This window comes from Delphinus delphis, chromosome 14 (genome assembly GCF_949987515.2).
Source record: "Delphinus delphis chromosome 14, mDelDel1.2, whole genome shotgun sequence".
Lineage (NCBI taxonomy): Eukaryota > Metazoa > Chordata > Mammalia > Artiodactyla > Delphinidae > Delphinus > Delphinus delphis.
In genome coordinates, this window is record NC_082696.1 from 53,264,595 (window position 1) to 53,336,683 (window position 72,089).

The following is a 72,089-nucleotide window of genomic DNA, read 5'->3' on the forward strand; positions in this document are numbered from 1 at the left end:
CAAATCAAAACCACAATGAGGTATCACCTCACACTGATCAGAATGGCCATCATCAAAAAGTCTACAAATAATAAATGCTGGAGAGGGTGTGGAGAGAAGGGAACCCTCCTACACTGTTGGTGGGAATGTAAATTGGTACAGCCACTACTAAGAACAGTAGGGAGGTTCCTTAAAAAACTAAAAAGAGTTGCCATATGATCCAGTAATCCCACTCCTGGGTATATATCTGGAGAAAACTAATTTGAAAAGATACATGCATCCCAATGTTCATAGCAGCACTATTCACAATAGTCAAGACATGGAAGCAACCTAAATGTCCATCAACAGAAGAATGGATAAAGAAAATGTGGTATATACATTTACACAATGGAATATTACTCAGCCATATAAGGAATGACATAATGCCATTTGCAGCAACATAGACGGACCTAGAGATTATCATACTAAGTGAAGTAAGTCAGAAAGAAAAACACCACATGGTATCACTTATATGTGTAATCTAAAATATGATACCAATGAACTTATTTATGAAACAGAAACAGACTCACAGACATAGAAAACAACTTATGGTTACCAGAGGGGAAGGGGGGTAAGGGAGAGATAAATTAGGAGTTTGAGATTAGCAGATACAAACTATTATATATAAATAAATAAACAACAAGATCCTACTGTATAGCACAGGTAGCTATATTCAATATCCTGTAATAAACCATAATGGAAAAGAATTTTAAAAGTAGGCTCAAAAAGATTAGAGAGGTTGAATCACAGTGAATGGTGACCCTCAACTCAAGCCAGTTCCTCCAAATCAGTGTCCTTGTGTTTTTCATGCTATATTGACCATGGTGCTACCAAGTGACTCTAAGAGAAGTAAAATGCCCCCAGTCTGAACTGAAAGAAAACTCAAAGTCAAAATGCTAGTTGTACATTTGCTGGGTTTGTCAGTGGGGGAACATCTTCCAAACACGAACATTTCTTCTTCCAAATCATCAGCAACTACCTTGAGCTCAAATGTGCTTTACAAGTGAAATGTGCAATTAAATGTAAGTCTATTAAAATGGCTATAAGTTTATATAATAAGAAAGCATGGCCAAGCTTCTTTGATGCAGTTTAAATAAATTCTTTAAATTCTGGATCTGTCCAATTTCATTTGAGATATTTTCATATCTCCAGAAATCTTATCTCAGCCCACCTCCCCCACTTACATTCTAGGTGAACTAATTCAGTGCTCCTTGTAGTGCTATTTCTCTCTTTTCTTTTTTTTTTTTTAACGTCTTTATTGGAGTATAATTGCTTTACAACAAAGTGAATCAGCTATATGTATACATATATCCCCATATCGCCTCCCTCTTACGTCTCCCTCCCACCCTCCCTATCCCACCCCTCTAGGTGGTCACAAAGCACTGAGCTGATCTCCCTGTGCTATGCAGCTGCTTCCCACTAGCTATCTATTCTACGTTTTGTAGCATATATATGTCCATGCCACTCTCTCACTTTGTCCCAGCTTACCCTTACCCCTCCCCATATCCTCAAGTCCATTCTATACGTCTGTGTCTTTATTCCTGTCCTGGCCTGAGGTTCTTCAGAACATTCTTTTTTTTTTATTTTAGACTCCATATATATGTGTTAGCATACGGTATTTGTTTTTCTCTTCCTAACTTACTTCACTCTGTATGACAGACTCTAGGTCCATCAACCTCACTACAAATAACTCAATTTCATTTCTTTTTATGGCTGAGTGATATTCCATTGTATATAGGTACCACATCTTCTTTATCCATTCATCTGTCGATGGACACTTAGGTTGCTTCCATGTCCTGGCTATTGTAAATAGAGCTGCAATGAACATTGTGGTACAAGACTCTTTTTGAATTATGGTTTTCTCAGGGTATATATCCAGTAGTGGGATTGCTGGGTCATATGGTAGTCCCATTTTTAGTTTTTTAAGGAACCTCCATACTGTTCTCCATAGTGGAGAACACTATGGAGAACACAGTGTATCAATTTACATTCCCACCAACAGTGCAAGAGGGTTCCCTTTTCTCCACACCCTCTCCAGCATTTATTGTTTGTAGATTTTTTGATGATGGCCATTCTGACTGGTGTGAAGTGATACATCATTGTAGTTTTGATTTGCATTTCTCTAATGATAAGTGATGTTGAGCATCCTTTCATGTGTTTGTTGGCAATCTGTATATCTTCTTTGGAGTAATATCTATTTAGCTTTTCTGCCCATTTTGGATTGGGTTGTTTTTTTGATATTGAACTGCATGAGCTGCTTGTAAGTTTTGGAGATTAATCCTTTGTCAGTTGCTTCATTTGCAAATATTTTCTCCCATTCTGAAGGTTGTCATTTCATTTTGTTTATGTTTTCCTTTGCTGTGCAAAAGTTTTAAGTTTCATTAGGTCCCATTTGTTTATTTTTGTTGTTATTTCCATTTCTCTAGGAGGTGGGTCAAAAAGGATCATGCTGTGATTTATGTCATAGAGTGTTCTGTCTATGTTTTCCTATAAGAGTTTTATAGTGTCTGGCCTTACATTTAGGTCTTTAAACCATTTTGAGTTTATTTTTGTGTATGTTGTTAGGGAGTGTTCTAATTTCATTCTTTTACATGTAGCTGTTCAGTTTTCCCAGCACCAACTATTGAAGAGACTGTCTTTTCTCCATTGTATATTCTTGCCTCCTTTATCAAAAATAAGGTGACCATATGTGCGTGGGTTTATCTCTGGGCTTTCTATCCTGTTCCATTGATCTATATTTCTGTTTTTGTGCCAGTACCATACTGTCTTGATTACTGTAGCTTTGTAGTATAGTCTGAAGTCCAGGAGCCTGATTCCTCTAGCTCCATTTTTCTTTCTCAAAATTGCTTTGGCTATTCGGGGTCTTTTGTGTTTCCATACAAATTGTGAAATTTTTTCTTCTAGTTCTGTGAAAAATGCCATTGGTGGTTTGATAGGGATGGCATTGAATCTATAGATTGCTTTGGGTAGTATAGTCATTTTCAAAATGTTGATTCTTCCAATCCAAGAACATGGTATATCTCTCCATCTATTTGTATCAACTTTAATTTCTTTCATCAGTGTCTTATAGTTTTCTGCATACAGGTCTTTTGTCTCCTTAGGTAGGTTTATTCCTAGGTATTTTATTCTTTTTGTTGCAGTGGTAAATGGGAGTGTTTCCTTAATTTCACTTTCAGATTTTTCATCATTAGTGTATAGGAGTGCAAGAGATTTCTGTGCATTAATTTTGTATCCTGCTACTTTACCAAATTCGTTTCTGCTAGCATCTTTAGGACTCTCTATGTATAGTATCATGTCATCTGCAAAAAGTGACAGCTTTACTTCTTCTTTTCCGAATTGGATTCCTTTTATTTCTTTTTCTTCTCTGACTGCTGTGGCTAAAACTTCCTAAACTATGTTGAATAATAGTGGTGAGACTGGACAACCTTGTGTTGCTCCTGATCTTAGAGAAAATGGTTTCAGTTTTTCACCATGGAGAATGATGTTGGCTGTGGGTTTGTCATATATGGCCTTTATTATGTTGAGGTAAGTTCCCTCTGTGCCTACTTTCTGGAGGGTTTTTATCATAAATTGGTGTTGAATTTTGTCAAAAGCTTTTTCTGCATCTATTGAGATGATCATATGGTTTCTCCTTCAATTTGTTTATATGGTGTATCACATTGATTGATTTGCATATATTGAAAAATCCTTACATTGCTGGGATAAACCCCACTTGATCATGGTGTATGATCCTTTTAATGTGCTGTTGGATTCTGTTTGCTAGTATTTTCTTAAGGATTTTTGCATCTATGTTCATCAGAGATATTGGCCTGCAGTTTTTTTTCTTTGTGACATCTTTGTCTGGTTTTGGTATCAGGGTGATGGTGGCCTTGCAGAATGAGTTTGGGAGTGTTCCTCCCTCTGCTATATTTTGGAAGAGTTTGAGAAGGATAGGTGTTAGCTCTTCTCTAAATGTTTGATAGAATTTGCCTGTGAAGCCATCTGGTCCTGGGCTTCTGTTTGTTGAAAGATTTTTAATCACAGTCTCAATTTCAGTGCTTGTGATTGGTCTGTTTATATTTTCTATTTATTCCTGGTTCCGTTTTGGAAGGTTGTGCTTTTCTAAGAATTTGGCCATTTCTTCTAGGTTGTCCATTTTATTGGCATAGAGTTGCTTGTAGTAATCTCTCATGATCCCTTGTATTTCTCCAGTGTCAGTTGTTACTTCTCTTTCATTTCTAATTCTATTGATTTGAGTCTTCTCCCTTTTTTTCTTGATGAGTCTGGCTAATGATTTATCAATTTTGTTTATCTTCTCAAAGAACCAGCTTTTAGTTTTATTGATCTTTGCTGTTGTTTCCTTCATTTCTTTTTCATTTATTTCTGATCTGGTCTTTATGATTTCTTTCCTTCTGCTAACTTTGGGAGTTTTTTGTTCTTTTTCTCTAATTGCTTTAGGTGTAAGTTTAGGTTGTTTATTTGAGATTCTTCTTGTTTCTTGAGGTAGGATTGTATTGCTATAAACTTCCCTCTTAGAACTGCTTTTGCTGCCTCCCAAAGGTTTTGGGTCGTCGTATTTTCATTGTCATTTGTTTCTAGGTATTTTTTGATTTCCTCTTTGATTTCTTCAGTGATCTCTTGGTTATTTAGTAGTGTATTGTTTAGCCTCCATGTGTTTGTATTTTTTACAGTTTTTTTCCTGTAATTGATATCTAGTCTCATAGTGTTGTGGCTGGAAAAGATACTTGGTACGATTTGTCTTTCTGGTAGGTGGGACAGCATCCGATGGTGTGTTTTGGGGTGTCTGTGACCTTATTATGATTTTAGGCAGTTTCTCCGCTAATGAGTGGGGTTTTGTTCCTGTCTTGCTAGTTGTTTGGCATAGTGTGTCCAGCACTGTAGCTTGCTGGTTGTTAAGTGGAGCTGGGTCTTAGCGTTGAGATGGAGATCTCTGGGAGAGCTTTCGCCTTTTGATATTACGTGGAGCCAGGAGGTCTCTGGTGGACGAATGTCTTGAACTCGGCTCTCCCACCTCAGAGGCACAGGCCTGACACCCGGCGAGAACACCAAGACCCTGTCAGCCACATGCCTCAAAAGAAAAGGGAGGAAGGAACAGAGGAAGGAAGGAAGGAAGGAAAGTTATTAAAATAAAAAATTATTAAAAATAAAAAAATTAAAAATAAAAAAGAAAGAAGAGAGCAACCAAACCAAAAAACAAATCCACCAATGATAGCAAGCACTAAAAACTATACAAAAAACAAACAAACAAACAAACAAATAAAGGAGAGACAGAACCCTAGGACAAATGGTAAAAGCAAAGCTATACAGACTAAATCACATAAAGAATCATACACATACACACTCACAAAAAGAGAAAAAGGAAATATATATATATCTGTATACAAAAAAAAAAGGAAGAGAGCAACCAAATCAGTAAATAAATCTACCAATGATAATAAACTCTAAATAGTAAGCTAAGATAAACATAAAACCAGAAGCAAATTAGATGCAGAAAGCAGACCCCAAGTCTACAGTTGCTCCCAAAGTCCACTGCCTTGATTTTGGGATGATTCATTGTCTATTCATGTATTCCACAGATGCAGAGTACATCAGGTTGATTATGGAGATTTACTCCGCTGCTCCTGAGGCTGCTGGGAGAGATTTTCCTTTCTCCTCTTTGTTCGCACAGCTCCTGGGGTTCGGCTTTGGACTTGGCCCCGCCTCTGCGTGTAGGTCACCTGAGGGCGTCTGTTCTTCGCTCAGACAGGACGGGGTTAAAGGAGCAGTTGATTAGAGGGCTCTGGCTCACTCAGGCTGGGGGGAGGGAAGGGTACGGAATGCAGGGCAAGCCTGCGGCAGCAGAGACCAGTGTGAGATTGCAACAGCCTAAGGCGTGTTTTCTCCCGGGTAAGTTGTCCCTGGATCACAGGACCCTGGCAGTGGCGGGCTGCACAGGCTCCCGGGAGGGCAGGTGTGGATAGTGACCTGTGCTTGCACACAGGTTTCTTGCTGGCTGCAGCAGCAGCCTTAGCGTCTCATGCCCGTCTCTGGGCTCCGCGCTGATAGCCGCGGCTCGCACCCATCTCTGGAGCTCATTAAGGCGGTGTTCTGAATCCCCTCTCCTCGCGCACCCCGAAACAATGGTCTCTTGACTCTTAGGCAGGTCCAGACTTTTTCTGGGCTCCCTCTGGCTAGCTGTGGCGCACTAGCCCCCTTCAGGCTGTGTTCACGCAGTCACCCCCAGTCCTCTCCCTGGGATCCGCCCTCCGAAGCCTGAGCCTCAGCTCCCAGCCCCCACCTGTCCTGGCGGGTGAGCACACAAGCCTCTTGGCCTGGTGAGTGCTGGTCGGCACTGATCCTCTGTGGAGGAATCTCTCCGCTTTGCCCTCTACACTGCTGTTGCTGTGCTATTCTCAGTGGCTCTGAAGCTTCCCCCCTGCCTCCCCCCCGTCTCCGCTAGTGAAGGGGCTTCCTAGTGTGTGGAAACTTTTCCTCCTTCACATCTCCCTCCTACTGGTACAGGTCCCATCCCTATTCTTTTGTCTCTGTTTTTTCTTTTCTCTTTTGCCCTACCCAGGTACGTGGGGAGTTTCTTGTCTTTTGGGAGGTCTGAGGTCCTCTGCCAGCATTCAGTAGGTGTTCTGTAGGAGCTGTTCCACGTGTAGATGTATTTCTGGTGTATTTGTGGGGAGGAAGGTGATCTCCATGTCTTACTCCTCCGCCATCTTGAAGGTCTCTCCCTCTCTCTTTTCTAAGATGGTATAAAATGTTATGTACAATGAAACTTTGTAAACTGAAGCTTTTTCACATAGTAACTGGTAAGGTTTCCAAGATAGAGAAGGTATTTTTTGATGTGAGGTAACTGGCGGTTTCTGAAGAACAGGGAATATATCTGAAGTGGGATATAACTTGGTTCATCTGAGATAAAAGTTTAGCCAATGCACAAGCACAATGTCTATTTTTCTGAGAAAAAGAATTCTGTTTTTAAACTCCCCTACTAGTCTACATCTTGCTTACCATTTGGGAACCAGTGCCTGGCATATGACAGCTGCTTTGTAAATATTTGTTCAGTAGAAGGAAAGTAATTGCACCTGTTCTTGAATCCATATCTGAGTTTCAGCACTGAATCCCCCTCCCAATTTGACTTCAGTGATGCAATGCCATCGGCAGTTTTATCATGAAATAAAATGTAAGAAATGTAATAATGTCATTTTTTCTTTACGTCATTTTTTTTTCTGCATGATACAGAGCTGTTATTACTTTAAATAACTTTCAAAGCCGTTTTTCTTCCCGATATTGTTGAAGCGAGTTAAACAGCACTTGTTCAGAATGCACAGTGATTAGTTTTCAGGTTCCAAGATCATTCTTTGGGTTGAAAACCTGCAAGCTGACTTAGCTTAGAGAATTTTGTGCTGGTAACATGCAACAGATTACTGTGTTCCCTCTAAGTAATTCCATTTAAAATGATAAATTAGGGACTTCCCTGGTGGTCCAGTGGGTAGGACTCCGCATTCCCAATGCAGGGGGCCCGGGTTAGATCCCTCGTTGGGGAACTGGATCCCGCATGCATGTCACAACTAAGAGTTCACATGCTCGCATGCCACACCTAAGAAATCTGCGTGCCGCAACTAAAAAGATCCCACAAAATACGAGGTTCCGCATGCCGCAACTAAGACCCGGCGCAGCCAAAATAAATTAAAACAAACAAACAAAAACCCTTAAAAAATAAAATAAAGTGATAAATTAACTAATATAACTGGTCCTTGTATTTCACCTTTCTCAAAACTTTATAGTTTGGGAGCTCCAGTGACCTCACCTAATGCCAGTCTCCATACTTTTATTATAATTATATTTTTCTGTGAAAAAATCACTCCTGGTCTAGTGATTTGTATATAGCTAGTGCTCGTTATTTTTTTTGAAAAAGAAATGAATAAAATGTATAGCAGGTGCAAATTGAGGAGACACTGATCAGACACATGCGAAACACACCTTTCCCTTAACCTGTCAGTTGATCTCATCCTGCTCTCACCCCCTCTTCCCAGGGATGGCAGAATAATACACTTGATCCTACCACTTAAAAGTAATTTCTTCCCGTTTTAAACAGTCATTTAAAATGAACCCATTAGTCTTTCTGTGTTTCTCTCCTTGCTCTGGGAGGTGCAGGACAAATTTACAAGGCCTCACGGCAGAGCAGGAGAGGTGTTTCAGCCTCTCTCTGTTCTGTGAGTCCTCCTTGGATTGACTGAATGTTGTTTGGCCACTTGGTCTCTGGGCATCTGGGATGGTGACCCCCCCCCCAACCCCGTGTCCTGCAGTTGCCTGTGGCATTGAGGTCTCTGTACTCCTCCCCCACTGCTGCTTCCTGACCCCAGGCATTTGCCACCATTCAGACCACTCAGTAGTTCTAAATGAATGAATGAGCATCTCAGGGTTAACATCACCTCTTCTCTCTCCTTCCAAACCTATCTTTTCCACCTTGTTCCTGTTCCATCATAAATCACCTAGATGGTAAGTGGGGGGAGAGGAAGGTGGTGGTGGGGAGTATGAGGGTGGGGAGGGGAGAGGAAGGTCACTATTATAGTGGAGAGGTCACCATAATTCTAATAAAGTGACTTTTAGTCTAGTAGAATATTATCATTTTGTTATTATTTATTCCTTCTATTAGAAAGATAATATGACCATATAATAAACAAGTTGGAACAGAAAAAAGAAGACAGTAATTTCACTATGCTAACCCAATTTCTATTAATATGTTGGTGGTATATATTTCTTCTTTTATATCCACCATTCATAATAATTTAAGTTGTAAAATACCATTTTTAAAATATTTAATATTCCTTCTATCAGAGGACAATACTTAAAAGCAAATGCAAGTATTCCATCAACTAATATTTACTGAGTCCCAAATATATGTGCATCACTTGTTAGGTACCATGGAGACACGAAAGTTAAATCAGACACACTTCCTACCCACCATAAACTTACAACCTAGAAGGAGAAGTAAGGCTTTTACATAACTATTTGAAAGGTAGCAAGTAATAAAGCTGTAATAGAGATAGAGACAAACTGCTTTGGGGAATCCACTTCTGTAATATCCCTTTAAAACACGTGGGAATCACATGCCAACATGTTAACCCATTAATTATGTAAGTAATAAATGCCAAGGCATTTTAATGATTTCATCATATGGCATCTTATAATGGCCATTAATAGTAATATTTTCTACTAGATTTTTTCCTACTCAACATCAATTTTCTAGGTATTAGAAATTTTATTTATTCATTAAATAGTCATATGACATCATCTGCAAGATTTCCTGACTCACACTGGAATGCTCTGTTGCTTTTAGATGCCATTTTCTGAGTTTATATTCATTACACTTTTCTTTGGCTAATTTAACGTGGTGTAGTTGATGTAAAAAATATTAAGAAATCCCTAAGTTGTAGTACACAGTAAAACTGCATACGAATAGTTTTGTATATGGCATATAAACCAAAATGGTGTTCTGTGGGAAAATGCGCTAACCAAGGTAGTTCTATTCCTCCCAAACGCTAAAGCGACTCAATGACTGTAAAATCTATATCTTTTCCAATCATGACCTTTTTTTCTCCTATGAAAGTGTGTGAGGGTCTCTGCAGTTTTCAAACCAAACATCATTGTCATCATTTTATGTGGTCCTAAATTTTACCAAATATGTTTGATCTTGGACTAAAGAAATATGTCATCTTGTTTATCACTTTTTTATGCCAAATGATAAAGCTGCTGGTATGGAGCCCATAAATATTTTATTAGGTATTATATATGCATTAAGCTAGCAAGGTGTCTTATTTTCATGAATTTATTACAATAATTTAAGTAGTCGTAATAATGAAAATTTGCATGTAAATAATTCTTTTCTCCTGGGAACTCTGAGTGCTTTTGCACATCAATTAATGCCAGATGGCAGCACCATTATTCCCAACTTTATTTTATTTTTCCATCTTTATAATGCATTGCTTCGGGTTTTTGTTTCTAGCCAATGTCAATTACTGGGCTGGCTACTGTTGGCCTCCAAAACCAGCCTTTTTTGAGGATTAATTACATAACAGAATGATACTTCCCAGTAGAAACTCTATGATGGAAAGTTTTGCTTTCATCAGATACAGATTAAAAGTCATTCCCCTGGCTTCACTTTCAATAAAAATCTTGTCTATACATTCAGACCACATGTTATTAAGAATTTCCAAAAGTTATTTTTCTATCATTAACAACTTCTCCTTTCTAATCACTAAATTAATTATTCATATAAAGGAGTTACTTATACACTAAAAGAACCCAGTACCTTTAAAAGCGTCATCCTCAGGCTTGTAGCATTTCTCTTCTCTAGAAGTAGAGGTGCTTAACGTGGGATTCATAAGACAGGCTTCAAGGGTCTGTGAATTTCTAGAAATTCCCAAAAGGGAAAGAACAAAACACAAGAGAAGTCTTTACAGTGGTTGGTGCCAAACTTTTGAACCTGCTCTTCCTGGGGGATCTGCCTGGGCCTGGGATCCATTTTTGTTTTAAGAATCCAACCGGGGCCCAGCCTGAGGCTTCTTTGGGAAATGATTGTGAATTGGAGCTACTTCTCTGATCCTCTTTTCACACTTTTTTAAAAAAATCATGATTCTGTTATACTTAGTTACTTATAATAAATTCCTTCTTTTGGAAATTACTTTCTGAAAGATTAGGAAATCCTATTAAATGCTTCATATATGGCCTTTGTTACTTTAATATTTAAAACAAATAATTCACAAATGCAACTCTTCTGTTTTAGAAGCAAAGTTACGTAAGGAAGAATAAACAGAGGGAGTATCAGGGTTCTAGTTTCTGACTACAGTCACTGTGTGCACATTTCTGTCAATTCCCAGACAGTGAATTACTGTAACTTAGTTCTGTCAAGTGCCCAGTTTCTAGAATCTATACTATTGCATATTTTATGAATTTGTTTTTGAAGCCAATATCTCATTTCTGGCTACTCCAGGGAAATCCCAAACCACTGGATATTTTAGCATGAGCCAAAGTCTTGCAATCTACAAATTTTGTTTGAAATCTCTGTCTTATGTATGCTATGTTCTAGCTATTTAAAACAGGCAAATACATAGAAGATGAAACTACATCTTTACTTCATGTGTTCATAGAATACTTCAACTATTTCATCAGATTAGGGAATTTTGATGATGGGAATTCTAATAATTTTTACTGATTGTGTACCATGTGCAGAGCACTATAAGGAGGGTAAAAAGATGTACAATTAAGCTACCGAAAGCCGGATGCCAGACATTTTTTTTTTTTTTTTTTGCGGTACATGGGCCTCTCACTGTTGTGGCCTTTCCCGTTGTGGAGCACAGGCTCCGGACGCGCAGGCTCAGCGGCCACGGCTCACGGGCCCAGCCGCTCCGCGGCATGTGGGATCTTCCCGGACCGGGGCACGAACCCGTGTCCCCTGCATCGGCAGGCGGACTCTCAACTACTGCGCCACCAGGGAAGCCCGATGCCAGACATTTTTTAAAACATAGTTTCTAAAGGTCAAAATAATCCGTTCAACTAAGAATTATTTTCACAGTTTTACAGACAAGCACTTGAGGCTCAGAAAAGTTTAATCAATGATTTGAATTCACCCAGTTTATTAAAGGTAAAACCACGATTCAAATCCAGCTGATGATTCCAAATCCCCGACTCTTTCGACTACCTTTATAATTCACTGTCTTCTTAAAGTGCTGGGTCACTTTTTTTGTTAGGTTTTGTTAGTTAGGTTTTGTTTCTTTTAAGGGATGAACCTTTTGGGTAAAAGCTCATTGTTCAATGAATCAAATATAATCCAACTTTTTAGGGAGCTCCTCCCTGAATTTAGTATTAGAAATATTTAGACATTGTTTTAACCATTTTTTAGACTGTGGGCCTTTGGGATGCAACAACAATAATATGAAAGATTATACCCCTTTGCTTTATTTCCTGTTTTTAATTTAGCCAAGATATAAAACACCTGTTCAATGCATAACCAGTTCTTTTGAACAAATTAACCAAGTCAGTCTAAAAAACAAAAAATACAGCTATTAGAAAGGCTAAGATAAAAAAAAAAAAAAACCTGATTATACCAAATGCTAGCAAGAATGCAGAGGAGCAGGGATTCTCACTCATTGCTGGTGGGAACGGAAAATGGTCCAGCCACTTCGGAAGACAGTTCGGCAGTATCTTACAAAGATAACACAGCTTTACCATACAATCTAGCAATTGCACTCCCGGGTATTTATTTACCCAAATGAGTTGAAAACATGTCCACACAAAAACCTGCCCACAAAGGTTTATAGCAGCTTTATTAATAATTGTCAGAACTAGAAGAAACCAAGATGTTCGGAAAATGGTGAATGGATAAACACACTGTGGTACAATACATTCATACTATGGAACACTATTCAGTGATTAAAAAATGAGCTATCAAGACACAAAAAGACACAGAGAAACCTTAAATGCAAATCGCTTAGTGAAAGAAGCCAGTCTGAAAGGTCAGTATTCTATATGATGCTAACTATATGACATTCTGGAAAAGGCAAAACTATGGAGACAGTAAGAAAAAAAATTCAGTGGTTACCAGAGGTTAGGGAAGTGAGGGAGGAGAGGGATGAATCAGAGCACAGGGGATTTGGGGGCAGTGAAACTATTAGCTATGATGCTGTAATGGTGGGTACATGCCGTTACTTAAAACAAAAACAAAACTGTTTCCTCTACTCCTCATACACCAAATGTGTGTGGGGTTTTCCCACACCAACCAATTCTCCAACTCCCCAGACACCAAATGGGTGTCCCACAACTCAATTCTGATACTAACTACCCAGAGTTAGTGTAGACCTCGCAGGTTAAGGTCTCAGTGACAGAAGACCGCCCCCCCCCCCACTTCTAATGCCAATCATAAGTAATGGGCCCCCAAGTTCACCCTTCAGTCCACCTTGCCTATAAATCAGCGTTCCCACAACTCTGTCCTCCGCTTTGATAACCTGCTATAACAACTCACAGAACTCAGGGAAACACGTTTACTAGTGTATTATAAAGGTTATAATAAAGGATACATATGAACAGCCAGATGAAGAGGTACATAGGGCAAGGTCCAGAAGCTTCCTAGGTGCAGAAGCTTCTGTCCCTGTGGAGTCGGGGTGTGCCACCCTCCGAGCACGTGGATATATTCGCCAACCTGGAGGCTTTCCAAACCCCTTAGCTTACGGATTTTTTGAGAGGCCTCATCTCATCGGCATGGTTGATGATTAGCTCAGTCTCCAGCCTCTTTCCCCTCCCCAGAGAATGGAGGGTTGGGGATGAAAGCTCCAAGCTTCTAGTCATGGCTTGGTCTTTCTGGTGACCAGACCCCATCCTGAAGCTATCCAGGAGCCCACACAGGGTTATCTCCTTAGAACAAAACACACTCCTATCACCCAGGAATTTCCAAGGGATTTAGGAAGCTCGGTGTAAGACTCTGTTATCGCCCCCATCACTCAGGAAATTATGAAGATTTTAAGAGCCCTGTGTCAGGAATTGGGGATCAAAGACTAAATATTAGAACAAAAGATGCTCCTCGCACCCCAGTCACTCAAGAAATTGCTACAAGGGTTTTAGGAACTCTGGGTCAGGAACAGGAGAAGAGACCAAGAATTATATTTATTATGTCACAGGTGGACACATGACAAATACATTTGGCAAAACCCATAGGACTGTACAATACAAAGATGAACCCTAATGTAGACCCTTGTTAATAATAACGTAACAACATGGGTTCTTCAATTGTATCACACTAATGCAAGACGTTGATAATTGGGGAAACTGTAAGCAGGGGAGAAAGAGGCTCTACAGGAGCTTTCTCTAATATCTGCTCAGTCATCTGTGAACGTAAAACTGCTCTAACAAAACCAAAACCAAGCCTATTAATTCTTTTAAAAAAGGAAAAGAAATTTAAAAACAGTCAATGAGGCTCGTTGTCAAACTGGTCAATGAAAAAGTTAATGTAACATTTAACGAGATAAGCTTAGGTACAGAAAGAATCTAATCAAATCATTGTATAAGAGTTGATCACAACCGCCTGCCATGAGACCATACCAGAAGCAGCTATGGCCTCTGTGCAGTTCGGAGTAACATTTGAAAGAAAGTCTACACTGATGTAAACCACGGGCAGACAAAGATAAGGAAGGTAATGCGACATACTTTTTTTTTTTTTTTTTGTCGGTACGCGGGCCTCTCACTGTTGTGGCCTCTCCCGTTGCGGAGCACAGGCTCCGGACACAGCTCAGCGGCCATGGCTCACGTGCCCAGCCGCTCCGTGGCATGTGGGATCTTCCCGGACCAGGGCACAAACCCGTGTCCCCTGCATTGGCAGGCGGACTCTCAACTACTGCGCCACCAGCGAAGCCCCAGTAATGCGACATACTTTTAAAAACAGTGACTCCCTCAGGTCATGTTTTATTTTCACAAACTTGTTCTATATGAACTTTGAAATCTTATCAAGGTTTTGTCGAAATGATAAAAGCAGACTACGACGCCCATAGCGAAATAAAGGTAGAAATAATTGTTTATGTCAATCTAAGCTGTACTAGCTAGAGTTTTTGCAGAGTAGACAGGCTGCCCTGTGTTGTTATTTATGCCTCGTACCCTTTTCATTCTACACTTCTATGCAAGTTACCTCCTTGAATCATATTCATTTTCAAATAGCGCTGAGTCTTTCAATCTGATCTTTCCATGCCCAGCAGGAGGAGACCAGGGAGCCTAGGGCACTCCCAAACCCAAGTTTCTGTGTCTAGAATTCTTATTTTGAATTTTATAGAGCTGATATTCATATATCAATGATAAGAAATTCAAACATAAAATTATGCTTTTAATCCTTAGACGGGTTATAGTGAGGGGGCACGGATTCAGTTCAGTCTCCTCTTTCTGTGGAAAACAAACTCCGAGCAAACAGACTACCCAAGGCCAGCACTCAAGTCTTATGATATCGAATCTAGTATTCTTTTCATAAAAGTATGCAGTCTTGATATGATCTAAACGCCTTACAGGCATATCTGATCCTGTTAGGTAAGGAGTATGTCCAGTAACAGCTGACTCCGTAACTGGAGTCTGGTATCCCAGTCTGCAAAAGCCAGAACCTGGGCTCTATTATTTTAGTAAACATGTGTTTAAATTTTTATAAAAGTAACATATAGTCATCATAGAAAATTTCACAGAAAAAGATGCAGGAGGAGGCGTAGAAGTTGGAAGATGAAGAGGGAGAGAGGAGAAATGGGAGAGAAGAAAGGAGGGAGAAAGAGAGGGAGGGGAAGAAGGAGGAAAAAAAGAAAAATCGGGCTTCCCTGGTGGCGCCGTGGTTGAGAGTCCGCCTGCCGATGCAGGGGACACGGGTTTGAGCCCCAGTCCGGGAAGATCCCACATGCCGCGGAGCGGCTGGGCCCATGAGCCATGAGCCATGAGCCTCTCCCGCGTCCGGAGCCTGTGCTCCCCGGCGGGAGAGGCCACAACAGTGAGAGGCCCGCATACCGCGCAAAAAAAAAAAAGAAAGAAAAATCACTTACAACTTCAGCACTCTGAAGTAAGGAATGTAAGCATTATACTGCTTAACATCACCGATGGTTTGTAATGTTCTCCACATTCTTGTAACCTGCCTTATTCTACTTAACACCTTTTAACAGGAGGCAGTGTAGGCAGTGACAGAAGGTGGCAGAAACTGTACAGGTAGTGGACGGGAGCGTAAGCTGTAGAGCTAGACTGTCTGGTTCACACCCTGGCTCAGATTCTCGCTAGCTGTGTGACCCTGAGCAGGCTACTCGACTTCGCTGTGACCTCAGTTTCCCATCTACAAAATGGAGATAATAATAGTAACTACTTCTATCATGAGGATTCAATGGCTAATATATTTAACCACTTATAACAGTGCCTGGCACAAAGTACACTCTATATCAAAGGGCAGTAAATTTTTTCAGTAAAGAACCAGATAGTAAATATTTTAGGCCCTGCAGGGTCATATAGTTTCTATCACAACTCCGCAATGCTGCCTTCATGGAGACTGAATTTGAATTTCACATAATTTTCACGTCATGAAACATAATCTTCTTTTGATGATTTCAACCATTTAAAAAATGTAAAAACCACTTTAGCTCATGAGCTGTGCAAAACTCAGTAGTAGGCTGGGCCTCTGGGCCAGAGTTTGCTGACCTCTGTTCTGTATAATTAGCAGACATTATTATGTCTCTAATATTTTTCTGTAAATTATTTTTAATGGCTGCTTAGACCAAGATTATTTGGATGTCCTATAATTTACTTAGTCCCCTATGGTTACAAATTATTTCCAGTGTTCATTACTACAAGCCGTTCTCCAATAAATATCCCTGCAAAATCTTCGTGCACATTTACTATTAAACCTACACCTTAAAATGTATGTAGTGGCAGCTACCAAAATGGCTGGCAGGGCATCTAAAAAGAAACAGACTCTGAAGAAGTGGCCTTGAAAATAAATCTTGGATAGATATAGCAAATTTCAAACATGTTAGAGAAGGAGCTCTACAAGTAGAATATATATTCATACACACATAGAACTTACTTGGTACCACTCTAAGCCTTCTAGGTATATTAAATCATTTAGTCCGCAAAACAATCCAACGAGAAACAGGTGCAATCATCATCACCATCATCAACCCCAAGGTACAAAAGAGGAAACTGAGGCACAGAAAAGCTAAGTAACTTCCCCAAGGTCACACAGCTGGCTGGTGGCAGAGGCAGGATTCAAACCTGGTCTGTGCAGCACTATGGCCCATATTCCTGAAGAAGATGCTGCACTGCTTCTGCAACAGGAGAGGCCTGGCGAGTGTGCACACCCAGGTCCTCACTTTATAAAGTACCTGTGGTCTTTGGCTCATGTTTGACACGCATGAACGACCTCACACTCTAATAACTGGCACAAATTTTATCCGTCAACGGGACACTTCGGTGGAAACGGTGAATGCCCACCTAACCTTCCTCTTTTGTCCTCCAACTCCTTCCCCATACCAACTCTTCATTAAATTGCCCTGCATTTCTCACCCAAAAGAGTTGTGCTCTATAAACAGTAAAGACTGACTGGGGCGTACTTTCATATCTCGTTTTTCAAGTCAGGGTCCCAAGTCTGCCAAATTCACGTGGCAACCTCCGGGTGGAGCTTCGCCTAGAGTGGAGGGCCAGGGACGGCCACGGGAACGCAAATTTCGGATAAGTACCTTCTTCCATGCAAACAAAACCGCGGCTCGTGTGGAAGATCTCTCCCGCGTGGCCCCCGCAGCAGCAGGGCGGGCTTGCTCTGGCCCCTCGCCGGGTGCCCGAGGGCGCAGTCTCGCGTCGGTGTGGACCAAACCGCCAGCCTCCGCCGCCAGGCTCAGACGCCGAGTCGCGCTCTCTCCCGGTCCTTCCGGTTTGTGCTGAGATGCGGGCGACTGTCCCAGAAAGGAGTTATGCGAGTGGGTCGTTCGACTTTGTGGGGAAATGATTCTAGTTTTCATTTCTCCTTCTGATTTCTCTCCCTCCTGGGACCCGACTGCTCGAGTTATCCCCATGAGGCTGAGCAGCCAACGCCGCTGGCCCCAAGTTGTTGCCCGTCTCCCACTCGTGCCCAAACTAGAACAGAACAGAGAAGTAGAGAGGAAACCAGGAAAGAAAGAAGCGGGTGCTTCAAACGGGACCACGCTGTGGAGACGCGGCGGCGGACTTGGAGCAGCGGGGCGGGGAGTCCTGGCCGAGGCCCGGGACTCCGCCCGCCGGGGGGCGCCGGGACGCTGGGCGCGTGCGCTGTGCGGCCCCAGCCCCGGCCGCAGCTGCCGTGATGCCTATTTTAGTCAAAGCCGCTGCGGACGCGGGGACCCGGCACCGGCCGAGCAGCCTCCCGACCCGCCGATCGGCCGAGGCTTTCGCGTCGGGCTCCCGTCGAGCCTTCGCGTCCGTGTCCCCTGCGCCCCGCCGCTGCCACCCCAAACTTTGGCCAGCACCGCCCGGGCTCCGCGCCAGGGACGAGCCAGGTAAGGAGCGGGAGGCGCAGCGGCCGCGGGCTCCCACAACGCGCCCGGCTATTTGCAGCCTCGAGCTCCCGCGGCTAAATCGGGAAGCGAAAGTTAGATCCCTGCTCAACTGGGAGCAACTTTGCCCTCCCGGGCGGCGGCTGCCTGTTCTCGGTTCCCCGGCCGCCGGGAACCCCGCCCTCTCCTCGCTGGCCGCGCCCTCGCGGGGTTCCCTGTCCTTGGAAGCCGCCCTTCACCCTGGGTCTGGGCGTCGCGGTCACACAGACCCTCGGATGTCAACTGCCGCCACTCGGGTCTGGCAGCGCCAGCGTCCTCGGGCGCTTGGGCCCCATCGGGTGCCGGTTCCCGCGCTCTGCTGCCCGCAAGCTCTAGGTGAGCTCGGCTTCTCCCCTCCCCGAGAGGCTCACAGGGCTCCGGGCCCGCGAACCCACTACGGCTCCTCCTCGCCCCCTGTAGGGCCTCCGGGTCCCACGCGGAGGCAACGCGCAGCCGGGCTCACCGGGTCGCGCGCTCTGGCCTGGCGCTGCGAATGCGAGGTGGGTCAGGGCGCTCACTGCACACCCGTCGTGGCCCGAGAGCCTCGGATCAAGACCAATTGACACAGACCTTCCCTCTTTAAGGAGCGAGGTGAGCTGGGCGCCTGGGGAGAGCAGATGGCTGGGGAAACCGAGATCTACCCGCGTCCTCGTTTCCGAGGCTTTGGGAAACGTGTCGTTGGCCAGATAAGTCTCAGAAACTGCTGGCTTTGGAGCAAGAATAAGTACGAAAAGACTCTTAGCAACATAGTGCCCTTGTCATTCCGAAGATAAACGAAGGTTCAGTTAGAATCACGGAATGAATTGCGCTAGTCTATGAGCACGACTTTTGCTCACTGCTGTTATCTTCTTCATTTGCGTAGTTTGGTGAAGGATTAATGTTAGTTTCACCATTTAGCTATTTAGCCCTGCACACACCTACCTGAAAAGCAATAGATAAACAGGCCTTAACTAGAACAGGTAATTTAAGAAATCAGACTCCGAGGAAAAAGAAAATTTCTCTTGATTTAGTCAAAATTAACCTGAACGTTTACCAATTTACCAGTCTAACCTTCCTCGTTGTTAGACTCATTCATTCTCTGTATAAGGATAGTTCAGTGCAAGCCACATAAATCTATTAAGTAGTGGTCAAAGGAAGCTGAAACCTTTGGCAAGCAAGAGGTTTCCATATTTATTGGCAAGATCCGATCCATATTTATTGACAGGTTACTGGCATTTCAAAATAGACATATAAATAAGTATACCTAGATAAATAATAGACATATAAACATACAAATAAAATAAATTATGTATAATATATAATGTTAATTACTCTACAATATATATTGAATATAGAAAATTAAATAAGTATATGGACTATACATATATTTTTAACAAGGTGTGGTGCATCAAAATATGTTGTAGGATTATCTCACCTTTTAAAAATTCTTTTCACCGTGTCCTTGGTTCTTGGGTTAGTAGATCATAGTTTTCCTATCATTTCTCTTGACCAGAAATTGGTACTTTTAGTGCCAGTTGGAGAAATTTTAAAAGCCTGAAATTGAATTACAGTGAATTAGTTGGCAGTACAGGTGTACTCAGGTGGATGTGAGGGGGAATATGTATTACTTAACTGACTATATAAATATCTATTAGAGCCACAGGCTATTAAAACTTGAAGGGGTTTCAAAGACCATCTAGTCCAGTTGTCTCAATTCCCAGGAAGAAGCCAACCCAAGGAGCAGAAGTGACTTTCCCTGGCTTATGTGGCTCCCTGGCGCTTGTAGTATAGAACCTGACTCTCCCAGCCTCAGGCAGGCTTGGCACTCCCCTATCTTTCCTACTGAGGTTTGGGGAGACAGAAAAGTAATTTCTAAAAATCTCTGTCATTTTTGTATACCTTCCATATGGCTTTCACCTCTGGCATTCTCTACAGAGAAAAGGCCTTGGATATACTTAGGTGAATATGACTTTGTCCCTGTCTCGTAGAGAACACAGGTTAGTTAGGGGAACAAATGGGACAATGGGAATGAAAACACATTCTGAAGTGCAGTAGAAATGGCAGTTATTTTTAGCTTATGTAATACTAATGCATAAGCTGATACTGACATCATGAGTGATAGAGGACATTTAATATCATTTTCCCTCTGAAAAACTTATGAGATTAATTCTGATTTGGTTCTTGAAAGCAAACTTTGGATAAATTGAGTTATTAAAATAATGATTCCTCCCCCCATCCTAATAGGTTTGTATTTTTATTGAGCCAAACATTTGGAAGGTAGAGGACTAAGAGGTACAACCTATTATGTATGAAATAAGCTACAAGTATATATTGTACAACACAGGGAATACAGCCAATAGTTTATAATAACTATAAATGGAGTGTAACCTTTAAAAATTGTGAATCACCATATCATACACCTGTAACTTGTATAATATTGTACATCACCTGTACTTCAATAAAATAAAATTTGGAAAGTAGTTGAATTTCAATGATTTCTTTCCTTTTTGCAGCAAATCAATATCTAAGTCAACTATTTCTCATATGTATGAACTGTTCTAGAATTATGGGAAGGGATCTTTAATTGACTTGATCATTTCATTCACAGTTTGTAAATTTAGGCATGTTTAGGTTTCTATCATCTTAAGAGATGTGGAATTCTTTCACATTTATTTATGAACATCCTTTCAAAATGCCCAACCTGATACCAATTGATTCTACCACCTAAAACCTTCATTTTAGTGTGATGGATGAAAAGAAAAAAAATGGAAAAATATGGCTTATTGTGTGACCTTATTTGGAAAGAAAATCATATTTCTAAATTAAATTTAAACATATTTTGGGTCCCCATTGGGAATTCTTTTCCCGAAACAGAACAATTCACATATTCTGTAAATCTACATAGTTTTTGCCGGGGACCAATTTGTATAATTAACAATAGAAAGAGTTTTTTAAGTACCAGAGAGGACAGGTCATATAGTAAGGAAATAGTGCCCTTTTGTGTTAAGGTTTATGTAAGCATGTGTAAAATGTATATTCTTTGAAATGTATTTGCTACAGATTCTAATATTAAATAGTCAAATGTATACTCATGACCCATCTTCCATATAAGGAACCTGGAAGTGTACTATTTTTCAATTTGTGAGATGCAAGCAACTAGAATTTTTATGGGAAAGTAAATCTTTAGACAGTTAAAGGAGTAAATGTTAACACTCTCTCTGTACATATAAATGATTATAGTAATATATTTATTATGTCATATATGATAATTTAGAATGTATATATGTATGCTCTAGTGATTTAACAAGAGTATGAAATTAAAGCCTTCCAAATATCCTAAGCCTTCAAATAGTAAATAGTAAGGTGTTAATTTTTTGAAGGTATTAAAAAAATCGTTTTTTCTAGTTATTTTTCCTGTGTTTGGATTCAGTGTCACTAGTGCGAGTATGATAGAAAGCTATACTAAATTACTGTAATAGCTATGGTTTATGAACATTGGTGATTGTCTTTTAGACTAGTTAATTCCCTCATTTCTCTCTCCCCCTCCAAGTATGTTTAGATACAAACATATAGATATATGGAGTGATATATATATATATATATACACATATATATATATATATATAAGAGAATAGTTGTGCACTATGCTAAGTATTTTATATATTTCATTTCCTCATAAAGTCAATGAAGTATTATCATCATTTAACAGATAAGGAAATAGATACATTTAATATGTGACAGAGCTGGGATTTGAACCTAGGTCTGTCTAATTCATAACCACCAGAGAAGTCTATTTACCAACATTTAGTTCTCAGAAATAATTTTGGTACAACACCCATAGGGGTGATAAGATACAGCTGTCATTTTTTGATTGTCCTTTTGTTTGTTTTTATAGGAATTTTCAAGATGAATTATACCAAGTCCAGCCCATTGGCAGAATCAACTGCAATAGGTTTTACACCTGAGTTAGAAACTATCCTACCTGTGCCTTCCAATGAGACCACTTGTGAAAACTGGAAAGAGATACATCATCTAGTTTTTCATGTAGCAAATATTTTTTTTGCAGTTGGGTTGGTTATTCCAACTACTCTTCACCTTCATATGATACTTCTTAGGGGGATGTTAACTATAGGTAAGATACCTAACTGAGATTTTATGTAACTTTTCTATAACTTGCATCAGATGGACTTTGTATTGGGGGTTTCAGAGGATTTACATACTTGTTAACTGCGTAACTGGGTCAATAAACTTTCTATACCTCAGTTTCCCCACGTGTCAAATAAGGGTAAAAATACCACCTCCTGGGGTTGTAAGAATTCGGTGAGTGTGATATCTGACTTACAGTAGTGCCTGGCACATCGTAAGTACTCTATAGTTTTAACTATCATTATTTGAATAGGCATTTACTTGCTGCAGCAAGTAAAGCAACACAGGGAACAAAAACAGTTACCCAGACAAAATAGTTCAAGTAAAATTTGGGGGGTGGTGTGCTCTGTTAACCCTGATGAAGCACGTTAAATTAATCCACATCAAAATACTAAAACAATAGAATTTACTATTTTAGCCAGTGATCCTTGACAGATTACTCTCTGTGTGATTATGTCCCTGGTGATTCATTTATTCAGGTGCATTTTTGAGCACCTGTAATATGTCAGACAGAAATTGACAAATGCAGTCCCCATCCTTGAGAAAGACACTCTTTTGGGGGCTGGAGAGAAACAGATGGGCGGTCACATAGGACAGATCAGATGCTGTGATGCCGGTGTGCACCCAGTGCCAGGGAGAAATGGACAGCATGATGGGCTCAGCAGAAAGGCAGACCAGGGTCCACTGAAGAGACAACTTTGGAGCTGGTTTTGGGAGGATGAGAAGGATTTCTCTGAGTGTGAGTGTGTATGGTATCCAGGTAAAAGGCACAGAGGAGAGGGAGATTCAGCATGTTGAGGGAGAACGAAGAGTAGCTCATTGTGCCTGAAATATATGACAAATGACAAGGAAGGGTCAAAGAAGGTGGTAGAAGGGTAGCTAGAAGGTAGCTTGTAGGACTTCTGTGGCTGTTACCTCTGAGTCAGGTAGGGATTACAGCAGGAGGAGCAGAGTACTGAGTGAAAAAATAAAACCACACCTTGTAAAAAGCAAAAGGTAATTATGACTTTTTAGACAGAGTTTTGGAGGTGGAACAGACCAAGGGAGATCACCCAGTCCAACACTTGATAAACAAAGAAACTGAGGCCTTGGAGAAGTTAAATGACTCATCCAAAATTAAGACTAGGAAAAAGTGGTCAAACCAGGACTATAATTCAGGTCCTCCAGCTTCCCAGTCAGTCCTTCCATTATGTTACCCTGTCTCCTTTAAGTAATAAGATTTTACATGTCTTCAATATTTGCTACGCAATATTACCTAAAGAACCTTAAAATTTTTATATTTTGGGCTATTATTCAGGTGCCCCAAATCATTCTGATGAAATTTTAAAATTGCAAATGAATAACTTTTTTAAATGGGAGATTTAGTTTTTATGTGCATATGTGCTGTTGATATATTTGTGTTGATAATTGATATTGATAATTTTATTTTCAATTTAAACTATATATTGATTTTCCCATCATAAAACTGATCAAAAGAAACTGCAAATTTGCACAAACCTCTTAGAAAACAGTTCTTTAGTGTCGTCAAAACCTGTAAAGTTATTCCCTTGCCTCACTGTCAGGTGATCCACCGTAACTAAGCAAGCAGTCACAAGAACAGATACATTTTTATGTATAAAGCTGTTTTTGCTACTTGTCAAAAATTACAACCAAAACATTTCACCTGTCTACCAGGAGGGAGATAGTTAAATAAATTATGGTTTAATTAATTACAGTCATTAAAAACTATGTATACGAAGAGTTTTAATGAAATGGGAAAATCACTGCAATAAGTAAAAGAATAGGTTTTAAATTGTGAATTCCTTAGGTTTGCCATCAGGTAAAAATACAAAAAGACTGTGAGGAAGTATTAAATAGCAATAGTGGTTGTCTTTAAGTAGCAGAATTATGAAGTTGTTTTTCCTCCTTTAAAAAATGGTTTTTATACTTTACAAGTTCTCTGCAACAAAGTGTGTTTTGGTTTTGTTTGTTTTGGTAATCAAACAAAAACCAAAATGTAACTTAATGTGATATTTGTCAGGTATTTCTAAGATGTGTTTGGTTTATTTTATACATGGAGGATGACAAATGTATTAAGCTACATGCTGAAGCTACTCTAGACACCTAACATGCCCACTTCATTATTCAACAGGATGTACCCTTTACATCGTCTGGGCCACTCTCTACCGATGTGCCTTGGATATCATGATCTGGAACTCGGTGTTCCTGGGGATCAACATTTTGCATCTTTCATATCTTTTGTACAAGAAAAGACCGGTAATTACTAACAATTAATTAATAAAGAAGAGACTTTAAAGCCGTTGCTTTTCAAGTACTTTGTTCGGACCTGAGAATGAGCATCTAACATCTTTAGGCCCTTTAATATCATTTTTCTGAAGATGAGACTTTCTACGAAAGTCTTTCTAAGACTTTCACTTTCTTTCTGAAAGTGAAATATTTGAGCACCATGAAATTTGTTCTACCAACGAGTTTTTAAAACGTCTTTAATCATTAGGGCAATTTAGACATGAGAGAACATGACAGTATTCTCTCTTTTTAGTCATCTAACTTCATTATTTATTTTGCCTATTGATATTCAAATGTCACTCTGGAAAATCTTTGCCTTGTTATAAAATTAAGTGCTCAGAGACAACTTCCATGAACTTGCTAATGATTTACAAATAGCTTATGCTATTTTTTCATGCTATTTTTAAAAATGTAATAGCTGTTTTTTTTTCTTATGTCCAAAATACTCATTTAAGGAAATCACCATTCTTGGTGAGTTGTTATGAAAACACTAGTCTTTAACTTTTTCTTTTCCACTCCTTGTTGTATTTCCTTGGTCATACCAAGAACAAACAGATGTAAACAGAATAGGAAAATAGCATGGCTCCTAGAAATCACTCCACAGCTGTTTGTTGACTGTCCAAAGCACATACAAATATTCAGTAAAGTAAAAGATAACATGCTTGCTCTAGTCTTATGTTCAAGGCCAGACATGCACATAGAAAACTATTAGAAAACAAGATAATTCATAGGAAATTATAATTTTGATGATACAGGTGATATATGTAATAGGCATTCCACTAGACTGTCATCTCCTCAAACATTGTAACCCAGTCTGTTTTGCGTACTGTATTAGTCAGTTTTCACTACATTATGCTGTGTAACAAACAATCTGATAGTCTCAGTGCCTTATAACAGCAACAGGTTTTTTTCCTTACCAACCTAATATATGGACTTTGGCAGCTGTGATTCTATTCCATGTGTCTTCTTCATTTCAGGGTCTCTGCTGAAGCAGCAGGTTCTATTTGGACATGCATTCTCATGGCAGAGGGAAAAATATAAGGGAACAAAAGAAACACCCAATGTTTCTTAAAACTTCTGCTCCCATTTCACTGGCCAGAGCAAATGACATGACCAAGCCTGATGATGTGGGGGTAGGATAGGATAAGAGGATATATGATCCTCTGACGGGGGGTGGAAGCAGCAAATATCTGGAAACAATAATATCATCTACCACAATTACTGTTGTATTCCCGGTTCCTGCCAAGCGTGGTTAGCACTTAATTGATGCTCAAGAAAACATTTGATAAGTGGATGCTTTCAAAGAGAAGAATTAAGAGGGCTTCATGAAGGAATTGGGACTTGAGCTAAGACTTGCAGGATGAGCAGATTATGAATATGAGTCAGTTTTTCAGTTCGCATGTTTGCTGCTGTGCCACATTGGCTAGTGTGCATGCCGGAAGTGAGACAGATTTGTGAATTATTTTAAACACTCATTATGAGAGCTGTGGAGTGGAGAAGGTAGATGATAATAATGATAAGGATTTCAGCTTCTGAACATCAGAACTTACTAGAACCCCAAGTTCTGAACATAAGATTCAGAAGTTGCTGATGCGATGGTAGCACCAGGTAAGTAAATCACTTAGCATCTGTGCTTTTGTTTCTTCTCTGACAATAAGCCTACCTTTTTGAAAAATATAAATGCTAGTACTTCGTTCAAATGAAACAGCAGGACAAGTGAGAGCATTGCAAAGGCTGCAGTGACATCTGAGCAGCCCTGGTCATCTGCGTCGGTAAGCTTCATGGTGTGGCTACCGTGGATTTCATTGAGATGGACGATCATTTGAACCCCAGAGTTCATTCACATGCTGTACAGATTCCCCAGACTAATGCTGGGTGCAAAGGTGGGGCTTGACCCGGGCCTTGAATAGTCTGACAGCGGAGGTGATTGAGCCATTTTGCTTTCCCTCCCTGTAGCATCCAGCCTTACTGGCCAGTGGGTTCTCTATTCTACCGAGATTATGGTAGCTCAGGATGAGACTACTACCTGGAAACTTTTTTACTCTTCACTTTGCTACAGAATAAATGAGAAGCAGCAGTTGCAGCTGTGGATGTTTGCTTTCCTATATTAACTCATTAGGTAATAATTATATATAGAAAAAGTGTTTAATGTATGTATCCTCATAAATTTGTTTCCAAGTTGATTCCTAATTTACATACTTATTTTCTTGCTGTAATATTTCAAAGTTAGTATAATTTCCTTCTGTGAAACAAAAGTATTCTAAAAATGAAAAGGTTTTACGTTGTTTATAGGAAATGCTAAGATTGGCAAGGTGAATGTTGTGACAGCATTCGAAACCTCCACAGTTGCTTGGTAGCGCATAGAAAGAGATGTACTCAATGGTGCAGATCTTCACCATATGCTCACAGGGTTCCGTTTAACTGCAAAAGTGCCCTTTCGGCGTCTAAATTTACATCACCACTTACTCTTCTGTGTCAGATTCCATTGACCAACACTCAGAAGGGTGATGGCATCCATTGCAGATTTGTTTATTCTCAAAATCCCTATTTAGACCACAGAAGCCAATGTTTTGGTGTTGCTGTGTTAGTGTGGCATCTGCTCACTGCTGCCTTTCAGGTAAAAATCGAAAAGGAACTCAAAAGCCTCTACCATCGATTGTTTGAACCACTCCGTGTGCCTCCAGATTTGTTCAAAAGATTAACTGGACAGTTTTGCATGATCCAGACATTGAAAAAGGGCGAGACCTATGCTGCAGAGGATATAACCTCAGTTGACGACCGTCTGAGTATTCTCCTGAAGGGAAGGTAAGTGCTCTGTGGAAATCGAAATGCTTCGTTTGCCTGGAATCCTCTTCTGGCTTCTGGGTAGGAAAAATGAATGAAAGGAAATGTTGCTGACCAATGAAGGAAGTGATCACAGAGCTGGTTGGTGGTGAATTTTCATCAGACAACTGCATTTTAGAATATTACAGAGCAACATGGTAAAATTATGTAGAATTTATTGCTGTGAATCTTGTTGATGTCAGGGTTTTCATTTGTGAAGTTTTCAACTTTTTTGGAAGTTTTATTTAAATTTAATGAGGCAGAATTGTAATAGGTTTAAATTGGGTGTTAAAATTTAAGGAGCTTATGCATGTCTCAGAGGTGACTTGCTTAATTTTTTGAACATCACAGAAACACAACTTCTAGGAATATCAGTCTCCTGGGGAGACAGCCAGTGTCTGTTCCCTCTCAAAAGTGTCCCAGTTTGAGTAATTAATTATATGGTCACTCCAGCTATAACAGCAATGATAACCATTGGAAGGCACATGTCTTCTTCAATACGGACACTTTTCTTCCCTTGTTGTTGGTGAAATTTACTTTGAAATTAATACTTGTGCCTCAGGAAGGGCTTTTTAATTCTGTCAGTCACCTGGGGGGGGGGTCTTTAAAATTTTACAAAATACAAACCCATAAGATTATGGAGATTTTAAGGCTTGTCACATTATGTGTGGATTATTATGCATTTATTAACACTAATTTCTGTTATCAGAATGAAGGTCTCCTATCGAGGACACTTTCTGCATAATATTTACCCCTGTGCCTTTATAGATTCTCCTGAATTTAGATCAACCCAGATGCACAAAGGTGAAAAATTCCAGGTATGTTTTGGCATGATTTTTAAGAAGATTGAAACTAGTTCATGTCTCATTCAAAATCCAAAGGATATGGATGGGAAAGTGGCCATGATTTACTGAAAGAAGAGATTACCATACGGAACATACAGTATGACCCCATTTTTGTAAACCTTAAAGTAGTGTGTATGTGTACACAGGAAGAGGTCTAGAAAGATCTATCCTGATTTAGCCATTGTGTTAACACTTATTTCTGGGTTGTGAGTTTGATTGCTTTTTTGTGTTCTTCCTTTTTGCTTATTTGAATTTTTATGATTTCTCCATAGAGAACATCTAATGCTCTTGTTATGAGAAAAAAGGAAAATGTCAATTATAGATAATCAGTGTTCTTAAAACATGTAATTGGTTACTTTTATTGGGGAAAAACAGAAAACTGACTTTGCCCTAGAGAACCTACTTTGTTAATCCTTATGAAAAAAAACTGTAACCACTTTACTCTTTTAAATTTAATGAATATGTTTAAGGGCAAAGAACGAAGTTCTTCACAATTACAATAATTCGAACATGACTACTTAGCCTGATTCTTTTTTGTATCTTAAAAGAAGTGCTCCATTATGTGACACTTCGTTCTGATTCTTTCTGCGAGTGTCCAGCTCTCCTTTTTTATTCCCCTCATTATTGTTAGGAGAGTAACCAAGAAAATGGGTGAGAGTTTCCTTTAGTCTCAGTCTCTAGATAAACAGAAGTAAGGAAATATCCTGAGAACAGGTTTTCTTATGAGCCGGAGGGTAAATGTATTTAGGTAGGAAATGGAATAGAAGGGGATGCTATCACCTGAGGGAGGAAAAAAATCAGTGTTTCTTGATGACAGAATCTTATCTTTGAGTCTTTTTCTGAAATGCCACACAATTTGGGATGCCACATGGAGATAATAGGGCACATTCACAGACACTACTTAAGTTTATTTACAATGGTGTCAGGCCTGCCCTGCTCCTACCCTGCCTGAGTAACTGGCCTGAGTAACCACATACCTGGTTAAAGTTATGTGCATTTACTAGAAGGTCTCATATAAATTTACCACCTGGCTGCAGTGCTGGCTGCAAGCTCACTGAGCTTAAGACAGAGGAGTAAGCAGCTGCTGTGCCCTGTCTCCCCTCATTTACACTTTCCCTTGCGTTTTCAAGGGTCAGCTCTGCACTGAGGTTTATTCTTATAGTATCTTTAATCACCACCATCTACAAACTGGCACAGGGCCACTTCTTTCCTCTCTCCCTCTTTCCTCTGACCACCTTACAATTTCTTCTTCCAAAGCCCAACATTTATCTGCTGCATCCATTTCTCTCTTTATAGTAGCAAGTGGTTTTACACAATAGCTCAGTTTCATATAATCCTGAAGAGACTGGCATTTGGGGAAAAGGTGGGAACTGAACCTCCTCTGTTTCCAGAAGCACATAGCCCCTGGGATATAACATGTACTGTCTTTTCCACCGGACTTCAAATTATGTTATAGTTATAATTAAATTAACAACAAGAAAGGCATTTCTGCCACTGGTCACAGTTCTTTTTCTTCTTGGAGACTAGGGATTGGGATTCGGTAGTTGAGAAATGTTCCTCATGTTTCTAAAAACATGACCAAACTCGAGGTACCTTAGCTGAGTGAAGGCTATTTATTCAGTCTTTCCGAAGACTAGTCAGCTTTTCTCGGCATAGAGTCTGGTGTGGCATTTCCTGATGGGTCAATGGGTAAAACCTACCCTGGCATCATCGAGACTGTCTCCTGTACAGCTGGAGCAGATTCCCATCAGAGTAAGCCCTCGGGAAAGATTCTGTTTTGATTATTTACCAAATGTTCCTACTGGCAGATACTCAACAGTAAAAATAGCTGTTGCACATCTGTGTAGGAGTATATTGCCTCTTCCCGAAGCGAGTTCGCAGTGAAAACTGGCAGGTGCTCCCAGGACCAACTTTTCGCTATCTGTGCCAGTGGCATTTACACCTGAGAGTCAATGGCCAGACGTCTCCGTCCACATGCCTTTCAACCTGCTAATCTCATTTTTCTCTAACTCTGAACAGTTACAAGTGTTCTGGCAAGGAGCCGCTTCCTTTGCATTTTTCTTTCTTTAAATTCATTCTTTGGTAGGGGTGCTACTGAATTCTACCGTAGGGTGAAAGGAGGAAAGGAAGCAAGTGGACTCGATGACTGTCCCTTGAGATTACACAGTGAATGTTGTTCAGGAATGTGCGGTAATTATGATGACCGGCAGAGTGACAGAGCTGAGACAACGACTCTAAACTTCCAGCTGCCCCCTAGGTGCTGTGTTAGTACTTACAGACCCAAGCTGCTGCTTAGAACTGTTGGAGAATCTTGAGTATCATTATCACAAAAGGTAGTTTTTTGTGTTTGGTTTCTTCTTTGTACAGTTTCATATCCAGCGAGCTTTGCCATTTCCATTTTTCTTTTGGATTTTACCTCCCGCTGTTGCCTTCCCAGAGTCAATAGCACATCCTGTGCTGTGAAGCTTGAAAATCAAACCTTTACTGACTTTAAAGGAAGAAGAATGTCTTGGAGGCAGATGTCCAAGCTCTGGTGAAATAAATGAACACTGAGTTATAACTGGCTTTTAAATAAAACCTTATCTTAGTGTTAAGTAAATCTTTGGGTTAAGCTGCAAAGCAATTTAATCTGCCAGTCTTGACTCTGCTGTGTTTTAGTGCAGATGAAAACTCAGTAAGAATTAGCTGAATAGACCACCTCCAGGACATTTTTATGTTCCTGGTGCATGAAACTTTGTGCAGTACACAAATAAAATAATAAATTCTCCCCTGAGGACAGTCAGTCAGTCACAGTGTCAGACTGCCATTCCCATTCCAGGACATTCAGCAATTCCCTCCGACGCTCTTTTTCTTGATAAGGTCTTTTCATTATGTAAGGGCGTAGGATTGGTTTGGGACTAATCCAGCGCCTTGAGGTAATCACAGCAAACCCGGTTACAAACGCTTAGTCTAATTCCCTACCTGAGAGAAATTCTTTTGTGTCTTCCATTACCGTGTTTGCTTCTATTTCTTCTGTGAAATTCTTCACAAGAACTCAAGCATGGCACTGCTGAGGTACCCTAATAACCTAAGAAGCAAATGTATTTCATGGAAGCTTTAAAAATTCCTAGATTGCATCATAAAAATTCTTCATTAAAGATATGTTTCACTTGACTGTTGTAACAGGAAATCATTAAGTAAGTCTATTTGACAGTAATGAAGCATTAGCTATCCACTGAAATGACCTCAGTCGATATGCTAACTACCTGCTTCCAGCTAAATGCCTGCTCTTAGGGACTTGTAAGACTCATACATACTGTAGGTCTAGCTTACTATTTGAATATTGTTACTACATTTAAATTGAATAATAATTTTAACCGGTTTAAAATCGTTTTCCACCATCAATAAGAAATGGTTGCCTAGTCGCATGTAAATCAATGAAGTCAGAACACACCCTCTGACCATACACAAAAATAAACTCAAAATGGCTTATAGACTTAAACATGAGACATGCCACCATAAGACTCTTAGAAGAAATCATAGGCAAAACATTCTCTGACATAAATTGTATCAATGTTTTCTTAGGTCAGTCTCCCAAGGCAATAGAAATAAAAATAAAAACCAACAAATGGCACCTAATCAAACTTACAAGCTTTGGCACAGCAAAGGAAACCATAAACAGACTGAAAAGACAACCTACGGAATGGGAGAAAATATTTGCAAACGATGCGACCGACAAGGGCTTAATTTCCAAAATATACAAACAGCTCATACAACTCAACAACAACAAAAAACCCAATCGAAAAATGGGCAGAAGACCTAAATAGACATTTCTCAAAAGAAGAAATACAGATGGCCAATAGGCACATGAAAAGATGTTCAACATCGTTAATTACTAGGGAAATGCAAATCAAAACTATAATGAGGTACCACCTTACACAAGTCAGAATGGCCACCATTAAAAAGTCTATAAATAACAAATGCTGGAGAGGGTGTGGAGAAAAGGGAACCCTCCTACACTGTTGGTGGGAATGTAAGTTGGTGCAGCCACTGTGGGAAACAGTATGGAGGTTCCTTAGAAAACTAAAAATAGAATTACCATATGATCCAGCAGTCCCACTCCTGGGCATATATCCAGACAAAACTATAATTCAAAAAGATACATGCACCCCAATGTTCATTGCAGCACTATTCACAATAGCCAAGACATGGAAACAACCTAAATGTCCATCAACAGATGAATGGATAAAGAAGATGTGGTACATATATACAATGGAATACTACTCAGTCATAAAAAATAATGAAATAACGCCATTTCCAGCAACATGAATGAAACTAGAGATTATCACACTAAGTGAAGGAAGTCAGAAAGAGAAAGACAAATACCATATATCACTTATATGCAGAATCTAAAATATGACACAAATGAACCTATCTATGAAACAGAAACAGACTCACAGACATAGAGAACAGACTCGTGGTTGCCAAGCAGGAGGGGGTTGGGGGAGGGATGGAGTGGGAGGCTGGGGTGAGTAGATGTAAGCTATTATATATAGAATGGATAAGTAGCAAGGTTCTACTGTAGAGCACAGAGAACTATATTCAGTATCCTATGATAAACAATAAAGGAAAAGAATATTAAAAAAGAATATATATGTATAACTGAATCACTTTGCTGTACAGCAGAAGTTAACATTGTAAATCAACTATACTTCAATAAAATAAGTGGCTTCCTACTGTATATAAAGTAGATAAACAACAAGGACCTACTATATAGCACAAGGAACTGTATTCAGTATGTTGTAATAACCCATTATGGAAAGAATCTGAAAAAGGATATATATATATATATATATATATATACGTATAAATGAATCCCTTTGCTGTATACCTGAAACACTGTAAATCAACTATATTTCAATTTTTTTTTTTCTTTTTTTGCGGTACGCGGGCCTCTCACTGTTGTGGCCTCTCCCGTTGTGGAGCACAGGCTCCGGACGTGGCTCAGTGGCCATGGCTCACGCGCCCAGCCGCTCCGCGGCATGTGGGATCTTCCCGGACTGGGGCACGAACCCGTGTCCCCTGCATCGGTAGGCGGACTCTCAACCACTGCGCCACCAGGGAAGCCCTACTATACTTCAATTTTTAAAAGACATTTTAAAAAATATAGGAAATGGTGGCTAAGCAAATTATAGCATCATTTTGAAAGTATTATTGCCTCAGGGCAACTTGAGGTTATTAAAATGGTTGAAGAAAAGTTAAATGCATATACATCACCTAAGTGCAACGACGACTTCTTTTCTTGGATGATTTCCAACTCCTCTTTTAACTTCTTCCCCCACTGTTCATGAACTGTATCTTCCAAAGGCATGGATGACATCTGCGCAAAATGAAGGGACCTCAACATTCCTAACCCTTTCTTCAACGCTTGGGTGCCGGACTGGGCCACTGTGTGTGCCCGGTGCTCACTTTCTCTAATTACTCCTCTAGAATGTTACTTGGTTGCCTTCTGTTTGCGTGCCCATCTCCTACTATCTCTGGGAACTCCTCGGGACTGGTTATATGGCTCTCGACCTTATACTTGACCTTATACTTCTTTAAATCTTTTTTTTCCCCTTGGTCACATGTCTTTACTTATTATCAGCTTCCTCCATTAGAATGTAGGCTTCAGGACATCGTGTTCAGCTGTTCTTTGTATGCAGGATTCTTGATGGTGAGTCAGCCTTGTGGTCACTTCACCAAATGCCTTTCTCTGTGACTGTCTTGATGAATCTAGGACACATTGGGTAGGGTTTGGCCTGGTGGAAAAACATGCCTGGGCTGGAAGTCAGCAGTGCTCACTCCACCATTCATTAACATGTGTACCTGCCTAAGTTTTGTGGTGCTTCTCATTTGTTTTTTTATAACTTTATAAATTTATTTATTTACTTATTTATGGCCGCGTTGGGTCTTCGTTGCTACACGCGGGCTTTCTCTGGTTGCGGCGAGCATGGGCTACTCTTTGTTGCAGTGCGCGGGCTTCTCATTGCGGTGGCTTCTTTCTCTTGTTGCGGAGCACAGGCTCTAGGCGCCCGGACTTCAGTAGTTGTGGCCCGCAGGCTTGGTAGTTGCGGCTTGTGGGCTCTAGAGCGCAGGCTCAGTAGTTGTGGTGCACGGGCTTAGTTGCTCCGCGGCATGTGAGATCTTCCCGGACCAGAGATCGAACCCGTGTCCCCTGCATCAGCAGGCAGATCCTTAGCCTCTGCGCCAGCAAAGAAGCCCCCTGGTGCTTCTCATTTGGCATCTGGAAAATGAGGAAGAACCTTATCCGTCTTACCTCAAAGGCAATTTTAAGGACCTGCTTACATGATAGATGTAAAAGCACTTTAAATGTTAAAGTACAATACATACTTAAAGTGAGTGGCATTATGTGTACCTGTCATTTCCTACTCATTCTCTACCATTTTCCCCTGTTCTGTATTTGTCAAAACACTTACTGCCCCCTGAGATTGTCACATTTCTTTATTCATCATCGGCTTCCTCCACTGGAATGTAAGCATCACAGGGCAAGGATCTTGGCTTTTTTGTTCACAATGGTAACCTCGGTGCCTTGAACCGTGTCTGGCATAAAGTACGAGCCTAACAATGTACGTTGAAAGAATAAATGAAATTTAGTGTTTTACGGAGCCATAGAGCTGCTGATGCATTTCTTAAATCCCAATGTGTTTGGTTTGGGGGATTTATTGTTTAATGTATTTAATATTATTTAATAGAATAAATAAGTGCAGCTTTATTTTTCTAGGAACACTGACCCACGTTTTGTAGCCAAACCCTCTCATTTACTAAAGGTCAGATTTCAACCACTGACATAAGGAGAGAAGCTGGGTTTTCTGTTTTCTCTCCTAGTAGACATAAATACCTCCTTGTCATCTGAAATATGTTTAATTTTTTTACTAACAAAGGGTAAAGAGCTCCTTTGGAAATCTTTGCTCTGAGCCCAGATATGACTTCATGTCAATTTAGAAACCTTTATTAACCTGCCAGTTGGACAAGCATTGGGTTTAATGTTGAAGATGTAAAAATGGTTTTTGCCTTCAACAGTATTTGTGTTCATATGTTAATTTCTTCATCAGTAAACCTGCACTGAGCACCACTCAGTGTTGGAAGCCAGGCATTCAGTATGAAGATGCACAGTCCCTGCCCTCAGGGTGCTCAGGAGAGAGAGTGGACCACGGATGAGCTTGAGTTCAGTGATAGGAGGGCCACGTGAAGCTGACAGAAGGACCTGCATGGGAGGAAGGGTGTCCTGACCCTGAACTTGGAGTGAGGGCGTGGCCCCTTGCTCTGGAGAGAGGATGTATTTAAGGAATACTTAAATTCTGTGTAGTGCAATTACGATGCTTTCCCATTTTCCTATATAATAACACTTAAGGAAAAGGTATGGTTTCCCAGTTCTGAGCTAACTGGGGGATCTCTGTGTGTGTCCCCAGTGGGCTACCCTTGGTAGGTCACACTCGAGAAATACCTATGACAGAAGGACCCAGAGAAGGACCCTTACTAGCCATATTTATCAGTAACCATCTGGGCCCTAAAACCAATTCACGTGAGTCTGCTTTCTCATTCTCTAGTATAATTATCTGGATATAAAGAAATAATTAGCCATAAATTGAACATCCAATTGAGACATCAGTCTAGCACACTCCGTAGCAGTGCTATTGACACGGTGGCCATTCTTCTACCACCAGACCTCACAAAACAGAACAACAAAACTTGGACTTTGCTTCCATTTAGTCTACAGATTGCTTGGTTTTAAATGTAATGTTATACTTAGTTATAGAAGCGAGTGTGTACGGATCTTATTTTAACTAATATGACAAAGCATTGCTATGATAATATCCACTAAACTATTCTACTCTTCCCTCCCCCCAAGTTACTAACATCATAATTCATACACATTTTTCTCTCTGTTTCTTTGGCAGGTCACCATTATTGCAGATGATAACTGTAGATTTTTATGCTGGTCAAGAGAAAGATTAACTTACTTTCTGGAATCAGAGCCTTTCCTATATGAAATATTTAGGTATCTTATAGGGAAAGACATTACAAATAAGCTCTACTCATTGAATGATCCCACCTTAAATGATAAAGTAAGTGTTTTTCTGAGTCTGTTTTGTTAAATACATATGCATAGTTAGGTATATCTCCTTTTATGTAATACATATTTTCCTGAATCTTCATTAATTAGTCATATGTTAAGTGAAGTGGGGATGCTTGTAATTTAGAGACCCTTCAGGGAATCATTTCTCAAGCGTGAGGAGATATTATGCAATTATTATATTTTCCATGACCTGGTGAGGTGTCTGTGAATGTCAGGGACCTCCACTTGTGGTGATGAGGTGCTAACCTCTTCATAAAGAGTCTTTCAAGCAATCAAAGGAAGATGATAAATGAATGGAAGAACTAGGCAGTGGTATAGGCCATGGAAGGCGGGGCAGGGGGAGGTTGCAGACTGATAAATGCTGATCAGCCCCAGCAAGCAGGAGGTTGGCTTGTTAACCCTGTGTTTTCCAGTCTTGCACATTCTACTGGTCAGGTACCCTCCCAGAACGCCCATAAGTGACGAGAGGTATGGGATGGAAGCCTGCGTCCATTCGGTTAGGAATTTCAGAGCTGTCTAGATCTCCAACGATTTGCAGTTTGATCTCCACTTCCCCACATTTGCTTAGAAGGAAATTAAAATGATTACAGAAGAGAACTTGCAAACCTTGTTTCCGTGATAAGTACTGTTCTCCAGGGACTATGAGTATGGGTGTGTGCGCTCTTCGAGTCATCTTGGTGAAGGCGGTTATCAAATTAGGTTGGTGCTTATTATTTTTCAGATTCATAAATAGGCTATTGAGTATATTACATTTTTCCTAATGTATTTGTAGTAATAGCTTATAATAAAAATTACAGCTACCATTTATTGGGCACGGACTGTGTACCGGATAGTCTTCTATTTCAAGGAAAAGTAAATGTTACTTACAGGGAATAGATGAGCTAAGTCTCATGGCACTCAGAAATCTTACAACTTTGCTTTATAGACGGTCCAAAAGTTGGACCACCAGCTCAGCCTTTGCACACAGCTGTCCATGCTGGAAATGAGGAACAGTATAGTCAGCTCCAGTGAAGACGAAGACGGCTTACACCAGTTTCTTCGGGGCACCTCCAGTGTTTCCTCTCTTCGTAAGTTATCCCCACACTGGGATTCTGATGGATATTGCTAGAAAAGAACAAATGACAACTTTGATCAGAAAAGTAACTTTTCAAGTAGCAAGTGTTTGGCAACCTAAAGGTAACAATAAATGTAATCAAAACTTTTCTAGCTTTTTTTTTTTTTGGATTGTACATCAGTTAAAATCCAACTCTAGAATGCTTATTTCCATTTCAGAACCTGTCCACTTGTTTTGCCATATGCTTTTCTCAAACACTGGTTCAGTAGAATAGTATGAACGAGTCCATATGGTTTGCTGGGTATCCAAGCCTTGTTGTTTTCATGATTTTAGTGGAAGCGTGGGCCCAGCATCGTGTTTAAATGGTAGGAAGCAACAGCTGGAGGTCGTACTGGCAGCTGTTATCTCAGTGTGACCACCAGAAGTTAACAGGTGAGTGGGTAATGGAATTTTCCTGAAGATGAAGAAGGCCACTCAACACCCCTGTGAGTCTCCTTATTCACACCAAGAGGCAAGTTTTCCAAGATTCCACTATAGTTTAGATCGTTTTAAAACATTTTAAATAATACGAATGGCACAGATGTTGAAGATTAAATGCTTAACATAAATGCTTAAAATTATTTTAAGAATTATTCCGAGAAAGGTAGTCTAAGACTGTGGAACAAATTCATGGGAAAGAGCAGACAGGCAGACAGATTCTCTCACTGCATAAGCTAAACATGATTCATCTTTACAATTGTATGTTAATCCAAGGTAACTTTTAAGAAAATCCAGATACGCATTCCACAACCCTAAGCGTTTATGTCAATGATCTTGTAACTTTGGATGCTTGAGCTAATCGGATTAAGGATTTTAAGTATCGCATAGTCAGGAGAGGCTGGAATCGACAAGGCCACGTCAACGTAAGCTTCCAAGCAGTCTAGGCATAGAAACGCATTGTGGGCCTCAAAGAGATTTCAGGAACAACGCAAATGAGAACGTGGAAATGGCTATACTTTATTCCAAAGTAACTTTTAGAAAGTACAGCTGAGGTTGACCAAACTCTGAATCTACTAGCATGTCAGATGTGTTATCTGCCTTGTTGAAACAGTTTGATGGTCGGTAAGCATTTTCAAATGGACCCATCCTAATTACATGTACAGTGATTTCTAAGAAAGGCCAGCAGAAAGGAAATTACAGTGAAATATTGTATGTGAATTATTTTTCCTGTAGAATATCTTTTTCTGTAGTTTTTTTTTTTTTTTTTTTTTTTTTTAGTCCCACAGCCTTGCTTAGGAAGCCCTGAGAATGGGCAGTTTATACTATGGCCATTCGTTTTCTTAAAATCAGTTTTGTTTTTCTGTAATATTTTCTTGTATAATCTAAATCTTTTGGACATTTTAACATTTTAGAAAAAGAAAAGAAGCTTCTCTAGAGTATGTTGTTTAAACAGAATTGGAACATGTTTTCAAGATTAATGTTTGCACTGTACTTGCCTTCAGAAACCTTTATTTCCAGGTGTTCCGTGGATGGATCACACACGTGCATACAGACCTGGGTTCTTGCTCTAATAATTCTTAGCTGTGTCACTTGGAGTAAGCCGTATGACCTTTCTAATCTGACATGAGCTGTCATATCTCAGCACAGGCCTGGATCTGGTCACAACTCCTGGTCTGTTTCCTTCCCTCTCCCCTATAGTGAATCGTGAGTTTAATCCAAAAGTCCATTCCCCACATGGATAATTGAAGCTTCCGTGTCTGTGAAGAAGTGGGCAGCCCTTGGGGGCAGGGGGGGCAACTTTACTTCTCAGTTCCCTTGTCCAGTTGTACTTTGCTGTACTGAAAATGTGTACAACTTGCTTATGTTGTTTATTTAATTATTTTAGCCTCAGGTTTATTATACAAGATCTTACATATTGATGCAAATGCATAGAGCCACATATGTGTGCATACTTTTGAGTGTGTGTGTGTGTGTGTGTGTGTGTGTGTGTGTGAGAACCGCACAGCAAATTCATGTTCATACCTGCTTCCTTTTTTTTTTTTTTTTTTTGCGGTACGCAGGCCTCTCACTGTTGTGGCCTCTCCCGTTGCGGAGCACAGGCTCCGGACGCGCAGGCTCAGTGGCCATGGCTCACGGGCCCAGCCGCTCCGCGGCATGTGGGATCTTCCCGGACCGGGGCACGAACCCGCGTCCCCTGCATCGGCAGGCAGACCCCCAACCACTGCGCCACCAGGGAAGCCCCGTACGTGCTTCCTTTTGACCAGTCTTCATTCTGGGCATCACTCCTGCAGTTTAATGAAAGACATTATTATTTGAGCACAGCACTGATATTAATTATGAATTATCTAATTCACCCTATCGCGTGACTCATTAAAAACTGGTTAGTTCTTGTTTCTCTTAGATTTTATCCTGGAAATACTGAAGGCTGTTTTCGTTTTTCTCTTGCCAGATCCATCAATATGCCGTCGACTTTTCCAAATTACAAATTACCTTCCTTGTAAAACAGAGAATACAAAACCAATCTCTCAGGACTGTTAGGCTGACATAACGAAATTTAGCACACTTTGAGCATGCAGTAGGCCTCAGTCAATGTTAGGTCCCTACAACAAGTGCCTAAGCTCTTACTAGTCTGGAATTTTGATGGGCACATGGGGGCAGCTGGGGCAGCTGCTCTCAGCAACAGTATCAGCTTCATGAATGCTAGTGGAGAGAAGGAACAAACATTTATTGACAATAGCAGGTGTTATTTTTTTCGGGTATTCTCTATACATGATCACATTTAATCTTCACTGCAGTCTACACGGAGGAGAGGTATTTAGCTTTCACTAGATGCTGCAGTGCCAACAGACGGTTCCCCGCATCTCTGGCTGCAATGCTTTCTTCCTCCTTCACCTGCACACTGGATGCTGCTCCAGCGTGTATCCTCCACACTCTGGAACACCAAAGGAGCAGCTGCTGTTTGGGTGAGCTGCCACTCGTGGCCTAGGGAGGACAGTGGTGGCAGAATCACCCCACGGCTCTTAAAACTCCCGTTTTGAGGTAGCACTTGCCACTTTCACTCATGTCCCCTGGACCAGAGAAGTCACTTGGCCGGAACCACCATGAATGGGTGGCTCTTTAATCCTCCTTCAGGGGCTACACAGGAAGGGAGGGAAAGCAGGCATGTTGACAATAACACAATCTACCGTGATGAGTATCATTTCACTTAACCGAGAGGAAATTGGGAATATGAGATGTGTACTCACTGTTCCAGATCCTCAGGGGGAGGTGCTGGCAGACAGACACATCCTGTGTGATTCCTCAGTCCATGATTTTAGACCATATTGCCTCTGTGGTTTAAAAAGAAAAGGAAAAAAAATGCATGAAATGTTTGACCGGTGCTTTATAATTTACAGGTCACTTTCACACCCATTCTTGCATTTGAACCTGATGACTCTGCCAGCTGGGCACAGCGGCCGCTATTACTCACCTCTTTGCAGACGAGTCCACTACACTTAGGGAGAAGGTAGTGTTTGCAAAAGGTCATTTCTTTCCCCTCCATCCCACTTCCTTCAAGAAACCTACCATCCCCCGAATCCTTCATTAGGACCAAGCAGTGAAACAGATAGGTTTTCTTAGGCCAGTTAATTTCCATTTCAAAGAAAATTTTGGCCTTAATCGTTGTATGGAGGTTCTACGCAGGGACATTTAAAATTATCCAATAATATTCTCCAGTCAGTTAGCTTTGGGTTCGCTTTCACATTGCCTCATATATATACTTACAGAACGATGAGCAATGCTGCTCTGTAAAAATTAAATTTATTTTATGTATTTTCCTAACCAAAAAACTTTGACATTATTCATTCTAGTCATTAACTCAAACGTAGAAGTAGATTTAAATATTAAAATCCATTTCAATATTTCTCATAATTATTTTTTAAATCAATATCAGGATGTACCCATTCATGGTGGTTCCGGCCAAGTGACTTCTCTGGTCCAGGGGACATGAGTGAAAGTGGCAAGTGCTACCTCAAAACAGGAGCTTTAAGAGCCGTGGGCTGAAAAGTCTCGGAATCTCTAGGCTCCCCTTTCCATCTCTTTCTGTCTGTGTTTCACCTTTTTGTTTTCTTTTGTTTGTCCTATAGAGCAGAGATTCTTAAACATATCTATGCATATGCGTAACTTGGAGATCTCATGAAAGGCTTTGGTGCAGCAGATGGGGGTGGGGCCTGGAAGTCCATGTGCTTATTGACAGGCGCCCACGTGATGCTGATGTGGCTGGTCCCTGAACTATGCCTTGAGTAGTGAGGCTGTAGAATTCCCTGCCTTCTGGAATTGGGCTGATTGCATTCCCCTGGTTGTGATTAAGATGTTTCTTGTATTTCTTGAGGCTCACATAGATTCTGGTGAAGACTCTACTTTTTTTTTTTTTTTTTTTTTAACGGTATGCGGGCCTCTCACTGTTGTGGCCTCTCCCACCGCGGAGCACAGGCTCCAGACGCGCAGGCTCAGTGGCCGTGGCTCACGGGCCCAGCCGCTCCGCGGCATGTGGAATCCTCCCAGACCGGGCCACGAACCCGTGTCCCCTGCATCGGCAGGCGGACTCTCAACCACTGCGCCACCAGGGAAGCCCCAGGATCTCTACTCTTTACCAGGGTCTGGATTCCACTTCAAACGATCATTTAAAGGCAAGAAAGTAAAATAATGAAATAGTCTGAGGAAAACTTTCCTGTTTATTCACTAGCACATAATCCAATTAATTTAATCTTTTTCGCTTTCCTGTTGCTTCATTTACTTGAGTTCCATGTTTAGAAGTGTGATTGTGAGATAGGATGTCCAGGACGTGTGAGAAGGATTAAATGCCCTCAGATGGATATAAGCTTTCTTCTTTCTGCTCCTGGACCAATGTGCTCATCAGGGTGCCTTGTCATCTCCTTGTCTTTCCTTCCTTACAAGGTTGGCTCCCTACGTGTGATGTATAAAACACACACACACAGAGATGGACTGTACTTGGCAGTTCCATCATGATAAGTGGTGCTGAGCACAGGCATTGTCATGGCAACAGGTGGACACACTATGTTTCCTTGAAAGTTGAGAACTTTATTTTAGTTAATTGGGGTTAAATGAACCTATTGTTTGGTGTGTTTGTTTTTTGAAAATCCTGAGTCAGTGTAGGTGATCCTGTCAGAACTCATCTTTGAAAGATTTTGCTAGTTTAAACTGTGTATTTTTTCAGAAATTATTATTAAAATTTATGATTTCTTAAATAGACTATGGAATAGAGATATTTATTACCGACAAAAAACCTTTACAAGTATTTTTTGTTATTAATGTCAAGATGGTGCTGTGGACAGTCTACTAATTTCATATGACCTAGATGCACAGGTCTGCTCTAAGCTGAGTTAGTTTGCATCTGGTTCGTATTCTTGGCTGCAAAGACTAGGCAGCATATCTGACGTAATGGGTTCCCTCACCTCTGTTATCTATTTTTTTTTATCTGGAAAGATACAAAAAGCCAATACAACCTTCTTGTTTCATGAAATAGTCTGTTCAACCCAATTTGTATTTTGTTCCCCCTGTGAACAACTGTAGGCTTATAAACAACAAGCTTTACATAAAATTATAGGGAAAGAGAGAGACAGGGATGTGATTAGGCAGCAGGTACCCAGAGGAAGAGCCCCTGAACCGTTCTCAGACCCACCAAGAGGGCTAGTGAAAAGCAGTGCTCCTACTGTGTAGTTGAGTAGAGTGCAGCTTGGGGACGTTAAATAACCTGGTTAGGGCCACTGTGCCAACCCTGAAACAAAGAAGTGGTGAATTGGTTACAACAGCGGTCCCCAACCTTTTTGGCACCAGGGACCAGTTTCCTGGAAGACAGTTTTTCTGGGGGTGGGCATGCAGGCGAGGTGGGGGGATGATTCAGGTGGTAATGCGAATGATGGGGAGCAATGGGGAGCGGCAGATAAAGCTTTGCTCGCTCACCTGCCACTCACCTCCCGATGTGCGGCCCGGTTCCTAACAGGCTGCGGACTGATATTGGTCCGGGGCCCGGGGTTTGCGGACCCCTGGGTTACAAGGTCTTGCCTTGCTTTGGCCCTTACGAATAACCATACGTGAGTGTAAACTTGTTTGGGGATATTCAACCCCTACTGCAGCCACTGACACATGCTGACCACTGTCATACATGTTCTCATTTAATCGTCACAACCCCCCAGTGAGGTAAGTGTTACGTTTCCCCCGTTTCAGGTTGAGGAGTATGACGTTCATCTCCTCTGGGTCCTTGAAGCACAGCCCCTCCTGGCTGGGGGACCGTCTCCAAGGCCCACACTCTCACCAACCCTTTAAATGGCCTCTATCCTCATCCAGCATTTTCTCATCTGTAAGATGACTGTAAAAGGATTTTATTGGTTATCTATTTTTAGTCTTTTAAACAAAAATTTTCTTAATTATCAAGTTAATATACACACACAGATATCAAGTAGTAAAAAAAATATCTCAGTGAAAAGAACTGACCCCCTCCAACCTAACTGCTCCCTAAGAGCAATCACATTGGAACAATTTTTGTCCGAAATGATGAATAATGTGCTGTTATTTGATTTATCCTCTTAACCTTTATCTTCTAACCTAACTTAGCTCGCTTTTAACTTCCCTTCCCCCTTCTGCTCAGTATGATATTACTAGTTTTTATTCCTTTATTGTTTACCTTTGTAACATTAAATAGTACACTTAAACCTCCATTTCTTTTTTCTCTTTGAAACATTGTTTCAAGGTGAGGACATTAGCACCCTACCCTTAGCATCCCTACCCTTACTTACTCTTTCCCCCTGCGACCTTCAAACTGTTGTCTCTTCTTTAACTTTCAAATAATCAAGGTTGATAACATATACATTTCTGTTCCCTCTTCTGTTTTCAAATTGTTTTTAATGTGGTAAAATACACACACTATGCAAATTACCCTCTTATCCATTTTTAAATTATGGTTCAGAGGTATTAAATACGTCTGTTCTCTTTGCAGTTAGGTCTTCCTTGCTTTGTCTGTGGGTTGTTTTGTAAAGTTTAAAACAAGTAAATAGTGTTGACATTATGGTTTATTCAGAACCCAATAGTGGGCTATGACTACCCCTTTCTTTAGGTTCCAGTGTCATGACTCCTGATCTCTTCAAAGCAGACTGTTTCTAATAAGTTCAAATGGATTCTCCTTTTGTCAAACACAAACATAACACTACAGTTTACTTCATGCCTTGCCTCTCCTTTTTTTCCCCTGAAGTTTTTTGTCGCTTTGCTCTTAGGGCTGTCTTAGTCACCAGATCCCCCGTATCTTAAAGCTGCTTTTTCTTTCGGGTGAATCCATTTCATTTCTCCTTAAACTCTGACTAGTTATTTCACCTTTGAGCCATGCCTTTTCATACTGCTTTCTGTTTTTACAGGCATCTCCAGTGGCCTCTCTTTTTCCTTATCCTTGCCTTTTTGGTCTCACATCCCCGCTCTCTCAGGCCATCAATTCCGTGTCCCCTTTTTCTCAGACCTTCCTCACAGAGCTTCCCACCCTCGTACCTCACCCCGGACTGGTGATTCTCTGGGTCTGTTGCACAGCTGCCATCCCGGAACCGCCTTCCCTATTCCCCGGAGTTTATCCACCAGCTCTGCAGCCCTAAAGCTTTCTTTGTGGGGCAGAAAAGGGCTGCAGGACTCTCGCTGTTCCGTGGCTACTCACACCTGTTGCCATGCAGCTCAGGGCCCCGACCGCCCATCTCAGGAGTCGGGAACTGATCTGAGAACCTCCCATAGGAGCCACTAACCTCCTCTTCCTCCCCGTAATTGCGATAATCTGTATACTTCCTTGCTTGAGTCCCTCAATGCTGGTGCTGGGTCCCTCCAAGGGAAATTAGGTACAAAGGCCAAACCTACCCTTCTTCAGAAAGCTTCAGTCCAAATTCAGTTTCTACAATTTAAAACAATCTTATGACCTCAATGAAAAGAACCTCTTTTTAATTTAAAAAAGTTTTATGATGTAAGTAGGTAAAGGCAGGAAAGGGGATGATAATCCTTTCTAGCAAAGAAGCCATTAAATTTTTCCCCTTGGGAGGGAGGGAGACACAAGAGGGAAGACATATGGGAACATATGTATATGTATACCTGATTCACTTTGTTATAAAGCAGAAACTAACACACCATTGTAAAGCAATTATACTCCAATAAAGATGTTAAAAAAAAACAAAAACAAATGACATTTCCCAGCCTAAAAAAAAAAAATTTTTTTCCCCATCCCCATTCATCAAAAAATGTATAATCTAATTAAAATTCTAATCCCCTGTAAGGTTTTTAATTACTTGCTAAAGCAGTTGGCCAGATGGTTCAACATAATAAAAATAGGAACACTTTGAAAGGAATGAAGTAAATGTCATCAAAGTTAACAGAAAAAAAGGGGGAAAAATCTTACCACATTATATCGGATAGTTTACAAAAGCGTCACTCCTTGTTAAAAAGTGTATTTCTGAAGCAGAGCGAGAAGTCATTCGACAAACTTCATATCATGGTCCTGTACTTACTTGAAGATCAAACTTGAGGTCGCTTATTCATTCTCTGGAACACATGTGACCTTCACTCTGGATTTAAGAACAATATGTCTGTTTACTTTTTCCTGTGAGGAGAGGCCCTCAGGCCCTCATGCAATCATCAGCACCTGAAACAGAAATAAGCTTAATAAGGATAGGGCTCTATCAAAGGGAATTTCTCTTATCTAACTTTTTACCACTCGGATAGCAGAGTTTCGATGGATTCTTATGTAAGGTCGCCATGGTCTGTGTAGAAAAAGGCTTCCTGGGGTTCTGTAACTCGGGACTTTAGGAAGACAGGAAAAGGCCTGGCAGGGCAGCCTGAGCCCATCCTCCGTGGAGGCCCCTGGCTGGTTTGCACCTGCAGGCAATGACCCTCAAGGTCGCACAGTGGGTCTTAATCACCAGCTCCTTTTCTTCTCAACTAGGATCCAGCACGAGCCACTGCCTGAACAGGTCTGCTGAGAAGAGACTCTTCCCAGATCCAAAGCCCCCCATGGGTGTCCCCGGTGTTGTCACCCCCTGTGGTCTGGCGTGTGTGGAGGTGTCCACTGTTTGGTTCAGGGCTCTTACCTCTAAGTCTGTCTCCTGCATTTGCTCAGAGCCCGTGTTTCTGAGTTTTGAGTTTTCCTCTTACCCTCAGGAGGGCTGCCTGGTGTTCCCGTTCTCTTTCCCACCTGAACACACCGAACGTGGTACACAGCTCAGAGTAAATTCTGCTCCGCTGGCTGTGCCTTTTCCAGGCCTTGCTGTCTGTGGAAGGGATGTGTACGTCTTCTTGGCAGGATGGCTTTTGGGTTTTTTTGTTTTTGTCACGTGGTATAATATGAAACATCCCCCAAGCAAAAGTAACTCGATGGAACCGTTTAACAATTTCACACCTGATGAGTCTGGATTGAAGTTCAGTCTAAGACATTTGTTTTACATCCTTTTAGAATAAACTGTGTTAATTGGCAGCCCGAGCCAATTGGAAGGTGTTGATAGCTGACAGCCCAAAATAATGCTAATTATCTCTTCTTGATTATAATAAACACCAAAGGATATAGTTAACCACTTCTGTCTCCCAACTCTGAAAGCGGTTTTAATAGAAAAAGGATAAAAATCAGTTTTCTGGAAAATTTGTGGATACGGAATGATTTGCCCCTCTAGAATTTGGGATAAATGAAAAGTAAAGCATTATACGGAGGTCATGAACCTCACAGTAACGTCCTCGAGGGGCAAAAGTGACTTGAAAAAGCATTTGGCTAAAGATAAGCTCAATTTCTTCCTCTGTTCTCTCCTCATGTTCTCCTACTTAGGGATGGTATTGGGTCTTCTGGGCCAAGTTCTGAGGATGCATCAATGCATAAGATTAATGAAGAACGGGGCAAACTTGTAGAAAGAATTTACTAATGTTCAACTTGTGAAATGTAAGACAGTCCCCTTAAAGCAGAATTCTTTTTTTCGTTGTTGTTCATACTCCAAATTGGGTTTGGATTTATTAGCGGACAAAGAAATGATTTCTGGCAGCACAGTGATGACCTCTGAGTCTTTCCACTTGAACCAGCAGGTGTCCTGTGGAGGGCAGAGAACACCGGGTGTTCACCAGGGTGAGTGAGCTCCTTCTCTGGGAAGTCTGCCTTTCTCCTGGCCGTGACGGTGGCCAGTTCCCGGGTTGGGCCAGGTGAACCTCATACTTGGCCCTTAGTGGTACAGAAGCCAGGCTCCCTGAGGTTGAGACAGAGACTGGACTCTCTCTGCAACTCTGATTCCTGTCGAGGGGTCAGGCAGCTGGCCGGCTCTGGCGGCTTCCGGCGGCTACAAGTCAGACGGTGTCCCCGTCACCTTCCAGTACATCTGCCGATGGAGAAAGAGCAACAGGCACTGTGGTGGGAACTGGGGTGTTGGGGGGCTGGTGGGCCCTAACGCAGGCACAAAGGCTGAAAGGGCATCTCTCTTCTCTGTGTGGAAAGAGCACAAGGGCTGAGTCTCGCCGGGCCATCGGGGCCTCCTGGTTTACCCTGGCCAAATACGTTTCCGAGTGGGTCCCGCCCTGGTGGGAAAGGCGTTCATCCACAGCATCTCCCCAGCTCTATTTCCTTTACAGGTGTCCCGGTTGTCCTTGCTTTATTTAGCCTCTGAGTATAAATTAGAAATAATGACATGGATACGGTGAGAATGAATTGCTCCCAAAAGTACAATGTAGTTCCTGAGACGTAAAATGATACAGGGGCAGAGACTATGTTTGATTCGTTTTTATTTCCCCAATATTTAACCCAGCCTCTCAGCCTTGTAGTCACCTGGGGATTCTCTTTGCTGATTGGATGGAAACTTTGTAGCAGGTGACGATACTGACAGACTTCACTGATGGTGACTTGAGGGGACGGTACTCCTGCCTGTGCTATAAGCCCTGTCGAATCATCAGTGGTACGAAAGCGATGTCCCTCAGGGGACGTGATAAAGGATACAGCGCTAACAGTCACCTTTCATAGTGAGGTTTCACCGTAACCCGAGACCTGCATGCGCTTGAGGGACACGGGTGGCACCCCACTGCCAGGGCAGGGACCTGACCCATCAGAGATCCAGTTTGATGGCCACGTGATGTTCCCCAGTCCTCAGGATCGGCTTCTGAAGGCCCCGTGCAGAGTTTCGGAGGAGGGATTTTTCTCATGGACTCAGTAATTATCAAGGACCTGGCTATGTGTGGGTGCTTCAGAGAGGCTGCAGGAGAGAAGAGGCAGTGATGACTGCCCTCAAAATGCTTGTTCTCCAGTAAGGGAGAGATGCAAGTATTTGTTGTCCGGTGGAGAACAGAATCTCCCCACAGAAGGAATTAGGGAAGATCACAAAGGAAGGAGGTGGGGCTTGAACCACACTTTGAGGAGTGGATAGGAATTTGGTGGGTAGAGAGGAGAATGGAGAAACCAGTCGGAGGGAGAGAAAAGCAAGGAGAGAAAAGGAAAAGGATGGGCTGGATTTGGGGAGCAGTGAGTTTGCTAGAGCTTGGACCAGAAGGGAAGGAGGCCCCTGGATGTCACCCCAGGACTGTGGATGACTCTTGCTTGACTATCTTTTACCGTTATGTCATAAGCACTACAGCTCTTCCCTTCCCAGGTAAATAGAGTGGGGACAGAATAAATACTTTCACAATATCAGTGGAAAAAAAATGTTGCCTGCTATATCAGTAGACAAAAGATGTTACAGCCACCCTGACGGTGAGCCCTGGAGCTCAGGAGAGAAACAGGGTGCCCGCCATCTAGCAGTCTGCCACTGCCACCACCCCCTGACCGTGCACCCTGAGGGGACTCAGGATGCGAAAGCACAGGATCCTGGCCCCAGATAGCTGAGGTGCATAGCAAAGGAATGATTTCAGTGAGCCCAGACTCCTGCCTCTTCCCATACCCAGAAAAACGCTAACTTCCTTAACTTGCGATGTCTTGTTTCCTTTAATTAACAGTAATCTTTTGATGCTCTGACTCCCTGGTCTTTGTTGCCAAAACTCCTACATATCCTGGCTTCTCCCTTCCCTCTTTGGAGCCATCCCCCAGAGCGATCTATCTGAGAGGCTGTGTCCCGGCCTTAAGTCCTCAGTTTTGTCCGCCAAATAAAACATAATCCTCAACGTTAAGGGTGTGCATTTTTTTTTCAGTCAACAACAGAGAAGCTGAAAGTTCTCACAAAGTTTCTCTAGGTCATTTCCAGTGGGATTGGGTCCTCTCTCAATGGAAAAAGGCAGTGATTGGTGAAGTAGTTAAGGGGGCAGATAACATTTTGGCCCCGATGTAGACAGCACCCTCACATTACCATAGAACATCACCCCTGGTTTGATAGATGGGCTTAAAAACTACAAACCAATTTCCCCCACTTCCCCAGTCCAAATGCATTGGGCGTGTTTGTGTTATGTGTGTCGTACACTTAGGTCTGAATGCTCTACGTAACGGATTGGGCATAATGCTCTTAGACATGCCATCTTGCTTGTTCTGAGGGCTTTGTCTGCCTGCAAATACTCAGCCTAAGTTAATATTTCATGACACCCAATCGTAACTTGAGGCTAGAAGTATGATGGAAGCCATGGCTATTGTTTTTTCTTAAAAAAAACCCAAAAAACAATTTTGCTGCACTCTTAGATTGAGAAACACAAACCCCTATTTGAGCACAAGTCCCATTTCCTTTATGTGCTGTTCCTATGAGTGACGATGAATTTTAACAAGTTTCCTAATGATTTAGGCCATTGCTCTCCTAAGGCCTTATTATTAACTCGTTTTACTGACTTACATTTACAAAGGGATTATAACATCCTAGGCACAGATGTAAGAACTTAACAAGTGTTGAGTCATGTAATCCTCTTAACCACCATGTGAAGTAGATGGTATTATTATGATTTCTATTTTACAAATAGAGAAATTGAGGCACAGAGAGGTGACGTAACCCGCCCAAGGTCTCACAGATAGGTCACGTTGCCATTTGAGTAGACGTGCGAATCTGAGGTTATGTTTGGTGTGTCTGCTGTCACCTGTGTAAAAAGGGATGAAAAGAACGTGTCTGAGAGATTCTCCCTTGCTGTGCTCAGAGGCAGAATTGTGTTCTTGGACTATTTTAATCGAGGGTGATTTTCTACCGTTTACGTCAGTAGTTGTGTCTCTCTGGAAACTCAGTATTTTAATTGACTGTAAATGTTGGAAAGTGAACAATTTCCATGTATATACAACAAACACACTAGCTCTGCCGAAGTCCAGCCCTGCGTAATTATGATCTTTTCATGTTGGAAGATGTGGCTGTGGATAAGGGCATCTCCCCAGATGTGTGGCAATGACTGTAGAGTTAATAATTAAATGACAGTTATTGTACGTAACTTATTGCTTCCTCCCACCCCCCAAAAAAACCTCAACCATAAAAAAGAATGAAATGTTGCCATTTGCAACAACATGGGTGGACTTGCAAGGTATTATGCTGTGTGAAATAAGTCAGATAAAGACAAATACTGTGTGAGATCACTTATGTGTGGAATCTAAAAAATACGACAAACTAGTGAATATAACAAAAAAAAAAAAACAGACTTATAGAGAACTAGTGGTTACCAATGGGGAGAGGGAAGGGAGAGGAACAAGATAGGGATGGGGGTCAGGGCAAGAGGCACAAACTGTATAAATAAGCTACAAGTATATATTGTACAGCACAGGAATATAGCTAATATTTTATAATAACTAAGTGGAATATACCCTTTAAACATTGTGAATCACTATATTGTACACCTGTAACTTACATAATACTATACCTCAACTATACTTCGATAAAATTAACAAAAAGTTTTTTTAATGTTTATGTAATGATGTTATGTGAATCTTTAACTGGAAAACAGTGATAAATGTCATATATGCCAAAGAGACTTCTTAAGTTAAAATAAGTTATATGTAAACGAATCATTTCTTGCTAAATACGATATTAATGTTCTCTCCTAACAATGGCCACGTTGATTCCGAAGCTGTCCGTGGAAGGAACACACAGAGCCTCCCCCCAAGATGTGTGCATATCAGGTCCCCAAAAGTCCATTTCCCAGGTATCTTTATCCTGATCTCAAAATTCTATCAGTAAAGTAAGCAATGCAGTATACTTTTCATCCAAATGAATAAAGGTGAAATGAAAAATATATATATCTTGAAAAAAATGACAGTGACGTTTCCTACGTGCCCAGCACCGTGCCAAGCACATTCCATTATTTTGTTTAATCCTCCCAACAACCCCATGCGGCAGGTCCTGTGAACATCTCCTTTCCACAGACAGGGAAACAGGCCTAGAGAGGTTTAGTAATGGAGGACAGGTCGCACAGCCAGGAAGCGGCACAGCAAGGATCTGAACCCTGGAAGTGTTTCCTTGAGCCTCTGGTCCTGACCACTGTTCCCTGCCTCCCACACTCCAATCCGTGCGTGGAGCACACGGCCGGCCCCCACCCCTCCTCCTCGATGAACGCTCTCAGGGTTGCTGCACCCTCTGGTCTGCAGCTGACTCTGGCCAGGGATTAACAGCTGATCTTGATAAATTTCTTGTAGCCTTTCTGCTTTGTGTCTTCATAGAATCCTGCTACTGTCCTTTGCTGTACAGCAAGTATTTGAAGAGGCAGATTTCACCCATTGTTCCTCCATCATCAGCCTCACCCCCAGCCTGAGTTCAGCGTTTGCTGGTTGATTGATTGCTAACTGACCCCGCCCTGCTGGAGGGCAGAGCAAGAATCCGGCACAGGCATGGGTAGGGCCAAGGGAGACCCTGACAAAGTGGAGCCTGACACGGAACGTGGGAACAGTATGGAAGAGAGTTTGCTGTAATATTAGGCACCTTGAGAAGCCCATGTACCCGTTTATAATATCTTTTACTCTTACTATTAGATAATGGTTTTTTCTGCATCAAGCATGGTGTCCATTACAGTAGATGCTCAATTAGCATTTGGTGAATGCATGAATGAATGAGGGATGGACAGAACGTGTGAGTTATTGTTTGGTTTCTTATCCGCTGCAATTTGGGATTTATTTCATCCACCCGGCTCTTCCCTCTCATGCCTGGATTCTCCTTCTCACCACCTTCTCTCTCTCCCTCTCCCCCTGTCAGTCCAGGGAGTGACTGGACAGGTGGTGGCAAGAAATGTTCTTTTAGGGCTTCTCTGATGGCGCAGTGGTTGAGAGTCCTCCTGCCGATGCAGGGGACACGGGTTCGTGCCCCGGTCTGGGAAGATCCCACATGCCGCGGAGCGGCTGGGCCCATGAGCCATGGCCACCCGCAACGGAAGAGGCCACAGCAGTGAGAGGCCCGCGTACCGTAAAAAAAAAAAAAAAAAAGAATGTTCTTTTAGGTGGTGTTCCAGGATGGTGTTAGGTTCTATGATTTTGGAGTAGAACCATTCTTCAGGGAAATTAGGACTTAAACCAGCCTTCAAGGGACTCGAATCACCACGTATGATGTTACTGTAGGAGTGTGCATTCTGAGTTCTAAGCAGACCTTGGGGCAACCCATTGGGAGCTTCATATGTTTGAGAAGCTCATACCATCCAGGCATCTGCAGTGGCATCCCCTCCACAAGAATGGCTTCTTGACTTTCATGCCTTGCATTTGGTCCATAAGACATTTGGTCCACACCAAGATCCTTGATATTTGGTCGTATTTGGTCCTGTCCAGAATGTCCATGGAGACATTTGGTCCATGCCAAAAGGCCCTTGATATTTGGTCTTATCCAAAATGATTTGGCATGCACAGCAATCAGAGAAGAAAAAGAAATAAAAGGGATCCAAATTGGAAAAAAAGAAGTAAAACTGTCACTGTTTGCAGATGACATGATACTATACATAGAAAATCCTAAAGATGCTACCAGAAAACTACTAGAGCTCATCAATGAATTCGGTAAAGTTGCAGGATACAAAATGAATATACAGAGGGACTTCCCCGGTGGCACAGTGCTTAAGAATCCACCTGCCAATGCAGGGGACTCAGGTTCAATCCCTGATCCGGGAAGATCCCACATGCCATGGAGCAACTAAGCCCATGCGCCACAACTACTGAGCCTGCGTGCTGCAACTACTGAAGCCCACGCACCTAGAGCCCGTGCTCCACGACAAGAGAAGCCACCGCAATGAGAAGCCCATGCACCACAATGAAGAGTAGCCCCTCCTCGCCGCAACTAAAGAAAGCCCACATGCAGCAATGAAGACCCAATGCAGCCAAAAAAACAATAATACAATATTTTTTAAATGTTTTAAAAACAACAAAATTAATACACAGAAATCTGTTGCATGTCTATACACTAACAAAGAAAGATCAGAAAGAGAAATTAAGAAAACTCCCATGGGGCTTCCCTGGTGGCACAGTGGTTAAGAATCTGCCTGCCAATGCAGGGGACACAGGTTCGAGCCTTGGTCCGGGAAGATCCCACATGCCGCGGAGCAACTAAGCCCGTGTGCCACAACTACTGAGCCTGTGCTCTATAGCCCGTGAGTCATAACTACTGAAGCCCACGAGCCACATCTACTGAAGCCCACGCACCTAGAGCCCGTGCTCTGCAACAAGAGAAGCCACCGCAATGAGAAGCCCGCACACTACAACGAAGAGTAGCCCCCACTCACCACAACTACAGAAATCCTGCGTGCAGCAACGAAGACCCAACACAGCCAAAAATAATAAATAAAATAAATAAATTTATTTTTTTAAAAAAGAAAGAAAACTCCCATATACCATTGCATCAAAAAGAATGAAATACCTAGGAATAAACTTACCTAAGGAGGCAAAAGACCTGTACTTTGAAAACTATAAGACACTGATGAAAGAAATCAAAGATGACACAAACAGATGGAAAGATACACCGTGTTCTTGGACTGGAAGAATCAATATGGTTAAATGACTATTCTCCCCAAGGCAATCTACAGATTCAATGCAACCTCTATCAAAGTACCAATGGCATTTTTCACAGAACTAGAACAAAATATTTTAAAATTTGTATGGAAACACAAAAGACCTCAAATAGCCAAAGTAATCTTGAGAAAGAAAAACGGAGCTGGAGGAGTCAGGCTCCGTGACTTCAGACTATACTATTACAAGGCTATGGTAAACAGAACAGTATGGTAGTGGCACAAAAACAGAAATATAGATCAATGGAACAGCATAGAAATCCCAGCAATAAACCATGCACCTATGGTCAATTAATCTATGACAAAGGAGGCAAGACTATACAATGGAGAAAAGACAGTCTCTTCAATAATTGGTGCTGGGAAAACTGGACAGCTACTTGTAAAAGAATGGAATTCGAACCTTCTCTAACACCATGCACAAAGATAAACTCAAAATGGATTAAAGACCTAAATGTAAGACCAGATACTATAAAACTCCTAGAGGAGAACACAGGTAGGACACACTTTGACATAAATCACAGCAATATATTTTTGGATCAGTCACCTAGAGTAATAGAAATAATAACAAAAATAAACAAATGGGACCTAATTAAATTTAAAAGCTTTTGCACAGCAAATGAAACCATAAAAAAACCCAGAAGACAACCTACAGAATGAAAGAAAATATTTGCAAATGGCACAACCAACAAGGGATTAATCTCCAAAATATACAAACAGCTCATGCAGCTCAATAAAAAGAAAAAAAAAATCCAACCAAAAAATGGGCAGGGCTTCCCTGGTGGCGTAGTGGTTGAGAGTCCACCTGGTGATGCAGGGGACACAGGTTCATGCCCCGGTCTGGGAAGATCCCACATGCCGCGGAGCAGCTGGGTCCGTGAGCGTCCGGAGCCTGTGCTCCGCAATGGGAGAGGCCACAACAGTGACAGGCCCGTGTACCGCAAAAAAAAAAAAAGAAAAAAAATGGGCAGAAGATTTACATAGACACTTCTCCAAAGAAGATATACAGATGGCCAAAAGCCATATGACAAGATGCTCAATGTTGCTAATTATTACTGAAATGCAAATCAAAACTAGGAGGTATCATCTCACACCAGTCAGAATGGCCATCATCAAAAAGCCTACAAATAATAAATACTGGAGAGGGTGTGGAGAAAAGGGAACCCTCCTACACTGTTGGTGGGAATGTAAATTGTTGCAGCCAGTATGGAAAACAGTATGGAGGTTCCTTAAACTAAAAATAGAGCTACCGTATGATTCTGCAATCCCACTCCCGGGCGTATATCCAGAGAAAACCATAGTTCAAAAAGGTACATGCACCCCAATGTTCACTGCAGCACTATTTACAGTAGCCAAGACATGGAAGGCACCTAAATGTCCATCAACAGAGGAGTGAATAAAGAAGATGTGATACATATATACAATAGAATATTAGCCACAAAAATGAAATAACGCCATTTGCAGGAACATGGAGGGACCTAGAGATTATCATACTAAGTGAAGTAAGCCAGAGAGGCACAAATATCATGTGATATCACATATGTGGAATCTAAAAAACTAATACAAACAAACTTATTTACAAAACAGAAACAGACTCACAGACTTTGAAAACAAACTTATGGTTACCAGAGGGGAAAGGTGTGTGTGTGGGGGGATAAATTAGGAGTTTGGGATTAACATACACACTGCTATATATAAAACAGATAATCAACAAGGTCCTCCTGTAGAGCACAGGGAACGCTACTCAATATTCTGTAATAACCTCTCTGGGAAAAGAATCTGAAAAAGAGTGGATATACATATATGTATAACTGAGTCACTTTGCTGTACACCTGAAACTAACACAACATTGTAAATCAACTGTATTCCAACATAAAATAAAAATTAAGTTAAAAAAAATACAGAATTTACGGAAACTGCATTCCTGGTGCCAGCTATAGGTGCCCAGAGAGTTTTATCTTCCAGTTGGAGTTTGCCATTGATCTATCAGGCCAGCATCAGGGAAGGCTGTCCGTTAAGTGGTTCTTCTTTCTGTGTCTCTGACAGATGTGTCACCCCTACACCAGCGAGCCTCTGCGAAGATGAACCCAATAGAGGAAGGGGCGGAAAACGATGACGACGTCTTTGAACCCGTGTCCTCGAATACGCTTCAAGTTCGTCGCTGGCCTTGATCCCAAGAGAGGATTCACGTTACCAAGAGGGAAACTGGAAGAGATCCTGAAAAATACCAGCACTTTTTCACAGCTTTTCAATTGTTCTGCTTTAATATTGATACTCCCAGCCTGGGAGAGTCTGAGGGCAGGAAAGGGAGGGAGATTCAAAACATGGGAAGGTTATCTTCTCTTTTTACTGGTCAGCTTTCTGTTCCACTGAGCCTTCTGACTAAACCGAGTGCTATTTTTGAGAGATATATTTTCACAGTGTTTTCTAGATATGTTATCATTTAACTTAAAAAAATCTTAGCGCTTTGTCATTGCAAATGCCTTCACTTATCTTTCCGAGCTGTTCCTTTTCGTCAGAGACAGTTTTTTCTCTGCCGTGGCAATGGGGCTGTCCGTTTGATAGTTGTAACAAACAATGTAAGTTCGAAATTGAGGCTGAGGTAACATTAAAAAGCAGGGAACCTCAGGCTTCGCTCAGTTGATTTTTTGGCCGGAAAATTTTAAAGAAAGGTGTGATGCGATTCATGTATATTTTTCTCTCAGGCCAGACACGTCATTCTGCTAGACTGCCTTCCTTTTGTGGGCATTGTGTGGATAGCTTGATAATGAACAAAGCTCGTCAGACTTCGCTCACATTACCCTTATATTATGCTGTTTGGAAGTTGGGCTGAGCCCTAAAGCTGGAAACGTTAACAGTGGAAGAGGTTCTGAGCCTGGGGCCGGCCTTTGGCTAAACCAGCCCAGCTTGCCCCACACTCTGCTGTGGGAAGCACGTTCCTTGGGGTGGGAGGACCGGAGAGTCAAGTGGCCAAACAAGTATCGCAGAATGACGAGGCTGTTGGAGCCGCTGCACTCTTCAGCTGCTATTCTGACATGCAGATGGTTCCTCCAGGTCCATAGATGTCTCCTTACTGTGTATGCCAGGGACCAGGTGCCAGAGACGCAAAGAAGGACACAGCTGTGTGCGGGCAGATGGTCCACCACAAGCTCTGCCATGATCGCCCGGCCTAGATAGTGCTGTGAGGGCCTGCATTCCAGACGTGGTGGTATTTGGGAAATTCGAAGTCTGCTTAAATCACCCAGCGGGTCAGTGTGACTGTGGCCCTCCACCAGGCCACCTAGTTGGGGGAAGCCCCCTGATGGGCTGTGCTCCATCATGCCCCACTACCTTTATTTTGTGTCATCCACTGGAACCAACTCTGAGTCACTCCCATTAGGTTAAGCAGCTAAGAAAAGTTCCAAGTGAAATTATTTTCAGGTGAGCTGAGCCAAAAGCATCTTTTGCCAAGAGGTGATTTCTGTGAGAGGAGATATAAAAATAAGCTACGCCAGGGTCACCTCATTTTCCTAAACTCATTTTTGAAAGCCAGTTATTTTAGTAATTTCACTTGAGTCAAATTTACATGCTTGGTCACTCACTGAGAAAACTTCCACAGACTGGGTATCCAGCTCCTAACATAGTCATCAAATGCTGGCCTATTAGCCTCACAGTAGAAAGGCTGATTTCACTTTCCCACTCTAGTGGTCTCTTCTGTTTGCTAAATTAGGAATTTATTTGGGGAAATGAAACAAAGGTGAATGACTTTGCCTTGGCTTTAAGACTATAAAGATATAATAGGTTGAACTCTTTCTTTCAATGCCCGAATCAAGTATATAAGGTAATGGTGTTATTACTGCTCTCCTTTAACTATTGGAGGGAAGCTATGTAGGCCACTGAGTTTACACATGCATAAGACCTAATTTACAAAATCACTCTATAGAGTAATTAGATATTACATCCTTCTCTGAGTAGAAAGTAATTTTAGATGCTGCTAAAGCCATGTTTTTAATGTTCTGTGAATCCACAGAACCTTGAGATTTTCTTACCCTGACCCATCTTCAGGTTTGTCTCACTTTGTCAACCACAGACAACAGAGGATGTTATCTCTAATGATCACCCTGGATGTGTTTGGAGGTTATTTTCCATAGTGCTGGGAACAAACATGTTTAAAAGCACACTGCTAAAAATAGGTGATATGAAGTCATTTACTGCTTTTATTAAAACATGTGTGCACATCAGTGCCATTGATAAGGAAGATTATAATTTCAAGATTAGGAATCTTGGGCTTACCTGGTGGCACAGTGGTTGAGAGTCCGCCTGCCGATGCAGGGGAGATGGGTTCGTGCCCCGGTCCGGGAAGATCCCACATGCCGCGGAGCGGCTGGGCCTGTGAGCCATGGCCGCTGAGCCTGCGCGTCCAGAGACTGTGCTCCGCAACGGGAGAGGCCACAGCAGTGAGAGGCCCGCGTACCGCAAAAAAAAAAAAAAAAAAAAAAAGATTAGGGATCTTCAAAGAGCCATTTAGCTTGAATGGGAAACACGAAACTATTTTTAAATACATCCCTCTAAGGACAACAGTTAGTCTCAGAGAAAAGGAGCTGAAAATATTGAGTAGTCTTCCCACTAGACTTGATAGCAAAGAAGCAGATAAGAAAACATAAAAGATCTCCTATGGATAATTTTTATAAATTTATGTATACAAATGAACAAGTGTATCTTTGTATAACGCATAGATAAAAAACATGTTTGCTGCCAATGAGATGCTTCCTGTGTTCTTTGGCCTTCACTTAGCTGTGTGACCAAGGTCCAGAAAATGGTCTGCAAAAATTATTCTGTATATTACCCCAAATCTACTACGTTTAAATGTAACATCAAGTCCGTTGTATGAAGCTGGACTGTAACGTTTATACCAGAATGTATGTCAGTTATGATATTTTGCAAGCCCTCATAAATATTATATTTATAAATTAATAGCACAAACCCTATGATGTTTCTAGATCTTAAATTAGTAATAATGGGTGCTACATAATTATTTTTCACTTACCATCCTTAGCTTCCTGGGATCTTTTCCGTTTCTCCCTATGGTCGATTTCACTTTAATGCTGTGCCCACTGGGAGACGCCACCTTCTTCGTGTCTGGTTCTCCTTCCATATGCCTGAAGCTTTTCTGATTCTGTAACTTGGAGCTGCTGATTCCTGCCTCCCAGGTCCTGTCATGGCCCCAAAGGCAGAGTCACTTGGATGCTGGAAAAAATATTTAGGGAAAGTTGTGTAACCTACATACTCTGCCCTGTCTCCAGTGTACCCAGGTGATGACCTTGCCCGCCAGTGAAGATTTCATGCTAGTGCATGGTGGCTCCTGGCCGAGCACTTGGGAAGGCTGGTCAGTCCCAACCCTTGGGGCTTGGTGCAGACCCCAGCTCCAAGGATTCACTGTTATTATTATTTTTAAAATCCATTTTCTTGGTCATTTCTTTTTTTTTTTTTTTTTTGCGATACGTGGGCCTCTCACTGCTGTGGCCTCTCCCATTGCGGAGTACAGGCTCCGGACACGCAGGCTCAGCGGCCACGGCTCACAGGCCCAGCCGCTCCGCGGCATGTGGGATCTTCCTGGACCGGGGCACAAACCCGTGTCCCCTGCATCGGCAGGCGGACTCCCAACCACTGCGCCACCAGGGAAGCCCTTCTTGGTCATTTCTAAAGCTGCTCTGCAGAAACCGTTGACCCCGTTTCCCCTCCCTTCCCTCTTTCCAACCCTGGTTTTCCAACCTCTTTTTCTAATTATCCCCAACTACAGTGATTAGAAATTCCCACCCACTCAATTCAAATTCCCAAGGATGTGAAGGGATAGGACACTGTGCAGGGAACTCGAGGTTGCCATGAACTCGGGACACATCTTCTCACTCATGGTAGCCATGCTCTGATCATCACAGGACCCCAAGTACCTTGCATGTAACAACATATTGTAAGGGAAATTTAAGAAACCCACTTTAAGTATTATTCACAGATTTTACCGATATACTTGCAATCTAGTTCTAAAGTACACAAGGATTTTGTGAATGGTTTTTACAGACACATTATTCATAGGGATCACATTCTTTCTGCTTTTAGGTGCCATTTACACTGATACCATTTTACTTTATAATAAATTTACATTTCGACTGAATAGAGCCTTACAGTTTAAAATATCTTCATATATTGTCATTTGATCAAATAAATTTCTTACTTGGAATATGTGCGTATTTTTAATTTCATGTCTCTTACATGTAGCTGATTTGCCCTAACACCATGCCCAAAGGTTCAAGAACCTTCAGAGGTTATGGGAATTTCTCTGGTTTAGGTAATCTGAGCAGACCTGCAGAGGGCATGCTCTTGAGTTAGTTCCACTTAGTTTCAAAAGCCTGCCATCTTGCTGCCTTTGGCCGTGAAAAGAAAGGTCCACGAGGCAGTGGGCAGTGTTGCCTGGATGGAGCGATTGAGAAGCCTCCAGAGTTACACTGTGAGGATAGATTTCAACTTTTTAATACACTGCATCTGAACATTCTCTTCTAGTTTTATGAGATTCAACAACACAAGGGGTCACAGAGAGGAGCCAGAACCCCTCCCCTGGATCTATTCTATTCACGGAGAAACCCTTCTCTCCTCTCATCACCCGTGCTCGGTGTTGGAAAGGGAACTGGGCAGCCCATCTCTTGGCCCTTGATAGTAGGTCCTTGGCACCTAACAAACTTGCCCCGATCAGCCCCAAGACTAGAACCAACTAGAAGAGGCATCTTACATGACGAGCAAAGTAATTAATTCTTTCTCAATGAGCCATGTCACCAATATGTAAAAAATGTTCTGCTAAGGTGTACGTGTGATGAATATGAATGAACACACTACATCAATACTTCCTCACAGCAGCAACACGGATGGACCTAGAGATTATCACACTAAGTGAAGTGAAGTCAGACAGAGAAAGACAAAGGTATGATATGCCTTGTATGTGGAATCTCAAATATGATACAAATGAACTTACTTACAAAACAGAAACAGACTCACAGACAGAAAACACACTTATGGTTAGCAAAAGGGAAAGGGGACGGGGGAGGGATAAATTAGGAGTTTGGGATTAGCAGATACACACTACTATATATAAAACAGATGAACAACAAGGTCCTACATTAAAAAAAAAAATTCCTTGCTGTATACTAGGGGCAGACATATCCCCACTGACCGTCAAGCTCTCCCAGCCTCCGTCATTACCTGTCCTGAGAGAATTCACATCTTCCTGGCATTTGCCTGGTCCAGCTGCCCGATACAGGCAGGACTCCACATCGCGGGACCAGCCCCGGGACCAGCCCCGGGCCCGCTCCTGGGGACGAAGCCTTGTGGCTGGGGATTTCACCCTCTGACTTCTTGCATGACAGACCAGCAGAAGCAAACGTGGTTTGAACGAAGCTAAACTACCTCACAGCTGAGAAAATGAGGTCCCACAACCAAATCCCAGCTCACAGAGGAAGGGAGCCTTCAGAGGAAAATGATTAGCGCCATTTACCTCTTGATATTTATCTGCAAATGATGAAAACTTGAGAGCTGCTCCCATTCGCTGGTGGTTACGTATAATTAGGCCATTTGTGCAGACACCGACTGAGGTGAAACCCGGAGTCCCCTGCAGAAAGCTCAGACCAGGGGCCGAGCCTCAGGCCATAGCCTCCCATGGGGGCCGTGATGCCCGGAAAACAGAACGAACTCATTTCTCTTTAAAGGGTTTCTGTTATCACGGAGGCCTCGCTAACCTTTTTCATTGTGCTTCCCACTATTTTTATTGTTCTCATCTGACCTCTTTTAACTCTTCTCCTTATTAGTATTGATACATTTTGCTATAAGAATAATTACAATATAATGTGATGAGTAATAATAGCTGTCTCTTGAGTGCCTACTATTTACAAAAGACTGTTATAGGCATTTAAAATACATGAGTTAGGGGACTTCCCTGGTAGTCCAGTGGTTAAGACTGCACTTCCAAGGCAGGTGGGGTGGGTTCTAATCCCTGGTTGGGGAACTAAGATCCCACGTGCTGTGAGGCCAAAAAAAAAAAAAAAGAAAAAGTGAGAGAATACACGATTTAGTATTTTCACAAAAATCCTAGAAGGTGGTTAAGACAATCGAACGGAAGCTCAAAAAGAATGATTTTGCCAAAACAAACCAGCTAGTAGAAGGGGGGGGCGATTTCATCCCAGATCTCTCAGCCTGCGGACCTGCTCACTCTGCTGCTTTTTCCAATCCTCTTAGATAGGAAGCCTGCATCCTCCAGTACAGATCTTGTTCTCAGCTTCTCACCTTAGGTTATCAAGGAGTTTCCATGCTGAAATAAAAAAATATAATGCTTTAAATTTTTTGAGCAACAAAAAATTTGTACCTTTTAGGGAGAGGCATTTTTAGAAAAAAAGAAAAGCTAAAATTTCTATTGACCTTTATTTAAATAATCTATCAGTTCATGTGAAAGGGTGGGGTCCTAGTTACACTTTGCCCCAAACGGGTTTTTATCTCTGTTGTCCGCCTTGATCTCCCTCTTAGCTCAAAGCACCGACCTGAAAAAGGAGGCCAAGTCTTTATCCTTGGACATGACTTTGAGGTCAGATCTACCTTGTTCTGAACACCAGCTCTGACCATGTGATCTTTGGCAAGTAGTTACACCCTTTTAAGCTGCTGTGTCCTTGTGTGTATTCTAGAACCTTCCCAAACATGTAGTTGGCATGAAGTACATATTCATTCTCATCCCCTTTTCTCTTTTTCCTTTGGTTGCCACGTTGAATCCTTAAGGCTTCTGGAATCTTAGCAACCACAGTCCTTGTAAAGAGACAGAGGGTTGGTACCAGCAGGACCTGAGGGGCAGGCCGGGCAGGGGTCCGTCACCAAGATCCCTCCCGCTCACGGCAGAAATGTCTGCAGGCCCGGGGTCCAGGCTGCAGTCTCTCTGGACCTGTCGGACTGAAGCAGAGAGGCGCCCATCCTGTCTCCCACATGTGACCCCAGGAAGCATTAGGCAGGGAAAGGAGGCTGCAGGCCCCTCTCAGGGGAGGTGGCTATGGGTGTAAAACGCCAGCATTAGGCTAAATGAGGCTCTCCAGGAGGTAAAAAGAACATCTTCATCTGTGGTTGTTTTGAACCAATATCCTTGTTGATCTCCCACGGGGACCACGTGAGAGCGAAGAGCAGGTGGGATGGACATGGCTGGAGCACGTGATGAGTACGTTTTGACAATAGAAGGACGGAGAGAAGTTTATCTAGACCCCAGAGTAAGGGGGAGGGGTAGCTCTCAATCACTCAGGAGACATGTATTCCGGTCACAGTTTGATTGTGATAGAATGCTAGGACCCTGGGCAGCTCACATCTCCTGATGGGGCCTCAGTTCTGTCTGTAAAAGGAGGTCCGACCAGGTGAGGGATCTTCCAGTTCTGGTGCCCGTAATTGGCCAGTGTGCGGACTTAAGCGCTGACATGGCGTCTCCTTGCTTCACGTGAGCCTCGTGGTCCAAGTGAGTCAGGCCTTTTTTTTTTTTTTTTTTGCTTGAGGATGATTGGGGGCGGTTAGGCAAAGTCTCAGCTGCTGTCTTCCTATCCAGGGCACTTCCGTCCTTGGACTGTCCTTCGCGAATGCCGCGTCGGTTTGAAGTTGTGATAGCATTATCATGAGCGACACCCACGTCTTTCATCATCAAGCAATATTTCCTTGTATTATCATTTAAAGGTTTCTCCAAAGTTGTCCTTAACGCAGTCAGCTTGCTGACAAACCCCTTCTAGCCCTTCCAGAATGGTGTGGATTGAGGTTTCCTTTGGAGGGGACAGAATTGTAGAATTTTAGAGCAAATAGAGTATGTAAATTTCAGCTAGCACAGAAGTTCTCAAACTTGAGCAGCATCAGAATCACCTGGAGGCTCCTTAAAAACCCAGCCCGTTGGGGCTTCCCTGGTGGTTGAGAGTCCGCCTGCCGATGCAGGGTACGCGGGTTCGCGCCCCGGTCCGAGAAGATCCCACATGCCGCGGAGCAGCTGGGCCCGTGAGCCATGGCCGCTGAGCCTGCGCGTCCGGAGCCTGTGCTCCGCAACAAGAGAGGTCGCGATAGTGAGAGGCCCGCGCACCGCGATGAAGAGTGGACCCCGCTTGCCACAACTACAGAAAGCCCTCGTACAGAAACGAAGACCCAACACAGCAAAAATAAATAAATTAATTAACTCCTACCCCCCAACATCGTAAAAAAAAAAAAAAAAGTAAAAAAAAACCCAGCCCTCTGGGCCCCGCCCCAGAGTTTGATTCAGTACAGTTGGGGTAGAGCCCAAAAGCTGCACTTCTAATAAGTTCCCAGATAATGTTGCTGCTGCTATTAACGGGACCACACTTTGAAGTCCCCTTAACTAGTCCAACCCCCTTACTAGCAGATGAGGAGGGTATGTCTGGGAAGTTGAACCCAAGCATACTCATTCATAGTCCGATGGTTTTCAGTTAAAAAAGCAACTTTTGGGCTTCCCTGGTGGCGCAGTGGTTGGCAGTCCGCCTGCCGATGCAGGGGACACGGGTTCATGCCCTGGTCCGGGAGGATCCCGCGTGCCACGGAGCGGCTGGGCCCGTGAGCCATGGCCGCTGAGCCTGCGCGTCTGGAGCCTGTGCGTCTGGAGCCTGTGCTCCGCAACGGGAGGGGCCGCAGCGGTGAGAGGCCCGCGTACCGCAAAAAAAAAAAAAAAAAAGCAACTCTTTTTGTGTGTGGTTTTTTGTTGGTTTTGGTTTTGTTTTGGCTCTACGCCAATAGTTCCCAAACTTTTAATAAAAGTCACTTAGGGAACCAGTTAAAATCTGGCTCTAGTAACTCAACACACCTAGAACGGTGAGTCTTAACTCTGGCTGCGCATCGGAGTCACAGATTCTCAAGTAATTTATCTGGGCATCAGGGTTCTTATAAGCTTCCCAGATGATTCCAATGGGTAGTAATTTGAGAAGCATTGAGCTGGAGGAAGGTCAGAAACCTTCACTAGTCTAGGCATCCCAGGTGATTTGGCTGTAGCTGCAGGCTGGTCTGGACTTTGCAGGCGAAGACTTTTCTTGGTCTTGCTTCCTGCTTTAGGAAACAAAAAACGACAACAGTGTTAGTTTGGGATTTGAAGAGTGACTAGCAGAAGCAGGCGATAGAGCTGGAAATGGTTAGACCAAAGCAAACGTAGGCAGTCTTGGTGTGTGATTTTTTTCTGTGAATACCAATATTTATTTTTGGAACATTTCCTCTTTTTTATTAAGATATAATTAACCTATAACATTATATTGATTTCAAATGTACAACATAATGGTTTGATATTTGTATACATTATGAAATGATCATCAAAATATGTCAGGTTAACATCCATCACCACACACAGTTACAAATTTTTTTTTTTCTTGTGATGAGAACTTTTAAGATCTACTCTCTTAGCAACTTTCAAATGTGTAAAACAGTATCATTAACTAGAGACACCATGCCGTCCATTACATCCCCAGGGCTTACTTATTTTGTAACTGCAAGTTTGTACCTTTTGACCACTGTTGGTGTGTGACTGTGATCCTTTCAACTCCCTTACTCACTTTCTTTGGCTCCCTGTAGCTTCCTGGGCAGAGTCAGAAAGCTTACTGCCTGGTTTTGGTGTTTGGGAGAAAAGAATACTTAGAATCAGAATTCTGAAGTGTCTTTTCTAGCTCCAAGCCTGGTTGTGTGACCTGAGCAGTTAATGTCATCTCCCTGAGCCCAGTTGTATATTCCTTTGTAATATAGGTATAGTAATACCTGCCATCTTTCCCTTAGAAGGGCTCGGTGAGAACCAAATGTCAAAGCCCTTGTAAACTATAAAACACTATAAAAGTGAAAGCTATTATTATATTAACCAGTGACACTTAAATGGAAGCTTAAGGTGAAAGAAATATCTCTTCACTAAATTATACCTGGGAATTCTCTTGGAACTTGTATCTAATTAGTCCTCGCTTCTAGGTGCACATGTTCAGATCCCAAATCTAGAACACCTGGGTGTGATAGCGTGAGTATTTTAAGAAGATTCTTAGATAACAGGAGCGTAGACAGACTTATTAAGATGTCTAAGTGAGAAGAACGCCACCAAAGTTTTACGTAATAAAATGCCAAACAAAAATTTTAAAAGTCTTGTATTATAGCTTAAAAGGTAGATGAGAATTTATGGGGTAGTGATGCAATATGAGCATTTAATGCTATATAGGTGTTTGTATTTTTGAAGTTTCTTATTACAAGAAAACCTAGAAATAGATAAAATACTTTGAGACTATCAATATCCCTTCAGCATCATGAACTTCACATTGACAGCCTCTTATGTCTTCTGCATAAGAGCCTATAAAGCCATTACTTATAATTACACATTTTTCTAGGAGAAATTTTCCTAGATAAGTTTGTCATTCATATTTATATTCATATTCATATTCAAATATGTGGTAGCTATGAGGTGATGTAAAATTGTGAGCGAAGAGTGCCCTCTGGTGGTATCATGCATAACTGAAATGTATCACACTTGGTCTTTAATCACAGATTAAACTACAGTTCTACAGTTTCTTAAAAGTCAGATGTTCACCTTAACCATAAAGAATTTTTACACCTCCAGAGGCCCAGTGTACAATGGACTATATTAGAACATGATTTTTAATTGTGTTATATTATTTAGGTTATCTTTTACAGAAGCCCTAAAGAAAATTCTAGTTGGGACAGTGTTCCATTAAGAAATACTTTTTAGGAACTTCCCTGGTGGTCCAGTGCATAAGACTCTGCGCTCCCAATGCAGGGGGTCCGGGTTTGATCCCCGGTCGGGGAAGTAGATCCTGTATGCATCCTGCAACTAAGAGTCCTCATGCCGCAACTATGACCCGGTGCAGTCTAAATAAATAAATAAATATTTTTTAAAAAAAAGAAATAATTTTTAATTAAAAAGCAGCACTGTAGGTTAACATGGCACCTCCAAATGGAATGTCTTAAATAATCTGACCTTGGCCCAGAGGTTTTTTTTATTGCCTATTTGTTTTGGTTTGGTTTTGAGTGGGGTTAGGGATTGCGTTGGAACATTTAGACACTGTGCTGGGGTTTGGATGGGACTTGCTGAATCTTCTCTGGCAGGTTTTGGGAATAACCAGCTGGGATGATCCAGTGTGATCCTAGGTAAAGACAGAATATTGGGCCAAATGACATTCTAGTGTCTGTCTCTTCCAACCACTTTGTTCTATGTTAAATTTTCCCTGGCAATCTGATCTGTCTCCCCATCAATGCTGTGCAGTATTAACAAATAAAACGAAAATACAAACCCAAGGAAATAGAGTGAGCTCTGGCACATCTCCAGAATGTTTCTACAACAGCTGCTCACACTTCAGCCCCTCCTTTGTATTCTTCAAACTTTTCTACCATGAGAAAGTTTATTATGGTCATAATTAGATTTTATTATTATTGTTTTGAATGGATTGCTCTGGATGAGTGACAGAAGCAGTTTAACACAGGACTGGCAAACTAATATCTGGACTAGCTAATGAAAATTATTCGTACAGAATTAATTTCATGAAGAAACGAGAGAATTTGAAGAGCCGATGTGGAGATAACTATAATGGCTTGAATATGTGACATGACGATCTAAATTTAAAAAGTGATTATAAATAGAAATTGAAATATCTGACAGAAATATCTGAGGCCACACTCCTAGAGGAAACTGTGGAAAACAGTAAGAAAGGACCACATGTCAATAATACATGTATTTGAACTAAGTCAAATGTAAATATCGTTTGAGTCTTAAGTCTGAAATTGTCTTTCTCTATACTCAGATTTTGCAGTATTGCTGCTGCCATGATATTTAGGTGTCAGTCCAGTTTTCCTGACAAAAGAGCAAAATGAACCATGTCATTTGAGTGTAAGCAAAAATCCCAAGGTCAGAGTTGGTACTTTAAAGAATTTTTACAAACTGGAACAGGCAGAGAGCTCCAGATGCTAGGCAGCTCAGAAATTAACTAGAAATTGAGGTCCTTGACCTTGAGAAAAACAATTCACACCTTCAAGAAACTTTGATTAATTTTAGAAACAAAGTATATATACATATGTCCTAAAGTCAGGAAACTTTTTAAGTGGAAATACTGGGCTAAGAAACATGCCTGAGATGCAGACTCAGAAACATTTATCACATTCCAGGATACCTAAGACCACTTCAGAAAGTGTGTGTCTTTGTGTGTGTGTGTATGTGTGTGTGTGAGAGAGAGAGAAAGAGAGAATGAGAAAGAGAGAAAGGAGGATTAGAAAGAGTAATATATGATGATTTCTACATTGAAGATGACAGAAATTATATTTGGATTTTATTTTTTAAAATCTATACATAATGTATTGAAAAAATACCAGAAGAAAATTAATAATGAATGTTAATGGTTATTTATAGGTGATGGGATTACATGTGTTTAAAAGGGTGTCCATATTTGAAATTAATAAAATTTAATAACACTAAATTTAAACTTAGAATTAATAAGATGCAGGTGATGGGACTATGTACCATTTAAATTTTCTTTCAAGGTTCTCCATATTCTCTAAAGTACAGCACTACTTTTACAACAAAAAGCTACTCTTTTAAATAGCGATTATCAATGAAAGTAAACATGGTTGAAATGTTTACATAATAAGCTTCTCATGAGCATTCATGATTGAGCCCTTCACATCACCCACTCACTGCTGCACAAGAAAGTGACTATACTTCACACTACTGAACTGTACACTTTAAAACTGGCTAACATGGTAAATGATGTTATATGTTGTTGTTTTTCATAGTAGACCACAAGGAAAAAAAAAGTGAATCATCCAGGTATAGAGCAGAAATGAAAATCGGTGTAATTGTGGGACTGGCCAATTTATAGAACTCAGCGGTTTTATCAGGTTGGTTGTATAGAATACCAAGGCTGCATACAAAGTTTGGTACATCTACATTCACAGTTTAGATATTTGGTACTGGTGCCACCTGGCCTTGATTGTTCTTTCCAAATACTTGAAAATTCTTAGGGAAAAAATTGTAGGAAAATTCTAAACTGGTTTCTCCAAAAGGGTTTGGACACTTTTGTTTCGGGCTGCTCTTCCTGACCCCAAGAAGTGTGTGTCCTGATTCACAAGCTTGCCCAGTCCGTGCTGGCTGACGCAGAACGATTCCTAGTGATGACAGGACACACCTTTCCTTCTTCATTCAGACGGAATTTATTCACCATCTGTACTGTAATAAGTAAGTTTTATATTTATAATCACTGCTATCTGAGGATATGTTAAAACTATTTAATTTATGCTCATATTGGTAATAAACACTGCCCAAGTAGCCTTTTACCCATTCATTTAACTTAGCCATCACACAAATCACGAAAAATCTCCAAAACTCATCATAAATGCCAACGTTATATGTTTTATTTTTAATCAAGTAATTTCTTTAAACCTCAAAATATCCATAATTGACAGAATAAGACATTAGGCATGAGATGAGAATATAAAATCCATGGTCTGCAGAAAGGCAAACAGTACTTTTAGTCCATCAGGATGACTGTACATGAGTGAAATGCCATTCCGACCATCTAACTCCTTTTTCGTCCTTTAAAAACATACAGTTCAAGTGTTTTTTTATTTTCACTTGTAAACAACGTGAGCCAAAATGGACAATGAGGTCATCTAAATACTACACAGGATAATTTTAAAGCACTAGATAAAACACCATATTAAAGACATATAGAAATCAGTGTTCACTTTGGTCTCTATTATGGTTAAAGTTGTTAATACCAAGAAGCAACACACACTAATTAAAGCCAGCTGGTGGTGGGTGCCAGTGGTTGGTAGCTGTAATTCAGGAGGTAGTCAACACCATCATTTTCAAGCTGGTAACTCTCACACACGTGAAGCCACAGATGTATTAAATGTCCTAATAGTTTCTCACAGTACAGCACTTTACCATAACTTTGCAGCTTTGCTCCAAGTAGACAATTTAACGATTCAGAGGTCAACCTCTCACTCTAACTGAACAACTATGACACAGATCACACAACCACCACATCTGAAAGAGGCTGCTGACAGCAATGTAAGACAGAATTCGATGCTTTTAACAAGTTGTTCTTCCCTAAAACAAACAAACCTCATTAAGACAGCTGGAAAGTTAACGTCCGTGCAGCTGCACTTGTACATACTTCCCCCAATTTTATAACCAAAGGGGAAATACACATATATATTTTATGATAAACATTTCTTAGAGAAAACAGATAAATTAATTTAAATTAACTTTTTAAGACTTAATGAGATCTCCCATGTCCTGTATAATTCATCTTACAGTGAATGTTACAAAGTCTATTAACACTTATGGGCTTCTATTCACAAACTAAATACAACTAGCAGTAACTTGGGGCCACATTGGTGCAAAATAAAACTGGGCCAGAACATGAAAAAAATACCGGCAATAAAAACACCCTATATTTATTTGTAGATGGACCAATGCTAATAACATGATGTTTCTTGATCTTTTCCCCTACATTGCACGCCAAACTTCCAAGTTATAAGCAGGTAAAAATCTTTCTAAATCTTTCAGCTGTAAAAATACATCCAAAGGCTTCTAGTAAAGACTAGAAATGCAAGCATAAAACTGTTTCTACTATAATCTGCCATGTAGCAATGAATAGCTCACAGGGCTAAGAGACCGGTAGTGCATCTTTCTAAGGAATTACATTTGTGTTGACATGGGGGGGTGAGGTCAAGGGGCAACTAATTCACTGACCTCCTGCCCAACCCATTAGCAACTCCTGTAAACTGATGCTTCACACAGACCCTACCCCTCAGTAGCTAGAAATGGCATTGCACGTCCACTCTATGTTCACTCCTTGGCACCCAGTGCTAGTTAATTATGTGCCTGGGCAATAATGCTGCAAGACACTTGGCCTCAGGGCGGCACAGACACAAACGAAGGAGATTGGCATCTTTCTTTGACAAGTTTTGCCCAGCACAAAAACACTCATACAACCAACCTCTCTTCCCAACCTCTTCCTGCAACCGACTGACCTCTGGGCAAAGTAGCTATTTCCAAGATTGCTTGTGTGTTCTGTTTTGCTTCAGTGGAAGAGTCCCTATAAGTCTTTAAACAACATACATGATAACTTGAAGGAAATGCTCGGAGACTTTGCTAACTAGATGAGATGCTTCATGATTCACAAGTGTTTGTCAGAAACGTGCAGTTGTGAACTGCTATCTATACTATAGATAACAAGGTCTGTACCAGAGCATTTTCAGCCATTGTAAGGCTGGAGCAGCATAGAGGTGTGCTGTGCATCAACTATGAGGTAGCCTTTTGCTGTAAACAGAATAATATTTCACCCATGTAAATGGACACTGTGCTTACGTCAGTGATATTCACATATGCAAGGAGTTGAGGGAGTCTCCTTTAGAGTACTTTTCACATGAAATAAAAATAGGAGAACCGATATCTGATATTCAGAAATTTTGATCTATGTCAAACTCAGAGGTAGTTATTACTAACATCAGTACATAATACTTACGTACAGGTCTAAGTTATTTGGTTTGTTTTGAGTAAGCAGGACTGTAGACTATTCTGTAAAGAAACAAAAATATTATATGGTATGTTCCCTGAGCAAAGTTCTTTGTCCTGAGTGTGTTATGTAATAGTGATAATATTCTTATATAAAAAATAAACCCCAACTTTTAATCATAAGATAGGTTTGGTATGTGCTTAGTTCAGTCTGGTGAGATGCTGAAAAATGATTTCAAGTTGCACCCATAAGGTCCATAGTTATAACATGTTTCTTTCTGTGTGTCTTTTTTAAAACCATGAACTCAGCTCTGAACTTTTTATATGTAAACAGGGAATGTCCAATTCTCAAGTCCATAATTTCCTATTTCTA

General features: G+C 41.4%; 1 protein-coding gene across 1 annotated transcript; it reads left to right on the forward strand.

Annotated features, from left to right (window-relative positions):
* The first annotated feature begins 17,839 nt into the window (after nt 1-17,839).
* On the forward strand, nt 17,840-57,600 carry POPDC1 (popeye domain cAMP effector 1). The gene is made up of 8 exons (XM_060030172.2): nt 17,840-18,032; nt 21,943-22,179; nt 24,325-24,449; nt 27,097-27,284; nt 28,012-28,120; nt 36,085-36,252; nt 37,189-37,330; nt 56,239-57,600. Exons 1-8 carry the CDS (start codon nt 17,840-17,842, stop codon nt 56,361-56,363), a joined length of 1,287 nt encoding a protein of 428 aa, XP_059886155.2. The 3' UTR covers nt 56,364-57,600.
* The last annotated feature ends 14,489 nt before the right edge of the window (nt 57,601-72,089 follow it).

Coding starts and splice junctions, on each gene's coding strand:
- POPDC1 (XM_060030172.2), top strand. CDS start 17,840: ATGCCTATTTTAGTCAAAGCCGCTGCGGACGCGGGGACCCGGCACCGG. Junction 18,033..21,942: donor CCGCGCCAGGGACGAGCCAG/GTAAGGAGCGGG, acceptor TTGTTTTTATAG/GAATTTTCAAGATGAATTAT. Junction 24,450..27,096: donor TTTTGTACAAGAAAAGACCG/GTAATTACTAAC, acceptor GCTGCCTTTCAG/GTAAAAATCGAAAAGGAACT.